Source organism: Gymnogyps californianus, chromosome 2 (genome assembly GCF_018139145.2).
Source record: "Gymnogyps californianus isolate 813 chromosome 2, ASM1813914v2, whole genome shotgun sequence".
Lineage (NCBI taxonomy): Eukaryota > Metazoa > Chordata > Aves > Accipitriformes > Cathartidae > Gymnogyps > Gymnogyps californianus.
The window spans coordinates 120,909,061-120,974,228 of NC_059472.1; the positions used below are offsets into that span (position 1 = coordinate 120,909,061).

The 65,168-nt window shown below is 43.9% G+C and overlaps 3 protein-coding genes across 5 annotated transcripts; 2 read left to right on the plus strand and 1 right to left on the minus strand.

Annotated features, from left to right (window-relative positions):
- Window positions 1–328: 328 nt before the first annotated feature.
- On the minus strand, window positions 329–9,341 carry METTL6 (methyltransferase 6, methylcytidine). 2 transcript variants are annotated; one of them, XM_050892044.1, is made up of 6 exons: window positions 9,299–9,341; window positions 7,421–7,805; window positions 6,611–6,745; window positions 5,187–5,357; window positions 3,516–3,657; window positions 329–829 (listed from the first exon to the last, which is right to left on the minus strand). In XM_050892044.1, exons 2-6 carry the CDS (start codon window positions 7,700–7,702, stop codon window positions 681–683), a joined length of 879 nt encoding a protein of 292 aa, XP_050748001.1. In that variant the 5' UTR covers window positions 7,703–7,805; window positions 9,299–9,341; the 3' UTR covers window positions 329–680. The 2 variants fall into 2 exon arrangements, with proteins under 2 accessions (XP_050748001.1, XP_050748000.1); XM_050892043.1 differs by having other exon boundaries at window positions 9,141–9,325.
- A 209-nt stretch (window positions 9,342–9,550) lies between these two features.
- Window positions 9,551–30,188, plus strand: EAF1 (ELL associated factor 1). The gene is made up of 6 exons (XM_050891295.1): window positions 9,551–9,653; window positions 13,308–13,402; window positions 16,657–16,793; window positions 19,385–19,551; window positions 26,211–26,441; window positions 28,518–30,188. The coding sequence occupies exons 1-6, from the start codon at window positions 9,551–9,553 to the stop codon at window positions 28,562–28,564; spliced, it is 780 nt and encodes a 259-aa protein (XP_050747252.1). The 3' UTR covers window positions 28,565–30,188.
- Window positions 30,189–43,341: 13,153 nt separating this feature from the next.
- On the plus strand, window positions 43,342–62,399 carry MTURN (maturin, neural progenitor differentiation regulator homolog). 2 transcript variants are annotated; one of them, XM_050892784.1, is made up of 4 exons: window positions 43,342–43,503; window positions 49,454–49,576; window positions 55,869–56,020; window positions 62,127–62,399. In XM_050892784.1, the coding sequence occupies exons 1-3, from the start codon at window positions 43,342–43,344 to the stop codon at window positions 55,977–55,979; spliced, it is 396 nt and encodes a 131-aa protein (XP_050748741.1). In that variant the 3' UTR covers window positions 55,980–56,020; window positions 62,127–62,399. The 2 variants fall into 2 exon arrangements, with proteins under 2 accessions (XP_050748741.1, XP_050748740.1); XM_050892783.1 differs by lacking the exon at window positions 62,127–62,399 and having other exon boundaries at window positions 55,869–56,144.
- The last annotated feature ends 2,769 nt before the right edge of the window (window positions 62,400–65,168 follow it).

Genomic DNA, 65,168 nt, shown 5'->3' on the forward strand with positions numbered 1-65,168 from the left:
CTATTTCTGCTCATCAAATGAAGAACGTCTGAAATTAATTAGGGATAAAGACAACCTGATCCTCTAACAACTTTCTTCAAGCATGAAATCAGATAAATTAGGATCTTATTTAGAATATAAACATTTGTTTACATATCTAAATGCTGAGCACATTAAAAAGATACCATTATTAAAATACTGAAGCAGCTTACATTATACTACTCGCTGAGTCTGTTTCATTCCTGTATCTGAGAAATTATACTCAGAAGTCCTACAAGTACTGAAAGCAGATGAAATACTGTAACTTTAACAGGCCACAAAAAACATAAGTGAGAGGAAACACAGGATACTTATTTAAAAAATAGGTTTTAATAAAAATGGAAATAACAATTATGATAATAACTAATGAAAACTAGTGCTTAAAATTAACCATATTTAGTGTAGTTTACCTGATCCTCCAACAATGCTGCAAAGGATTTACTTTAGAAGTAGGAATACAGATACTCAAGGTTGCCTGCATCACTAAACCATCTTAAATTTGAATTAGAAATAGCATTCATATTTCATATTGAGGATGAAAACCAACAAGAGGTACTGGATGCAGTCATTTCTGGTTTACCAGAAAGATGAGCACACACAAGGAAAAACTACATGCTAGCTTCCATTTCAAACAAGCAATGTTGTTGCTAATCAGCAAGAACTTATGTCTTACTGAAAGGCTTTTGAAATTTGCTTTGAAGAAAAACTCTTGGAACACGCAAGTCTTCTTTCCTATTCACAGTTTCTCGCTGCACATATTCATTGACCACTTGCTCATATCCCTCAGCCTTGAAAAGCTGAGACAAGAACTCTGGAAGAGAATTTAAAAAAATTACATGAAATATTATGTTCAAGCTATTTTTAAAACACTAGTCAGCATTTATATAAGCATATGTTCTTACGTGTTACAGCATGAAAATCACACAGGCCTTCAGATTTCAAGCTGTTCTATGCAGGCAGACTGCTGAATAAAAATCAATACAAATCTCCTTTAGAAACATCAACCTAAGCAAAACAGCTTGCAAAACTGGGGCTTAAGCTAGTTACTCAGTTTAGTTTCCAAAACTTGCCACACCTCTTATTTTTATTGAGCCTTGTCATTCTCCTTGTGACTGATGCCACTGCATTTTCACTTTGTGCAGCTGACCTTCGCTAGCTGAATACTTCACTTATTTCAAGTATTTCAAAGGTAATCCAGCCTTGTAGACTCATCTCTGCTTGAGGAAGAATACCACCCTACGTTACCAGACATTCACATGCCATTGCTCAACAGAAAAATGGACAAAATGGCAAAGTGGATATGGTGGTACCAAGCCTCCACTAAGTCAAACTGAAAGTATTTTCCATAAACAAAAGAATCTTACTCAAAGCGTATGTCCTTAGGAAAGGCAGAAGTACCTCACAAACAGGGTGACCTATGCAGCAGAGAGCGCTGCTCATGCTATTGACTTGTCATGTTAATTAAAAATCATCACTTTTCCTTTCCTGCACCTTGTTTCATTTAACTCAGGCAGTCACAATAAATTTAAGACATTCTAAACTTGTGCTACTTGATAGAAAACAAGGACACGCCATTTTTTCACTGCTCAGGGGCATCAGCTCAATGAAACGGCTGGTCATGTGGTTACAGGAACCTCAGCACCAGAAGAGGTGGTGTGTTGAGGAAAGAAGATGAGACCACCCACTTTGGTGGTAGTGCAGGCTTATGTCAACCTAAGCCCATCATGAAGCCACATGCACTGGTTGTAAACATAGTGTGTTCACGTAAAATGGGGGACCCACATCAATGAAATATAAATAAACAGCACTTAATTGTGGACTTATTGAAATCTCATTGTGAGGAAGTTGCACATATTTCATAACACAAAGTTACAACCACGCATTCCTCCACAAATTTAATATTATTTCAAACAGTGGAAGAATGGATTTTTTTTTTTTTCCGTGGAAGAAGCTCAGTGTTGTTATCTGAGGCCAGACATATTACAAATAAGTACCATTCAAATCATCCCACGCAGCAATTACTTGGCATACCAGTGTAGTGCTAAACAAATGAAAAATAGCACGGTTGCAAACTGCTCGGAAATGATGGGAGTTATGTTTCTAGTAACAAAAGAATTCTCAAGCATTAAGCAATATTCACATGAAAAGTAGTGAGATGAATGAGATCATAATGATTAAAAATGGGAGCAGAGGTGGTCCATGAGACAGTCACAGACCAGCCCAAGGCAAAACAATTGCTAACATGAGCAATATAAGAGAAATTCTCTTTTCTCCTTCCTTCCTCCCTCTTCCTCCTCCTTACCTCAATTCTTCCCCCAAAGCAAACACGGATACTAGCAAGGAATTTCTCATTCAGAAACAACTCTAATACACAATAAAAATGGGATTTAAAATTCCACTGCTAGGTCAGTCTCTTATTTGTTCCCTTTAGCATCCATTCTCTTTGTAAGAGCTAATTGTTTAAACAGAACTAAAAATCACTCAATAAGTAACAGTTCTAGAAATGCTTCAATGAAGCTGTAGCACAGCCTGCATTATCTTAGATTTCATCATTGTCCTACAAAGAATAGAGAGAGCTCAGACAAGATTAATGGTTTTTATATATCAGAAGCAATTAGGTAATACGTTATGTCATAAAATATGAATAACATTTACTTGGCTCCAAATTGGTCTCTTCAGTGGCTATATTTTGCTTTAGACTAAGAACAAAGAGCCCCACAGAAATAAACACACAGCTCTTATTACACAATGCTCTGTAATTGATAGGGGGAAGTAACAGTTCACTAAAGTTTAGCATGAGGAATTGGGAGTTAGATGACCAGCTATAATCCCAACTCACTGTGAGAGTCTAAGCAAATTCCTTCATGTCTGCTTCAAATTCTCCACCAGTAAACTGCAGTAACTACCTTCCGTCCTAAAGCATTATGAGCACTGAATGAAAAACTGTTTAAATACTGTATCACATGGAAATGTTTTTGCATCATCTTTAATAAAAAAACAGAAGACAGAGCGACCACAGCTAGTCAGTGCTATCTCAGCAGGATTTATACACAAGCTTCTCAGCGCTGTAGTCATGGTTCTGCTTTAGAAGTCATTGACCTCTTCAGTAGACCCCATCTTGCACACCAGGAATAGCCTTGTAAAAAGAACGATGCCAAGGTAACCGCTTAGTTGCTTCATGAAGATGATCAGTTCTGTTACTGAACATTGGTCTTTTTCCCTTAGATAACAAATCTGAATGAAATTCAGCAAATTCAGAAACTGCTGCTCTTGGCATATTATAGCACATACAAGAAGCCTGTAAACAAGAAAGTGCTCCAAAAAGTCCTGCCAGTCTACATACCCTCTTCCTCCCAAAAAGGAAGGCAAATGAAGTACACCACGACTTAACAGTTCATCTGTGCAAAACAAAACTTCCACGGGCATGTTGGCAATTCTCTGAAGCAAGTTTAAACAGAAGATTCACAGAAAAGAAAGCACTCTACAGTATGTCTTACCTTCAGTAAAAAAATACGATCTTGTCCCATCTTGTCTAACATAAAAGTTTTCTCCAAGTTTGCTGCCAGATTTAAACCTGAGCATTGCATGATCATACAGTCCATAGTCTCTGAACAAGACACACTTGCCTGGTTTTAATACCTGTCACATAATACATATATGCTTTAATAAGGTAAATTGATTTAGTCATACATAGATATACTTGTTTGTATACACATACAGACACATACACATATAACTAAGACAAGGTATCCTAACACATTCAATACAGAAGTGATATATATATTGAATTCATTCCCTGTCCAACAAAAAAGTTGTACATAAACTGGATTGTCCGCTCTTAAAAATGCTCCCCCATGAACAGTAGACTACAAATAGTTTTAAGATACCTGTTTGGGTGCTGATCAGCAAAATAAGCTTTTTGCAACACTCTTCAAATACAGAGGAAAGAAGAAAATATACAGTTTAACAATAAAAATTAAGTCCTAACAGGGTATTTTCTTTCTTGGGTAGTATACAGTCTAGCACCTGATTTTGCTTAACGATTAACAATAAAATTTAGAATACTATGACATTTCTTTTTTCATGTGAGAAAGAAAAATGTTGCAATACATTAAGAAATACAAAAGGAACAATTTCAGGAAAATGGGTTGCGGGTTTGGGGTTTTTTTTAATTGCTCTTTGGTAGAGAAATCCAGCCATAAAGAGTTTAAAATTTAGAAATACGTGGTCATTGGCCATGTTGACTTTAGACATTCAATGCATGCAACTTTCCTACCTCATCAAATACCAGCTGTATTTGTTAGAGGAGAAAAGGAGTACTTGTCACTTGCAAATTTGTGCAGAAACCTACAAGCAAGTTAAATGAGCCAGGCATCTCCACAGAGAAAACAATAATTAGCCTTTTGATATGCACAAGCTAAGAACCAATCCTGACTTTGGAAAACAGCTGGAGATATACCAGAAAAATCTAACATTCCCTTTTCAAACTACTAATGATAAAACAAACAGGATATTGATAATATAAAACCCCAAATACACACATACGCATAAATAAAAAATATGTTGACTATTTCCCTCTGCAGTGAATATATGACATCTCAGGGAAATTCAGGACAATCACAATTCAGATTGTTTAAACCACCCTCTGGATGGGCCTATCCTAGTCTATCAACTAACAAAGGCAGCCCAGGGAGATGATTCTCTCTAGATTAATGTTGATCTCTGAACACCCCACCTCCAAATCACCACAGATCAAGTGTGTTTAATAATAACAATAACATCCTAACTGCAAGTCACTGTATCTTCTGGAAGTCAGTTTTGGTTCACTGTCATCCACACCTTATCAACACAGACATTTCTGCAATCCATAAACATTATTTGTAGCATACCACCTAGGAGCCCAAGTCACAGGTTCAAAATACCTTTTTGTTATGCTGATGGCATGCATTAGGCCAGAATCCAAACAACCTCGCAATACCAAGAGAGAAAAAAAAACATTGTAAAACATATTTTAGTCCTGTATACTAGGTGAACTAACTAAATACATGCATGGAATACAGTATTAAATATCACCATTACAAGAGGGGTTATTTTCTCAGAAAAAAATTGTACTTTCAAGCCAAAAAGAAGGAAAGTGCTTGAAAGGCTGTAAAATCAGCTGGTTTTACCTTGTAAATGTTCTTCAAGACAAGATGCATTTTGTCAGGATGAATGGCAGAAAGCACAAATATAAGTGTGACAACATCCACAGAATCTGCTGGTATATTTTCTAGAAGATCATCTTTGGTAAGATCACACTGGAACACTTTACATCTTTCAGTACTGTATAAGGCATTTTTCTAGGGAAATGAAAAAAGTATGCTTTCACTGAAAATTAGCAGCATTTGTTATTGCAAAAAAGTAAAAAACTTGTGAAACCAGTCAGTAGAGCGACACAAAACATGGTGGCAAAAGAACATTAACTTCCTACAGGTGACTAATGCAATCAGAAATTCTTTGCTGCATACTACAACAGTGAAACTGCAACTACTAGAATAGTCTGTTCTCAGGAATTTGAGAAGGCATGTGCATTAAGACAGTTCAGAAAACATACCATTTCTGTTTTACCATTGCTTCTACTCTTCAAAAATACAGAAATATTATTAAAAGAAATTCTATATTACAAGGTGATCAAAGTACAGCTCTTGAGCGACAAGGAGACTGTAAATAGTTCGCGTTCATGTCACATAACCTACAGCTGGGCTGTTCTAGCCCACAGTTTTACTGGGTAAAAGGAAACCTGGTCTTGGCAAGAAAGAAATTCAGCAAGAGCTGCGGAGGCAGACACCACTAAGTCATCCAAAACCCAGGGTACACATTCAGCCCAACCTCATCTTGCAGTGCAGCTGTGGCATCCCAGGGAGCTGCTGTCCTCTCCTGTTTGCCACAGGTATTTCTTCCCATCTTTCCCATGAGATATGCAGTATGTGTCTTGTGGTTCTTGGTCACAAATGTCCCACAAGAGAATGCTTTCAAATAACAGAGATATAGAAATTTACCTGTGATCACAAACTTAATGAATGAGGAGACTTTTAAAGCCCAAAGTCCCCACCAGCCTTGCTGGAAGACTTAACTTTGGACTGCAGTACCACGTACCTATGAATAAGTATAAACATACCTATTTCTAATCAGGCTACAAATTTTCTTAACAATAGCTTTCATGGCCCTGTTTTCAAGATTCTCTTTGGGACTCCCTCTGCCCCCACAAATATCAAGGGCCAGCTTCCATCCCAAACAAATTTTGCTTGTACTGCACAGTCAGCAGAGACATAGTAGCGCTCCCAAAAAACACAGTCTTCACAAATAATTCAAGTAGAGTAATATACATATATTACCGTAATGCTACAATTTGACACTGAAAAACTAGGTCTTGTGCAATGATTTGGCTTCTTGCATAGGAGCTCCACTGAAATGGATCAGTCTCCATTTTTTGGCAAAAGCTCTTCCACCCTTCTTACAAAAAGGAAGGCAAGAGAAGTCTGTCGTTACAGTCATTTGTCATTTCAAAAGCTTCTACAGACACTTTAGAAGAAGTTCCAAATATCACACCAACCTTCACATACTCAACAGCTCTAGGAGAGAAATCACAGGCATATGCAAAAATATTCAGATCTTCTTCTAAGAGTGGAAACAAGCAGTTCCCAACCCCACAGCCTGCTTCCAGAATGGTCAGTTTCTGATCTGCAAACTGGGGAGGAAGAAATCCAAGATAAAGCACATCATTTTCATTTTCCTCATGATATGAGGAGAGACACTGTTCAATCAGCATTTTAAAAGCTATAATCAATTTTAATTACCATTGATTCAAAAACCGAAGTAGGCATCCATTGGATAACCTGACACTACAAAACAGAAATCCTGACTTCTGCAAAATTACAAATCTTTTTAGAATATATTAATATTTCTTTAGTCATCTACCCCTTAAGTAATCAACAGATTGTTGTACCATTTCTGTCCTGTCTTTCATTCATGTATAATGAACAACAGATGCATCTGGCTATTCCCCTTAATGATGTTTTGCAATTAGCCTGTAATTCTGGATGCTTTTCTTTAAAGTAGTGTTCTGAAGTGCACCAACTTGCATCTGAAAACATCACATCACAGAGAGACAAGTTGTCTATTTAGGACACAAAACAAATATTCCAGATTTCATTCTTAGCATCCATTATAGGTCAATTATAAACTGAAACTGAACTGACGCATCTGATTCTGAGGAGGTATATTTGATATTAAGAGAAACTACACAGGGCACTGCTAACTTAACACGTGACAGCTCTTACCCTAATGGCTTTGTTATAGGTATTATTAAATCCATTGGAAACAATCAATCCCATCTTTTACAGAGGAAGTGTATAGATCTCACCTCCCGACATGCTTTTAACTCTTGAAACTCTCTGGTTGTCCAGTGTCTGTCTTTGAAGAAGTTGGTGCTGTTTCTCTTGTAAAACAGATCCCAGTTCTTCTGTGCCTCTTTCTCCAGTTTTAGTTGCTTGAACTCAGACACCAAAACCCTATCTTTTGCCAGTCTCTCAGCTTCTTCTGGGCTAAGGATTCTCGCACTATGGCCTTTTTTTTGGAAAGCACCATCTTCAGTAGATGTTGTTACTATATTTAAGCAATTGGCTGATATGTTTTCTTGGAACATCCTAGATTCTTTCACACAAATATGAATGCCAAAGACCCAAGGGTGATTTTTTTTTCTTTAGTGTATGCTTCCATCACTTAACTTAGGTAAAATAACCGAGGATCTAGAAGCAGAAAAAAAAAAAAATAAGAAAGAGTTACAGTGTGCACCTATTAAAATTTTACAGCGATCTGTCCTACCTGATGGACTGCAATGCCACCAGATTTCTCTTAATTTCAGAAATTCTCCATCCAAACTAACAACTGCATATGACATCACACGGGTGCCAAAGATACTTAACAGAGCACTGGTCTTCCCTCTGCATCCTAGAAAGCTACCTAACAAGAGAAAGATGGTGCAGCTCTAAGCTTATTTTCACTAAAACTGACTTTAAAAGGAAAGTAAGGGCTTTGTTTCTTGTTAACCCCAGTTAGAACACCTGAGAAAAATCGTAACTGAAAAGCAGGTGACATTTAAAAGTCCCATTAAAGTTGATGAAACAAACTGTATTCATGTTAGCTTTTCTCCTTCCTGCTCTCACCTCTGTGAGAAAACACTGGTGAAAACATCAGCATTTAAAACACCACATCACTCAAACAAGAGAGCAAAACCAGTACTGTGGCCAAAATGCCCATAGCTGGCCTGTGTCAGCATTCCTTCCACTGTCTCCTCCTGAGGATCCACACCGGTTTTAACAATCACAGGTGGTTTTATTTTCAGAAGTTAACATAAATGGAGCAATGAGAGTTCTGTGTAGGCTGGGAAGGGATCCAAATCTTTTCTCTGATGTTAAACTAGTTCTGACCCCTGCCTTGCTACAAACATCCAGATCCTGGATGACAGCACATGTGAATTAAATCCTGCATGGCCCAGTAACTCCCAGGGAAGCCCACGTAGCCAAAACGTGCCACTCATGTATGGCAGTGCCCAGAACCAGGCATTGGTGTCATTTTACCAAAATGGAAATGAGAAAAACCCAACAATACTGACCCTAAAGCAAAAAAAGAGTAGTACTTCACTTACGTATTTTATCTTACATGATACAAATACAAACATAAAATACAAACGTGTGCAAATGAAATAAAGAAATCTCAAAATTTTGTCCAGCTTCACAGAAGACACCCCCTTTTCCCTTCAAAAACAACAGAAAACATTACAGAGAAGAGGTTCCCTTGAAAGAAAGTCTCCTCAAGAAGAGTATATCCTCAAAAAAAGTTTAATCAGCGAAATTTCTACCATATGCCTGGCACGCTACAAAAAGATCTATGTTTATATTTCTTCATAGGGCAAGCTAGAAAAAAAAAATCCAAGCTAGTCCTTTCACTGACCCATTTGCGCCCAGAAAACACTGTGGTGGGAAGTTAGCACGATGATAAACACGGTTTTAACAGCCTATGTTTAGGCTAAAGAGCCCTTTAAAGGTGTTCAATCCAGCCCTAAGACCGCAAACAGATAATACCTCTGTGCAAGCCCCCGGTCCCCCCACAGGGAAAGCGGCTTCCCGCCAATAGCTGTTCCCTCAGAGGGGCCGGGGCCGCCACCGCCGCGCTGAATATCCCGGCAGGGAGGGCCCCTCCTGCTCTGCCCTCCCGAGGGCGGGGAGCGCCAGGCGCCCACCTCTCCTCTGAGGGACGCCCCTCCGGGGACCCGCGCCCCCTCGGCGGGGACAGCAGCCCTTGCTCGGCCCAGCGCCCCAGCCTCGACTCGCCTCGCCTCGCCTCGCCCCGCTGTACCCGCCGCCGCCGGCCCCGGAGCTGTTTCCCGGCTGCACTCGGCCCCCGGAAGGGCGCCGGGCGGCAGTGCACGGAGGAGAGGAAGGGACCGGCCGGGCCGGGCGGGGAGGGGACGGGACGGGACGGGACCGGGGCCATGAACGGCTCGGCGAACTCGCTGCTGGACAAGGAGGAGCACCCACTGCAGCTGGGCGAGAGCTTCGAGCGGCGGCCGAAGGCCTCCTTCCACACCATCCGCTGTGAGCGCCACCCCGTCTCCCTCTCGGCGGGCGCCGCCGCGGCCGCCCCTTCCTCCCCCTTCCCCTCCCGCTCTCCGCGTCCCGTCCCCCTGCCGCCTGCCCCGGCGGCGCTTCTCCTTCTGCCGCACCCATCCCTCCTGCCGGCGAGCCCCCTCTCCTGGGACCCCTTCCCGCCGGGCGGCTCCGGGGCGGGGGCAGTACCCGCCGGGCGGCCCCGGGGCGGGGGGCAGTACCCACCCGGCGCCCCGCCATCCTCACCAAGGTTTCCTCCCGGGGTCCCGCAACGGCTTCTTACTCGTTAAGGGCCGTCCCCTCCCCGCCGGCCTGCGGGGGCCTCCGGCCCGCCACGACGAAGCCTTCCTCTCGCCTTGGCCGCCGCTGCTCCTCACCGCCTCCTTCGCGCCGCCACGCCAGGGCTTCGTCCCCCCTCAGCGCCCGTCTCCCCCCTTTCCCTCTCGCCCCCCTCAGCGCCCGTCTCCCCCCTTTCCCGCTATCTCAGCGCCCATCTTCCCTCCTCGCCACCCCCACGAGTGTTTTCCCCCCAGAGGTGTCCCACCCCAGCGGGCAGCCTGAGGGGAGAAGGGGAAGGTGGATGTTGGCTGAGAGCGCTGGGAAAGGAGGAGGTTTGAGCAAGGCAAGCCAGGGCCGACGAACAGCTCATGAAGTTTTTCATGAAACATGCGTGAATCGCTTAGGAGCATAAAGCGATCCCCTCCATGAGGGGGTGGCTTGCCATTTTATTTTATTTTTTTAATGGCAGTTGCAGGACGGGTCCCCGCAGGCCCCGGCCTGGTGGGAGTGCCTGGAGAGGAGCGTGGCTGGTCGGCAGCCCAAGCGCCCACAGTTTGATATTTTAACTGGTTATTTTCACGATGAGGCAACGTGTAACCCAGCAGCCCCGTCCCTGGCTGTGCCGACTCCAGCCAGCTGTAATAAGTCACTTCCCAGGAAAGCAAGCAGAAATTACTCAAACGCATACAGTACTGCCTAATAAGTGTAAGATAAAACCTGAGGTAGGGTCTCAAGCAGTTATGAAGTTTTTGAATAATTGGAAGAAGATGTGGTTTTTTAAAGACACCAGATATTATTCCAACTGCTCTATTTAGCATTGGGTACATTGAATTTCATATTAGAAGACTGTTTTGAAGAGGAGCTCACTGTATCTTTCTGCTTGGATTCTGTGGGCAAGAAATTGCTTTTTCTTCCCCTAAATGAGTCCAGGATTGAAAATTAGTAGTAAATCACCAACAGTAAATGAAAGTAATACTAAATTTGTATTTCAGTAGCTTTGTATTAAGGTGGGGAATTTATACAGTTAACAGTAGGATTTTTTTTGTTTTATGATGCATAATCCTAGGCCCAGTCTCACGGCCTGTATTCATATACTACAAGTAAGTAATTTCGGTGATATTAGTCACCCGAGTGCGACTTGAAAGAACAGCTTTCTAGATTGAGCTGTTACTCGTGCAGATGGTCAATGATTGAGGCAAAGCTATTTTGCTCAATAGTAAACTCTGTCTAGTGGATTAACACTTAAATTCTGTGTGTTTCACCCCTCTGGTTATACATAATTCCACCATGCTAAAAAATACCATAACATATGTTTGGTACATTTAACTGTTTATACATAATACTGAACAGTTTTATCCAGCACTAACATACTAGCAAATCTCCATTTATAAATCAAAATTTTAAAATAGACCAACTATCAAATGAATGAGGTTGTTGTCTGATAGTGTATGAATTAAACCCAAGCCATATCCAGATAGAAATATACTGGATTTCTAGAACTGAAAGTGCTTCAATAATCAATTTCTTAAGGGATTGCAGAGCCAAAGCGCTTCAGACTACAACTGGAAGAATGCAGTTTTATTTCAAAAGAGCTTTCTGTGTGCTGTATTTTCCATCCGTGACTTTCAAGTGAGATCTCTTCATTTCCTGGTTATAAATTTTTTTTCTAACTGTTGATCTGGAATGATTTATCTGGGATCCGAGCATTACATTGTTCCTGTAATCCTCTTCACACAAACTACAATAAGAGGATTTTGTAGGCTAAATTTGTTTCAGCCTTCTTAAAATACTTCATTCCTTTCTGTAATGTTTATGAAATACTGTACTGAAAAACTGGATTATCTCTGGAAAACACGTCTTAAAAACATTTGACTTTTGGAAAAAGGACTGTGGGTACATTTGGAGGGACATATGTGCACTCGATGTACAGCAAGATTAGCCAAGCACGTATACCTAGTAAGCTAACCAAATGAAAACAATTTGTTGAGTGTTTAGAGTAACTATATTTTGCTGATACCTAAGAAAGAAGTGTGATAGTGATATTCCTTTTAATTTAGTGACTGCGCTGTTGAAACTGTTGATCCCTTTTTGGCAAAGACACTAGCTCTTGTACCGCTGGTTTGTTTTATTTAGCAAGCTTGCACATAAAGTAGGTGGGAAACAATAGCTAGAAATAGATTGCTTAGATGAAAATGAAGGGTATGATTTGGTCTGGCAGATAAGGCAGGAGGATTAAGTCAAGTGTGCCTGATTCTGCTTGTTGCATTGTCAAAGTAAAACTCAATTAGACATTAATGTCTTCTTAATTTATTACAAGCTGGGGTTTTGGGTTTTCTTCTGCAAATGTGCTTTTCATAGTGGAACTATATTTTAAATTTGTTCTGAGATATTAATTTCTTAAATAATGCAGTAATTAAAAGCCTTGATCGTGAATATAATTGCACCTCTTTGTATCCAGAGATGCTAGAATTGAATGGAGGCTTATTTTAAAAACAAAGCAAACCAACCTATATCTGTCTGATCTTATTTCACTTTGTCTAAATCCTGTCAAAATATTACAAGTTCTGATAGTTTTTTCTGGTTTTTATGGCTCATCGGCATGACAGAGTAATGAGGGGAAAATACTTTTAAGTTAAAATGCTCTTAGTTCAAATAAATACACTAAACAGAAGTGCCTTGTTTGGGGGATAAAGCATTCTATACAATGCAGCAAAAATACTTAAAACTAGGGTTAGTTTAAAACTATTACAGTGTCACACCCTAGTCATGCTTTCCATCCACAGTGGCTTTGGACTAGCATGGAGCCTGCTGAAGTAAGATTAGCCCCTCTTTTTTCCTCATAAGTGAGATCTGAGGTCTCCTCTACCCTTGAGGAGGTATTGTGGAGGCAAGATGGCTGTTAAATAGCCACAAATATCAGTAAGGCTAAATTAGTTGGTGTTGCTAAATTAGTCTTTGTCACAAAGAAAGTCCTCAGGTTTGGAATTGGCAGGAGCCATGCAGAGCCCTGCGTCTTGATACTCTTTTGAGATGCATGGTAAAGTTTTACACTTGCCTGCAAAATTGTCACTCAAAGCCTGGGGTTTGGAGAAGTCTGCTTTTGGTCTTCAAACACAAGGTCTAGAACCTTATTTCCATTTAAAAAAGGAAGTTCAGAATCTGGTACCATCATATGACTGGGGCACTGAGCATAGACACGTTGTACTGGTACGTTATTCCACCCCTGCTGTAAACACTAGTGTGTATATTAGCATTCCCTACAATCACAGTAAATGTGCGGTGACTCTTTGCAGGGCAGGATGACACTTCTGAAGACTCTGTAAAGACTCTAAGAAATGTAATCACAGTTGTTTTCCTCTTTAGATGATTTTAAGCCAGCATCGATTGATACATCTTGTGAGGGGGACCTCCAAGTGGGTAAAGGAGATGACGTAACAATCACTTTGCCACATATTCCAGTAAGTTTGTTATATACGTGTCCTTGTTTACTCTCCAACAAATTTGCAATGTAGTTACAGTCTCATGTAAATGTTATTTTCGCTTCCATCTTTGTTGATATAAGTGGGTTCAATATTTGAGCAGCCAGACTTGTAGTGTGTTAACCTTAGGAAAGGACTGTAGAATTGAATCTTTGTAAAGGGTTATATTTGTAAGGTCACAGCCTGTTCTTTACTTTTGATTGCTTCCTTCTTTCTCTTCCTTGAATAACAAGAAGATTTTTACTGTTAGCTGAAGCCCTATACCTGGTTTCCATCCATTTTTAGTGCTATGGCTTAATGAAGAAAGGCAGAGTAATTTGGGCTTTAGTCAAGGTTTGATGTTCAGAAACCACGGGTAGGCCTGTAAACATATTCTTCCCATTACTAAAACACGTACAGATAGCATAGAGGGTTCCCTGCCTTTAGCTTTATCAGTGGAAGCGAGGGGGGTGGTTCTAATGAGTGGCAATGAAGTGGTTTCCCATCCACTTCCTCCTCAAATTATGCCATAAAGATCTACTCTGTGAGGATGACGATCAAACAGCAATAAAACAAGTGATCAAATGGTTTATAGGTGCAGCTGTTCTGTAATTGAAGGTTCAGTGGTTTCCTTACCAAAACAAAAGAAAGTGCTTGCATGCTGGAACTGGATTTGTTTATTAGCTGAAGTTAATGCTATGTGTCAAGCCAATAAACCAGAATTCACAGACATCGATGGGTTTGGTGGTTGCAGGAGGGCAGCAGTCAGTTTGGAAGTCGTGTCAGATCCTTTTGGTATTGTTTATTCTAGCATGTTGGTGTTTTTAATTGGTAGGTGATGGTACTGTGATAATTCTCACTGAATGAGGCTTTAGCCTGCTTCCCCCCACTCCTGTTTTTCATATGGCTTTGGTCGCCTTTAGTGCTGCAGGAGGTCACATACTGGTTTTTGTCTATAAAAATGATGAGCGTGGTAGTGCTATTTGAGAGCAGGTAACAATATGGTTAATAGCAGTGGCATTCATCTTGGATTGACTGGGAACGGTGTTGTTCATTCGTCTACCATGTTGAACAACATCACTTGTAGTGTCCCTTTCCAAATCTCTGTACTGATGAGTTTAATTTGATTGTCTTCCCATGAGTATGAACAGCTTTAAGCTTATAGTATGCTTCGGAGGCTTAGGCAGCTAACTGCACTGAATGCAGCCACTGTGCATATGTTATCCCAAGGCAGTGCTGCCTGGACAGAGAGCTGGAAAACACTGAGCATACTGCAAAAGAGTGAGAAGTTTTGAGATCGTTTCATCCTGACAAGTTTTACTGGATTTCTTGGATCCTGCTTTGGTTCTCAGTTGCCCAACAGCTGGATAGGATTCAGATTCTAAGTTGTTTTTTGAAATTGCCTGGTCCCTGAGGATATCTGTGATAATTTGTTCAGTAGAGATATTTTGGTGTCCCTTGCTGCTTGGATAAATTGAAGTACTATTTATACATGTGGATTTAGTGGCTTTAATATTTGATAAACAGTCTTGGTTGGGGAAGTGAAGAATTTCTCTTTGTTAAAAAACCCTCACGCATGAAGACAAATTGATTAAATGTCACCTGTTTCACCTACCTTCTTCTTCTATCCTGTAATCAGCAGAATCTGTAAGCCAGTGTTATTTAGGCACTAACATAAAACCTAAACATTTAAGTAGAAGGGTGGGACTGTTAACTTGCTTAAGCAGGGTTCCATTTCTGCTTATTTTTTTAGCCAAAATCACAGTCTTTGCTGAGTTAGGAGGCTTCTGGGTAGCAGAATGATAGCCAACAAACAAATCTGATCAATTTTCATTACATTTGTGCATTATACATTTCCTGACTTAGTTGTCAACAGCGAGCAGGATTTGACTTTCAGCTTGCTTTTTATTCTCTTAAATGTTGCTTTCCTCTCTTAAATGTAGGAATGATAAAAATGTAACATGCCTTTGAAGACTAGACTTTCTTGAGACATCTTTTCTGAATCATATCTGTATCTCTTACTGTATCTTTGTTGGGAATTCAGATTTTTCACCCTTACTGTTCCGAAGCCATTTTAAATTCAAACATATTCTATTCATTAGCAATATGGAGAATAGGAATTGCACTCTGAGTGGTTAAAATATGATTGTTCATTTTTACTACTCAGAAAAAAATGTAGAAGAGTGTGTTTTTTCCTTTTCTCCCTGATTTTGGTTACTTTCCTACAGCATGTGCAAAGGTGCACATGAATAAACTTTTATTTCTTTTGTACAATAGCTATACATTACAGAGAAGTCTGAGAAAGTTTCGTAGCTGAGAACATATTTCTGTATATCCCCTTTGAGTAACATGTCCTTTTTTGACATGGCCAGGTGTGTGTCCGTGCTGCTGTGTGCAGATAGACCATAGATTCTACTTCCTGTAACCCCAAAACCAGGTGTATGAGCCAGCCTGTGCATGGGTGCAGTACAGCTGAGCATAATCTCAGCAGTGTCAGTTAGCTAGTGTGCACCACCACATGAGTTTGTCTTTATTGCTTCTCAGTCTAAGCCATTAGACTTTTATGGCTCTATGCAGCATTGTGTGGACTTGGAGACTTTCTGGAAGGCGTCAGAATACCCCGTTTGCTTTTGAGAAGACATTTCGGTATAATTGCATGGCATCTACATGCTAATCTGACTTTGAAGAAGGCAGCTGTTCTTACATAGTTTGTGACAGTTGCTTGTAATCCACTATGAAAATACTGCCTTTTATTTATTTTTATATATATAAAAAATATATATATAAAAACCACAAAGCAATTTAAATTATTTTTCAATTGACCACATATTTCTTTCGGCAACACCTCTGCTACATGAATAATTAGCACTTTATTTCTTATCTAAACCCAAGATTTCCAGAGCAGAAATGTCAAGAAGATTTCTGACACTTTTCAGGGCCAGCTATGCAAATTCAGTTATGTTACCATTTTGGGAATGAGAACTGTAAATAATGGCAACCATGGAGAAGATGTTTTGTCACTGCAGAGACACTTAAAATGATGAAAGGCATAATATTGCTATGAGGAAGCATCTGATCTACTGCATATAACTGTATTTTTCCCTTTTCATGAATGAACATTTTCTGTAGGAACTAAACATTAACTGCTTAGCCTCTTGGTCAGAACAATACATATATTCATTTCTCTTAGGGTTTATAAACTTTTGGGTAGGGGAATATAACCAAACAAATGTGTGCTCTTTCTTTGATACCAGGGTTCGACTCCACCAATGACTGTGTTTAAAGGAAATAAAAGGCCATATCAGAAGGACTGTGTGCTTATTATCAATCATGATACTGGGGAATATGTGCTGGAAAAACTTAGTAGCAGCATTCAAGTCAAGAAAACAAGGTAAAGCTGGGGACAGGGCTGTGGATAGAATTAACTTTTGCTGAAGTTTCTTCTTCAGACTGTCTTTTGAACCAGAACTCAGTTTTGTTTTATTTTGTAGTGATGTTTGATTACTAAGCCGTATGGGCTTTACATGGCCAATTATCTTGCCTAAAAATGCAAATAGGAGCGTGAATCCAAGAGTAAAGAATTTGTAAATTCTCCACTGCTGAAAGGACATAATTACAGTTTGCAATGAAACACCTCTGATGATTTGAAGCTTTGGAAGCTGACTGAAGGATGGGATGTGTTTCAGGAATCTCTAGTTAGCTGAAAAAGACCATGGAAATATTAGGCTGTCAAAAGGATTGTTGGACTTTCTAGGTTTGTTCCCTACAGCTTCCTGTGGGAGTCATGATGCTTTAATAATATACTCTTAGAGAACAAGAAACACTCATCCCTGTATTGAATCAGTGATATATAAAGTGGAACACAAGTCCAAAGCCTCCAGCTCTGGGGGGGGGGAACTGTAGAAATAATGGTTAAGAGGTTTTGCCTAGAAGAATTGCTGAGGCCAGAAATCCCCTCTGACCCAATATCCTTACTTCACTGCACAAATGCTGCAAAGTGTGCAGTTGGAGCATTTTTAGTAGTCTTGCTGCTCTGCAAGTACCTGAAGTTTCTGGATCATGTTCTTTCAGCATGACTGGACCACAGGTTATTGAGATATAAAGAGAAAGCAGTTATTCAAATGTCTCGTGAAGAAGAAGCTCTTAGATAATTTTGCAAGTTTTACATTTGGAAAAAAAAAAAGAAAAAACTTTATTGCAGTGTAGAACTTTTAGCTGCTAAAACTACTAGAAATGTGGGTTGCAGCTCATCAGCAGTTGGCTGGAAGTTTGCCAAGAACACCTTGAGTTCCAGGTAAATGGGCTGTAATGCTCCCCTGAATCAGTGATGTGAAAACTCATCCATGTGGCATTCATCTTGTCCAGTGGATATGAGCACGTCATAGATGAGATTTGAATTCCTAGTTTAAGTTCTGCTGGACTTTGTCCAGGTGAAGCTTAAGTCGGAAAGGAGCAAAGAAGTGCAGCAGGGCTTGGGTTCAGTGAGGTGTTTGGATCCACTGAGTTTTGGCTCTGGTGAGGTGAAAAATATTTCAGTTTTTCTCAAGCAGAGGCAGGGTAGTGAAAAATTGGGGATCCCTGTTTTGAGGAATAGTGCTTTGCAAAGTTGTTCAGTTTTCTAGATCAGAAGTGTCTTTTTTTTTTCATGGCTACTTTGATCTTTAACGACCTGTTGACACTCTGTGGGAGCAGAGTTTTTAGTGTTAATGTCCTGATGACGTTCACGGAGGAGTAATTGTGTTTATTCTACATAAAACCTTCTGTAGTTCCAAGAGCATAATTAATACTGGAAACAATCTTTTGCTTTTACCTTTCACTTGATACAGTGAGTGTATTCCCAAATCCTCACTTCTACTGTAAATGACTGTGTAAGCTGCATTAATGTGGTATCTAATAGCTGCATTCCAGTGATGAATGAAGAGGTGGTTCTGTGCTTAATTTTTGAGGTTGCATCTACAATTCAATGAGGCACAGAGATACCTGAGTTACTGCTAAATGTACTAGCTCAGATACTAGAATTGGTTTAGGTGAAGTCCCAGGAAGTTCCGCATGGGCTACTTTAACTTGTTTCTCAGTGAGATTAGCTCACAGGCACAAAGTGTCACACTGCTGAGCTGGGACCCTCCTAGAACTGAAACTGAGCTCTAATATCCACGTAAGCTGCTTCTGCGCTACAGTACATAAAGCCATACCCCCAAAGGCTTTGGTGTTATGTGATAAATACACCACACACTTTAACCTCATTATGGTGTACCATAGAGGGACCTGAGTTAGTATTTTGTTTTGTGGTTTTTTTCTGCCAAGGATATTGACTGTCCTACAATCTCAATCACATCATTGATTCACTAAAAGGAAGAAATACCTGATTTGAATTGAACAGCTAGGCATAGCGTTATTCTGGAGACTATTTCTGACTAAGGAAACAGGTTAAACTATTTTTAAGGGACAATAGCAAATGAATGAAAAACAGGTGTTAAATGCTTCCATGTTGTATTTAGCAGTAAGAATGATTGCTCTAGTCAGGTTGACCTCTAAGAGAGTTCAGTTTGAGATGATTTAATTGCCAGTGAGAAAATTATTTCTTTTGTTGTGATTGTTTTAAGCAGGATTTTGTTATGAGTGGATTTGTTTTATCATGTAGTTACTTTAAATTACTATGATTGCTTATTCTTTTTTAAAAATACAAATACTAATTGCTAAATTAAAGCCTTCATTGTTCTTCAAGTAGAGAATTTGGCACCACTGAACCACATCTGGGTTTGAAAATACATTTTGTAAGGGTGTTGCAGTGTAGTTATATATGCTTATTTGTTATTGAAAGCAAGCGTTGTGTACAGAAGGCTGTAATTCACTGTTTATCTTTATAAAAAAAAGTAGAGATCTGTACAAAAGGAAGTCACAGATGATGCATTAGTACAAGGATATTGAAAAAGCTGAACGTAGTTGCACAGTACCGCTGAATGTCTCTGGTTGTTTTTTCAGAGCAGAGGGCAGTAGTAAGATCCAAGCCCGAATAGAACAACAGTCTGCTCGAGCATCTCAGCCTCCTTCACAGTTCAGAGCCCCAACCAAGCCAGCAGTTGGACCTAAAACTTCTCCTTTGAAAGATAATCCTTCGCCTGAGCCTCAGCTGGATGACATTAAGAGAGGTAAAGAAGGGTTTGTAGTTTCCTGAGTTTCGGTTGGTTTTGTCTTTCTTCTTTATAAGAGAAACTATGACTGCAATTTATAAAAACGTTAGAATGTTCAGGGATTAAAAGATGGTACTTGACAGCTGATTTGTCATCTTTATATCTCATTTTAAGGCATCTTAGTGAATTATTTATTCTCTTCTGCCAGCATAGATATTTATACTGCAGTCTTCTCTGGCATGAGAGAACTTCCTCTTTCTGGATAATTTTCTCTCTTCCAAACTATTTCTCTGTTCTGAAAAGAAGACAAAATAAACATGAATTCAGAAACCTGTAGCTGAGTGCTAGATGAGTTGAATGGGTGTCTTAGGCGACGACGACAACAACAATAACAAAAGCTGATGGTCCAAGATCTAGTTATGCAATCAAGTAACTTGGACGAAAGTTATTCCTGCACTGAGTAAGGTTGGAGCCATTTGCCAGTGGGATGGAAGGGCTGGGTGGCTGTGTTCCCATCACAAGACCTGGAGCTTGTGCCGTGCCAAGTAGCGCTAGTAGGGGAGGGATGAGAGAGTGAACAACCCTGCAGCTTCCCCTTTACCACAACCACTCCTCTGCAGCTTCGATCATATCTGCCATATAGTTGCTATACTTGTATTAAACTACCTTGAAGGGATGACTGGCTCAACTCAGTCTCATGGTCAAGGAACACTTTGTCTCAGTGTTTCACTGTGGGCAGGGCGCACTTTCTTTGCCCATGTCCTTCCTTTCATACTGGTGTGATACCTGGTTTTGCTGTGGATAACACAGTCAGAATGAGGAAGACTTTAAATTTAAATTTTTATTTGGTTCTCTTGTGTTTCTTGTCTGGCACCAGATGCAATTATTTTATTTTAAGATTGTTCTTTCTGTCTAGTATGTTTTTTTCTGGGTCTCTTTCTCTTCTCTTCTGTCCCATATAGCTATTTTTGCCTGTAGACTTAGCCTATGTTAATTGCCCAGACTATGTTAATTACTTAGCAGAGTATTTTTTCAGTTCATGGTAATCACTAGGTGACATTTTTACTGCTAAGCTATCTGTGTGTTTGCATAGGTGCTGACTGGTCTCACTCATTCGCAGCAGTAGTATTTTCAATACCTGGACGCTGGTCAGCAGACAGAATCAACGTCTGAGAGTCTGTTAGCTACAGTTCCCTTAGCTGCATTGCCATTTTTATTTTCTGTGTAATAGGTAAGGAGAAAGATAACAGGTGATATATCAATTTAAAAATTGAATCAGTTGTGAATTTTAAATGTCTTTTCTTGTAGTGTGTAATAAGTTACTTAACCATTGGGGCACTCTTTTGTATACATACAACAATTTGTAAAGGTCATGTTATAGTAAAATAATTACATTTGTCTGGTGTCTATTCCACAAAGACCATTTTCTAGTGGTCTAAAATAGAAGTCACATTGTTTAGAACTGTCCTAGTAATTTTTTTGCCATCTGATCATCTTTTATTGGAAAGTAGCTCCAAATAAATAACCTGTAGAGTTTTGTTTCCAAAATCAAGCAAAAGAACACCTGACTTGTACTAAAAATACTTCAAGTTGGTGTTTTATAGGGAGAGTCGTTCAAGGCCCAAAAAGAGCACAAATACCTGGGCAGGGATTTTTTTTGCTTACAGTATATATGCTCTTGATAACTTTTTTCCAGCATTGATTATCTAGAGCATCAGCATTAGTAAACCATTTATATCATAAGAACCTACTTGGGAAAGGTAGAACTAAAATGGCACCATTCTACAATGAAAATAATTAATAAAACTTAACTGTAAAAGCTGTGAGAGAGTCTTCAGTCCTATTGTCTTCCCTTAATGTGTCTTTTTATGAACCAATACTTGTAAATTCTGAAAAGACTGTGTTCTTCCCATTCAAGCAGTAGCTTTCCTTTTGGGTGAAGTACCTCCTTTGTACGAAAGATAGATAAACATAAAGCCGAAATTCTTTTTTCTTTAATGGACACAGCACAGAACTTACAATCCCCAAAGGTGGTGGTTGAAAGGATCTCTGGCACTATGACACTCTCTTGCTCCCAGTATGCCCTACTTAAGGGTATGGTAAGACACACAGCCCTTGTGATGTTTAACAATAGTTTTAAGGTAACCTCGGTGCAGGTTTCTGCTTTCCCCAGTACCCTCAACTGTGCATTCCCATAGCTCCCCTTACAGATGAGCTGGGAAATGAACTTTCAGGTAGGTCAGTTCTCTCTCCCATTACACAGCTGTCCAAACAACAGGGCCTGAGGACAGAGAGCATGTGGGAGTTGAACCAGTCCTTTCCTTCATGCAGAGAGGCCTTTGGGAGGCTGTGTCTAGGGTCCTGCACCAGAGGAATCTTTTCCCCTGCAAGCTTTTGTATTGTCCTCCTGCCTGAAGGGAGCAAAAGAGAGGGTAAGAGCTTGTTCTTTTGAATACTTGGCTACATCTGATAACATTTCATTAAGCGGTGAACATTTGCACACATATACCACAATACAGCCATTTATGTGCATGAAATAATCGGTGTTTATCAGACATATTTGACCACAACAGAAATGTTTTCAATAACATTGACATAATTACAGCATGCTGTACTTGGGAAAAAAAAACCCACAGAAACTGTTTCTGGTTTGGAGACTGTAAATTCAGTGCTTAAAAATCTGAGTAGATCTTATTTACCTAAAATGCAGCTGTAGTGCGTAAGTATTATGCCATAGCACTGTGTTTGTCTCTCAAGAACACCTCAATCAAATTTTTTGCACTTCAGAGTAAAATACTGCCTCTTCTAGCTGCCATCTCCGCATGCTCAAAGTGCCAGTATCAAGTTGATTTCTCTCCACCTTGCATACCATTACTAATAGTAAGCATTCTGCTATAGGCATACAACCTTATCCTCCCTAAAGCTGAATGACTTTATTTCCAAAAGTCCTTGGTATTCTTGCAGCCCAAGGTTAGGGCTTTAGTTAAAAATTCTGCGTAGCCTATTGGAATTGAGAGAAGAGGTAAGAACTCTTAGACATGATTATGGAAAGAAATTAGGGCATTTGATACTGAATATATACAGAAGACAGCCCTGTTGAGAAAGGCTGTTCTGTTTGTATAATGATTTCTGACCTTGAGGTTTTTTTACTCTAGAAACTGCATTGACTGCCAGTGTAAACCAGTAAGCCATTTTGTTTTCTTGAAACAAAGCCTACAGTTGTAACATGAAATGTGCAAAAATTAAGGTTCCCCTAGCAATGTCAGCCTTTTCAGATGATGTAGACTCAATTAAGGCAGGTGTTCAAAACTATACTATATGGAAAGCTTTTTTAAAAGTAGCTGCTGCACATCCTAACTCTTGTCATCTTTTAAACCTTAAAGGTGCATCAACATGAGGCGTTTGATCTTACGGCGCAAAAAGATCTAGGAAAGATCTGACTCTTTCATTGTTCCGCTTAGCATATATGTACACATATACACACACAACTATTTTAATTGGAGGCTCTGCAAGGAAATGTTTAGCCAAGGCTTCAGTACCTATAACTGCACTAAGCATAACAGGCAAATAGAAAAATGCAAAATCAGACAATTTTAAAGCAGATATGTTTTTCCCACAAGGCTTTGGTGTCATCATTGGCTTAGGCACCATCTTTGACAGAGTCACACAAGAGGGTTTTGAACAGACTTCCTTAGTGGCCCTGCTCGAGTTCTGCCTGACAGACTTTTAGTGATGCAGCAGCCACCATAACATCACTGAAAACAATTACTTTTTTCTCATCTGCACAGATGAGATGTTTAGAATTTTGGGCTCAAGGAATTAAGAGACACCTGAGGGGAAGCTGACAGCCTGTGAGGCTAAAGTTGACTAGAAGATGGGCTCACACCAAGTTTCCACCAGTGACCACTGTCGCTGATAACACCCTTAACTTCCCAGTCCTTGAAGCTTGTGATGTTGGTGCTGTTTTGCTTTTCCTGCCTGTATTCAGCACAGTGGGCCTTACCACTTCTTCCAGAGCATTCTCGCTTTCCCTCCTCATAACCAAACCTCTTTTATGGGCTCTTAGTTTTCTGCTTCCCCAGCAGAAAACCCTCACTTTTCAATCTGACACTAATCTCTAATTCTGTTTAAAATTAGCCAGGCTAATCTTCCTTTCCCATTCGTCAGACTGCATCACTTCCTTCCTTCAGTTACCTCCTTGCCTGCTGTATCGAGTTCAAACTTCTTGTTTAGATTTTTTTTTCCCTAGTTCTCTGGAGTGCATTTCTTATTGCATCTTTTCCCTTTCACCACCAATGCCTCTTAGATTGCGTCACCTTCATCACACTATTTTGTATGCTGCTTTCTGGGCTGCTATGTTCTTCTCAGCCTGTGTGCCAACACTCCTCCATTTCAGCCATAGACGCTAGCTCTGTAAGCGTACATGTGTAATTCTCAAGCACTTGTCCTTTATTAAACTTGTTTATTGAATCTTTTTGCAAAATGGACTGTGGTCTATAGGTGATTGTGCTTGCTACAATCCAGGATATTCTAACAATGTATTATTATCATCACTATAATTTACAACTAACAACTCCATCACTAGAAGTAAGTGGAAATTTTACATCATTAAGCTAGGGGGAAAAAAATTTAAATGGGGGCATTTTAAAGGGAAAGAACCCTTATTCCTGTTTATCTTTCCTTTAGCTTTCCCTTATGAATTTCTTAGCCTTGAACATGGGGACATTTACAATTTGAAATCCTTGATATGGCTGAGAACGGTGACTTACAAGTGCTCATTTGTCTGTGTATCTGACTCCAGGCATGAAATGGATTTTTAAAGCCTGCAGGACTGTGTTGGGAGGGAATAAGGGAGAAAGACATTACAGTACAAAGTAGTATCTTCTGTTGGCCTAATCATATATTCTTCCTCCCTCTTCCAATGGTCTCTTACACTATGTCTTCAAGATGAAAGAGTAAGTTTTACCTGGCATATTAATAAAGTACAGAGAACACAAGTGGTCTAGTCAGGGATCTAGATTTAGGAAGTAAGTTGGAGGAACAACCCCACTATCCTTAACTACCCAGCTGGAGTTAGTCATATGGTTGTTCCCTTTCTCTACACTTTCCTTGCCTCTGATTCAATGTAACTATAGCATTTGAAATCGACCTCTGAACTTTGAAATTGAAAAATAGCAGTTTTAAAACCGGCAAAAGAAAACTTAATTTCTCAAACCAATACATGCTCTCCAGCAAATACTGTGGAGGCTGAAAACTCAGCTGTTACTCTATAGTGTTAAGCAGCCCAAGGAAAATGGGTCTTATTAAAAAAGGGAAGAGTTCCAGTTGCTCAGACTTACTCCTGCAGGGGCTGAAGATAAGAAGCATTAAAATTGTGCCATTTTTACATAAAGGAAAGACTCCTTTTACATGATGGGGCTATGCCGTACACAAGAAGGATGTCCCCAACTGAGGAGCTGGGGTTCATCTCACTCTGACACACACCTGACCTAAGGTGAATTACTCCTGGCATCAGTTCTCCATTTGTCAGGTAGAGACGATAATACCTCATCTCTCCCTTCTTTCATTCTTGTCCCTTTAGCCTGTGACTTCTCCAGGGCAAGCACTGAGTTCTAATCCTGTGGGTGTAGAACTGCTAGCACAACAAAAGCCTAAATTTTGAGGGTTTCACATCCTATGCTTAACATGTGTGAATATTGTTCTCTCATGGAAACCTGCCTAGGTGAACTGAGTCATTAGATACTCAACTTTGTGGGTGGATACAAAAGAATTGTCCTCTAATAGTGTTTAGGCCACTTAGAATTATGACAAATTTAACAATATGGTATGATTTGGGGGGACTTACCTTAGTAGCTGTTTAGTAACCAGTCGTTCAGCCAACACTAGCTGTTGCTGATGCAGCTGTCGTGGTGCTGTCATGGTATTCCAGTGTTTCTTTGCACTGGAAACCCTGAAGTGGGGTGTGTCTGACTTGAATAACTTCCCAGTTTCAGAGTAGTCTCTGTATTTTCCTGGCTACTTGTAAGCTCTATAGCGGGTTAAGCTATTATTACCACTCCCCAACATGTGAATATTCTCATCTATTCTCATCTGCCCCACTGCAAAGTTATCTGATGTCATCCATCTGCTTCTGAAGTTTGTTTAAAATGAGTTGTGTGACTTTGCGCTGGTGCAGTTTCATACATTATCTGAAGTCAAGGCAGATTTTGTTGTGATCATGTGCCTATGCCCCCCCTTTTGTGTTTTCCAAAAGCCTAAATGTCACTGACATCTAATAATTTAGATTCCTCCACGTTAAGATGCTTTTAAAAAATGGACTGGCTGTTGGCCTGTAAAACTCAATCAGGAGATGTACTTACTTTGTATGTAGAGCATATAACCTGTTGAAAATAGTGAAGCAGGAAGTGCTTTCAGGCATGTAAAGTATATAAATAATAATAGTGGAAGTGAAGGTTTTATGATACTAACTTATGCTGTTGCTTCTTTAAATTTAGGTACAACAACTAAGTAAAAAAGTTTTCAGAATTTTTTGTTTTTCCTTCCTGTCTCTCTCTCATGTGAGATATTTTGATGTGATAAATTACACTTGACAAAACTATTGCATTTTCACATTCTTTTCCAAAATTCCATGGGGCCCTGTTTATGGTTTCAACCAGATGAATGTCCTTTTATTTCAGAGCTGAGAGCAGAGGTTGAAATTATTGAGCAGATGAGCAGCAGCAGTGGAAGCAGCTCATCGGATTCAGAAAGCTCATCTGGGAGTGAAGACGAAAGCTCCAGCAGTGAGGGGGAAGAGCCAGCACATGTTTCCCCTTCCCAGCCACCTCTCCAGCAGTATAACAACAGGAATGCTGTTGCTAACGGCACCAGCAGGCCACAAGGAAGCAATCAGCTCATGAACACGCTCCGTAAGTAAAGGCTTGTGTCTTATCACTGTGGGAAGCTGCTTGAGACCACTCATTTTCTTAGCATGTTAGGCTAACTCTATGAAGTGCAGTTTGCCAAATAGTAATCCCAGGGAGTTGCACTGGCTGAAATATGTGGGCAGGTTTTTTGAACAGAGGGCCAAGACCTGTCTGAAGGTGTGGAGATTGCTTCAGTTTGGTCTAGAGCCTGTGGGCATCAGTGCAGTGGCCCCCATTGACCATGCTGAGCCTTGATTCAGGTCTCCAGGTGGAATGAGTGGGTAGAAAAGCATCAGTGTGGGAGGATCTGGTGCACAGGAGGATGGGAATTATTTTAATGTGAAAAGACAGGTTAGACATAAACAGGGGGGTTGTCACGTGTGTCAGTTAAAGGTCTGTAAAGAATTGTGAATGGCACAAGGCTGTCCTGTGGTCATAAATGCACAGTCTCTGTGGTCTTTGTTATTAGCTGTATTGCTTTGTCAGAGTGTTTATACTGTGTTGGTCTCAGCTGCGTTTTCACAAATATCACATTTTGAAGGGAAATTTAAACTGCCATGTATTTGGTTAAAATATTACAGCTATGGCATTTGCAAGCATTGAATCAGTACAAACTCACTCCACCCTTTAAAAAGTGTAAAAAAAGTTTTTAAAGCATAGTTTTATCCCATGAGACACTCTCTGGGGAGATGGTGTACATCTGTGTTGCTCTTTCCTTGTGCTAGATCAGGCATATTCTAACTCAGTGGAGTTAAAATATTGCATTCATGAGAAACTAGAACTTAGTTATCATAAATTGTTCTTAATTCCTCCTGAGGCATGTTTGCATACGTCTCTTGGCACCCACACGCAGGGAACTGGTGGAGTTTAAATACAGATAAATGTAGGGTTTCCAGCTTCGAGAAGACAAGTGTATTATACAGACAATGCTGAAAAGGCCTGCTGGAAAACTGGCAAGGCCTGTCAGTCTTCCTGTCAGTAATGAATGTCTAAGTGAAATCCGAAGTTCAACAAAGTCAGCAGGACTCTTTCCATTTCCCTGTTTCTGGTTTGAGCTGCCTCTTCCCTGCTTCTCCTGGGTCACGACAACAATACTGCGTAGGTCATTGAATGTCAAGAAGCCTCTGACTCCAGGAGAATTTGGGAACTGGTAGGGTAGCTCCTTTTTTCAAGCAATGGTTTTTGCCTTTGGATTTAAAATCCTTTTGCCAAGGATTAATATGTCCTTGAGCATTCAAGTCACTGGTGACCATCTACATGGGGAGAATCACCCGTAACCCAAGTTCTTGTTTCATAAAAGGGAGAAGAGATGAAGAAATCCAGGGCATAGCCGTTGCATAGCTGCTCTGTAGCTGTTTGGGGCAGGGCCATGGGAGAATGCTGGAAGAGCTAGGTTCAGTTACCAGAACACAAGCATGATTCTTGCCCCCTTTTATCCCCTCCACCTCACCAAATCACAAGTGCTCTGCAAAACAGGGTCTGAGACTGTAGGTTTGATCCATATCCTGGCCTTCTTTTGTCTGATCTCCCGTTGCACTTTGGAGGGGGGCCTTCACCATCACAGCATGTGTTACCTTAGTTCAGCCAATAGCCTTGGGTTGCGATGGCTTTAACATTCCTTTTGGTTTATTGACATGTGGAGGCCCTGCCTTGGCTACCCAAAAGGCCTTAAAACAAAAAAATCTATTTTAAAAGGACCGAGAAAGCCAGGGAATTCCCCAGTGCCGTGTCCCAAAGCCATATACGGGAGCTTGGCTGGGTGGAGGCTGTGGAATGCCTTCCACAGCTGCTAGCATGGGGAGTGCTTTTCTCCCACCAGGGAGCAGCTTTGGTGGCTGTGGAGCCAGGGACGCTCGGTTTGGCCTGGATCCGACCGTGTATTAGCCCCATGCAGCTCTTAATGTTCTTGGGCATGGAGAGCAGTTCCATTAAATGACAGATGATGTTTGCATTCATTTCTTGTGTTAGTCTTATTTAAATCTGCCAGTGTAAATGTGACTGTTCTTTGGTTTGATTGCCATGAAATGTGAATTAACGCCTACTCCCTTGTTGTGTTTTGTTGGTTTTTGTTTTCCATAGGAAATGACTTGCAGTTGAGTGAGTCTGGGAGCGACAGTGATGACTAGAGGCTGAGCTTTTGCTGTTTCTGTTACATATACATGAAGAACTAATTTACCTTGAAGTGATCCTATTGCTTATGAAGAGGAGCTGGCACAGAGATAGTTCCATGTGTGGAATTTTAATAGAAGAAATGCATAGCCCTACAAAATAGCAGATGTTGAGGGCTGTTTTACTTTGTGAATTAAGTGTATATTTTGTGTATATTCTTATTCTTTTAAAGCTTTAAATAGATATGTACAGTGGGTAAGCCAATATATGTTCCTATGTTCCTGTCCATCATCTGTAAGTTTAATGTGTAACTATATGATGTCATCTAAAAATTCCTTTTTTGTAGAAGATATTCAGTCCATCATGACTTTGGGGGGACTTTTGTATATAGGGTGAGCATGAGCCAACAATGAGTTTAAAAAAAACATGCAGGAGCTAGCGTGTGCACTGAAGTGGGACTGTCATAAATTAAGTTTCAATACTAAGTTGATTTCTTTGGTTTGGGACTTTTCTAATGTCTTTTTATTGCTATTTATGGTTGATTTAATGGACTTACTTTTAAACAGTTGGAAAATAGAAATCAGAAAACCATGTTCATCACAAACCTTGCTGCACCAGTGCCTTACAAGCAGGTTTTTTAAATAGCGCTTCAATTCCTGCCACCTTTTCTATATGGAGCAATACTGAAACCTCCTCAGATTGCTTTTGCAAGCGAGAGCTGTATTTCACATACAGACAACTGTACCCTGAGGGCAGTTACTCTAGCAAGATAAAGGATATGCATCAGTCACCTGAACATACCCAAATAAGAACCAGATCAGCATTTTCTTCTGCAACTGAAGTGTCTCATTTAACTCAGACATTCAGACCTAGTCTTCAGAAATATTTAGGAGCCCTATTACCAGTGAAATTGCAAAGTGACAAATACAAGATATTGGACTTACTGAAATTCTAAGACCAGAGCCCTCTTTGCAGTTTCCTAGAGAATGCAGAAAGAAGAGATGACTAAACAATGAACCGTGAAACAGCAGAAGTCTCTCTCCCACCACGGTTGTCCGGGTAGACTTTAGTCCATATTGTTTGTTGGACGGGATCTCTGTGCTTGGCAGGAGTACGCAGAACATGAAATATTTGCCTAGGGTGAAATTCACCCCTGTTTAAGGGGGTTTAAAGGGTGCGTAGTTGGATTATCATTAACTTTTTTTGCTCGCATGGAAAATGAGTGCCACAGGCAGCCTCTTATAGCTTGAACACTGGGCTGACTTTTTAAAACCAAAATTCAACTGGCATAGGACAAGTGGTGCCCTAGTTGTGGTGTAATCCAGGGGAATGGGAAGCTGAATTGGATGCCTCTCCATTCGTAAGTGTCTGCTTTGCACTGCTTTTGTCTGTCTGTTAGCTTGTGTTTTAACTCCTGTTTGTTTACTGAGCTCTTTCCTTTTTTTTTTTTTTAAGGTGTTGAAGAGCAAGGGGACATTTGAAGGGAGATTTTATTAAATGGTTTATTTTTTTGCATTAGGTACATATTTAGGCATATTTTTGCATTATTGTACATTCATTTAAAAATACTCGGTTTTTTAAAAGTGTTTTGTGATGTGGGTACATATTTTAACAGACAATTATGAAATATACTTGATGTAAAGCCACAATTGCTCTCTTTTTTTTTTTTTTTTTTTTTTTCCCCCACCCTCCCCCCTGCCCCCATTCCTCCTCCGACAGTAAAAGTGCTCTGTTTTAACAAGCTTGTACCAATTTGGGATTTTACACTTTGGTGCAGGAGATCTGCATGGTAGTTGGCGGTCTAATTCATGCTGATACTGCTCCTGACTTTTCCCCGGCTTAAGATCTGAATAAGCAGGGAGACATTTCTCTGATGCCATTTCCCCGTTCCTGGAGCTTATTCCTGAGTTCTGTTGACATTATTTGCACTTAAATGGAAAAGCAGCAGTGCAGCATTTTCATTGCTTATCATTCACTGGCTGCTCTTGCACTCTAAAATCCAGGACATGTCATAGGAAGTTTACTAATTACGTGTCAATAAAATATGTGAAACTTAAGAGGATAAGACACCAGGCTACATTGATTTGAATCACCAATTTAATTATGGTTTAGATCAGCAAGTGGGAAAGCTTCATTCAGATAATCAATTTCTGCCTTGTTTTGTACTTGTACTCTAGGTCACGTTTCCCTACTACCCCTCCCTAAAAGATTTCTTCCCCTCCCTGTTTGTTGGTAACCAAATCAACATCTTTTCACACAACTACACCACTTTTTAATTTGGCCATCCTTCGCATCCCCTGGAGATGCATCGTATCAAGGGTGGGCAACCTGTTGTTCAGCAGCCCATGGGGCTGCTGAGTAACGCGGTGGCCCGCAGCCCACTCGTGGGCCTAAGTAGGCCAGTCCCTACGCATGTGTGACCAGCCCGTCCCCTCTCTGCCACTGTGTCCCAAGCGGCTCCTGGCATCTCCTGCCTGAGAAGCTCTCTGGGATCTTCACCCTTCCCACAGCTCTCAGGTACGTGGAACGTGTTTTGTGAAGGTGAACCATGTGGTGACTTCAGTAGGCAACTTGGAAGATCAGAAAGGGTAGCTGCCATTTTTTTCCTTTTTCTAAATATGCATGTGAGCGTGTTTTAAAGCCATTGCCAGCCTGACATTTTGATGGGGGCTCTTAAAATTCTATGTTTCATATATTAAGAAATAGTAAGCGTTGTCTATCTATTCCTATTAGATGGTTGTTCATTTGTTAATGATTTGTGGCAAGTTTTATTCCGATGGAAATTAGAATTCAAATTACTTGCAGTAAAGCAGTTATTTAGAATTCTTTTAACTAGTTGGCAGTATCTTTTAACATGCTTCAGCTCTGGGGCCCCCAACATAAGAAAGACATGGAGCTGTTGGAGCGAGTCTGGAGGAGGGCCATGAAGATGATCAGAGGGCTGGAGCACCTCTCCTGTGAAGACAGGCTGAGAGAGTTGGGGTTGTTCAGCCTGGAGAAGAGAAAGCTCCAGGGAGACCTTCTAGCAGCCTTCCAGTACCTCAAGGGGGCCTACAAGAAAGCTGGAGAGGGAGTTTTTACAAGGGCATGTAGTGATAGGACAAGGGGTAATGGCTTTAAACTGAAAGAGGGTAGACTTAGATTAGATGTAAGGAGGAAGTCCTTCACTGTGAGGGTGGTGAGGCACTGGAACAGGTTGCCCAGAGAGGTTGTGGATGCCCCCTCCCTGGAAGTGTTCAAGGCCAGGTTGGATGGGGCTTTGAGCAACCTGGTCTAGTGGAAGGTGTCCCTGCCCACGGCAGGGGGGTTGGAACTAGATGATCTTTAAGGTCCCTTCCAACCCAAACCATTCTGTGATTCTATGCTGGAGAAATAAGTTGACTAAAATACGTTTTCGTTAAACCTGTTAATGAAACAAAGTATTCCTGATTATTCCTGGTAGGTTCTAATCCTGCAGGGTTTTAGCACTAGCAGATCTTACCACCTTCCACTAATTTTTCTGCATAAAGTAGAAACATCTTTTATATGCCAATTAGTTTAAATGTGAATGTGCATATGGAATGCAATTATCTGAATGAATTGAAACTAAGTAAGTATTTCTTTGCATTCATGGGAGAACTGCCTGCTGGCTATGGTGAGGTTAGCAGTTCAAGACAGCTTTGGTTTTGATGGTTTCTTCTGTTCAGTGACTTCACCCGTTTCAGTGGTTGGACTTTCCTTAAAATTTCACCAGCAAACGTGGCCTGCTTATGACTTTTCCCATAACTAGAATTGCTTGAGGAGTAATAATGATGATTTAAATTGATTCGAGTGTCATAATTTCAAATATTGTTACAAATTTTTTTTTAATAAAAAGGCTTGGTTTCCAAAGGGACAAATTCAGTCACCTGCTTGTCCATGCTGAACACCTTAAAATATGATTGCAGCTAATGCCCAAGCTCATGTTTCAAATTTTAATCATGTGCAGAAAAGCTTCCACCCACCTCTGCCCTTGTTCCACCCCCCGAGGGCTGACCAGCCCTATGAGCAGGCACGGCTCGAGTGACTCCAGCTAAACCACAGGCACGGTCACCTCCGGGCAAAAGGTGTCCCAGTCCCCTGATGAGAGTCACACATTTGTAAGAGCGTGCAGCGCTACCCTTTCTTGTTCCACCAAAACATCCCACTCCTGTCATAAGTCTTGGCTGAACTGGTTTTGTTGAGAAGGCAGACTGATAGGAAAATGTTTGTTCTCTTCAGCATTGCTCGGAATAGCTCAAAGCTTAACTGTGGGTAGTACATCTATTTTGAAGATACTGTGCCTAAGTCGATTTGCACAGTTTGCTTTATTATAGACTAGCTATATGCCTGTTTATAGCTATGTATAGAAACAGTTTGCTGTGCAAAGCTTTATAGTCTTTTTTTCCTCCTTCAAAGTCCATTTATTTGAATTAAAAAAAAAATGAAGTTCAACTATCCATGCATGTCTTTTTTTTGTGTCTTGTTTTTTTAATTTGGAAACTAAGAGAAATGTAGCCTGGAATTACGTGTAATGGAGAACACTTATTTTCAGTAATTGCCCGTGCTTCATTGTTCAGTGTGCTATGCATTTCCTGCTAGCCGCTGAGTCAGAGAGATCCTATGGAAAACACAGCTGCCCAGCAATGGGCATCTTGATGGGATGAAGGCTTCTGCTGGTAACTCTGCGGGTCTCGGGTTCAGCTCCTAACGATGAATGACGACATCTTGAATCTACCTGGTTATTTACAGGTTTTTATACACACATAAATACATGTAATATCAAAGGAAAAAGAGCATTGCTGATGCTTGCCTTAAAAACAAAAGCTGTGATGTTGGGACAGGCATGTGAACTTAAAGTAGTTGATGATTGTTATGTATATCGTACACCCAAACCCTGTTCTCAGAAGATAAGCTGATTAACGAGCTAATAGTTAGTTAGCCGATACCTACCTCTGGTTTATATGAGAAGGGTGTGTATATAAATTGAAAGGTATCTGTTTAGCTCTTTCTGCTAACACTCTCCACAGCTCTCCACTGCTAACACTCCCTTCCTTTCTTTCTTTTGTAATTCCATTATTTCTAGCACATGTATGCTTTCTGCCACCAAAGTCCCACAGGAATTTACAGGAAAGGGTGTTGAAACGTTACAAATACATTAGCTGTATTCACCCTTGCTCTAAATTTATTGTAAATGACAAAGACCTTGTGAATGGACCCACCTTCCTCCCCCTCCTTGGCTTTGCCTTTATTGGGACTAAACAGTATTCCTTTGGACAACAGAGGAAGAAAGGGCAAGATGTGAGAGGGTGAAACACCTCAAGCTGCTGCTGCGTACACTGAGGATGCTCTCTCGCGGAGCCATGGCCTGAGCTAGCCTGACTTATCTCGCAGCATCGTTGTAAATAAAACACAAAATTCATTGCTGTCATTGCCCTGTGGCTGGGAAGAGAGAAGTGGAGTTTGGAGAAAAAGTGGGTTAAAAATATCGCGCTAAAGGGATTTGCGCAAGAGTTTTGGTGAGATATTTGGCCCTGCTAAGTTTCATTTAGCTCTGCCAGTGAGTTTTTGAGTGCTGTGCATAGTGGGGGTATCCACGTCACCCTGACTTTTTGGGCAGATGCTGGTGGAAGCAAGGACTGGAGCAAGGCTGACATCTTTTTTTTCTATGTGCTGTTAGATTTAGTTGAACCGTGTGTTTTAAAAATGGCACTGACAAGCTAAATGAGACAACTGATGGGATATCTTGGAAGAAATTGTATGAATTTGACTTGAAATCCCACAGAATCCGTAAGTTCTGGTACATTTGCCAGTGATTTTAATTCTCCTGAACTTTTGTAAAAACAGGGCTTTCTGAAGGGCAGAGTGTAAAAATGCACTAAATATCATGTTGAAGGTTTTGCATGAAAATTTTGACCTGCGTTTCTTCCCAGACCGGCTACCTTAGTTGTAGGACCCTGTGTGAAAACCTTTGAGGCACACTTGTACAGGGCCTGGTCTGAAGGAAAACGTTCCCTGCATGTTGCAAGTAAGATATAATTGTCCACTTCTTTGCAACCCCAGCCAGCCCATAAATTCTGCCATCACCCCTTCATAACTTGGGAGTTGGCTTTTTCCTCTGTAGCTCTGATACCTCCTTAACATTTTCCTACTGCCAGACATTATAATCACTAAAAAAAGTAAACAAGCATCTGCTCAGGAAAACAGCTATCAAATACTTCAGTGAGCAGCATGGGTTTTACTCCAATGCTTCAAATAAGTCTCGGGATTGCGATAGTCTGCTAGGAATACAGAGCCTGCGATACGAGACCTGGATGCTCGTCACACATAACAAAGGTGGCCAAAACTTTGTAAGCATATGGGACGTGTACCAACATTTTCAATTAGGCCAGAGCCACAGGCTATGCCCCGTGTGCGTTGGGAAGCTGAAGGGGAGGAGAGGTTTGGGAGTGGTTTGCACAGAGGAGATGACAGCAGGGCTGTTGATGGGACTGAGGTGGAGGCAACACGAAGGTGATCGTCTATCCAGTGATGCCAGCCACAGGGTCTCGTCAGCCAGGTCACACCATAGCCCCATAGCAGCCCAGCACAACCAATGTGAGAGGTCACCAGCATGGGGGAGAGGCTTTGAATGCCCTGAGAGATGCTGGTGATTGTCACCCTCTCCTTCGTGAAGTAAGAAGTATATTTAGGTACGCAGTCATTGCATAATTAGGGAAGAGAGCTGGTAGCTTGGTTCTGGATGGTGGAGAGCAAAGATGGAAGGGAAGTGTAGGGATAAGGACCGCTCAGCAGCAGCAGGCTCTGGTGGTTCCCTGCTCTTTTCAAAGGGGAGCTAGTGGGTCTTAAGGGAAATCACCAATTCCCACTGGGAGAAAAGATACTGATTGAACCTGACCCCCAGAAGTTAATGGGCACTTCCAAAAACCAGCTCTGTGGTAACCCTGTCTTACTCCAAATTAATTCTTTCAGGCTTATGCAAAAGACTGAGGTGCTTTACCTCAGGAACTGAGCCAGATTTTTCTTCCATGCTGCTGAGGCTGGACTCAGCATCATAAACAAACTGGTGTAAACAAGAAAATAAAGCCCCTGATTAAACATTAGAGAGTCAAGATACCAGGTTTGGTGGTTAGTTAATCCAGCCAGTGAACTCGCTTCCCAAATGCCATCAAGAGATTTTAAGGTGCAGTAAATATGCTGTAGCTGTGTCTACGCTAGCAAGTAGTACAGCCTGGGAGCAGATCCATAATGCAGAAGAGTGCTGAGATTGCAATGTGCGCACCGTCCACCTTTCATCTGAGAGGAATCCGCCTCGTGCGCCCTCTCCATGATGCAAACCAGAGCAGGGTAAGTGGGGATGACTGGGGCATTCAGTTTGTAAGTGCTCTCCTGACCTGAGCTAACCAGTAATATGTAGGCACCTTGCATGAACTGGCCCCGTTCCAGCTTCTCTGCAAAAATACTGGGATAAGAAACACATTAAAAAATATTGCTTAATCCCAGAAGCATAATATTAGGCTTTATAGAGACATTCTCAGTATGGTATTAATATATGAATCATGCTGAATAATAACACATGATCAAATAGCTGAGACTGAACCATTTTTTTTAAAAAATATCTTTTTCCACAGGAGAAACTCGTATTTTCACAAGCTTTAAGGCACGAACAGCATTCCTATGTAATATACAAATCTCCATCTTATAAGGTGCTAAGTGACTATGCCAAATCAAAAAGAAGGCTGTCAGCAGCAGAGCTAGGACTACACTGCAGATTTTCTCATCTAATTCTAATAGCAGCCTCATGCTCACGACATCAACGCAGGGCTTGCCCGTGCAGGAAGGTATCCCAATAGACTGAAGTTGGGAACCAGTCTGACTTTCAGAGAAGAGCTTTTAATTGCAGATGAATGATCAATGCTTTTTGCTTTTAGAAGCTTAGGCTAAATTTGGGAAGGGGGGGAGCTTCCTTTGCCATAGGGTGTTGACCTGGCCAATGTCATTGCTGTCACTGCCTGCACTCGCTTTTTCATCGCTCTTCCCCTAAAGCAAGTGACTGTAACAGAAATAAGTGATGCTTCCAACATCACTGTGGACCTACTGACAGAGCAATTGCAACAGAAGTTAGGGCAAGGTCTGGGCCAGTGTCCGTGCTTGGAAAAAGACCCTCAGGGTATGATGTGCCAGATACTGCTGTATCTGTGTCAGTTCACACCAGTGCTTGTACCAGTATCTTTTTTTTCTCTGTAGACGATACAGTCAATTTTCCTCTGCTTCTCCCAGCCTTTAGAAGGAAAATAAATCACTGTAGTTAAAATCACAAGTCCTCGTAAAAACCTGCTTGTGCCCAGAAAGCTAAGTATCAGAGCTTGCCTGAAGCTTAGGAAGAAGTGGCATCTTTTTCAATAAATTTACATCTCTAAATAGATGATAAGTGTTGAATCAATTTCCATATGTTTAAAATAGCAGAGCATTAAGGATTCTGGCACTTCAAGCAATCAACAAATTTGGGACTATTATAAGAATATCTTTTATACTAGTGGAGCAATTCATCTGAAAATCAGGGACAGTCTGCAGCTCTGTGCCCTTTCCATACCATAAAGGATCGCAAATTGACAAAAAATCCTGTTTGTTTGCCTGAAGAGATTATGGTGCCTTATGGCATTTAGGTCTTTGCAAAATCACCTTTCAGCTCTTAATAAGCCAATTCATAATATATCCCCCACTTGGCTTGCCTGGTCACAGGGTCTGCTCACCGCTACACAGATCCAACGATAAACAAGAGTGTTGGCAGATAATTCCTGTTGAAAAAGGTAGGAACTGTGGTGTATCAACCTCTATGTCCAAAAAAGATGCAAGGGCAGAAGCTGTCCAGTGCTCTCCTCCCAATTTCTCCCATCCCTATATCCAGCCTGGCCTCGCTAAGCCTCATGTCTGGCCACGTCTGGCTGGCTGCTTGCTGACCCTCAGCTGGCCGGCCCTAAACAAAGTTCACAACTCTCCATTCCTACCATTGCATCTATTTGAGATGAGTCATACCATTTTTAAAAGGGCACTGAATATTAAATGTGTATGCAGCCTGTGCTTCGGAAAGTTTCAAGCGAAATCAACTTCTTTCAAAATCAGCCAGTGTTGTTTTTACCTGCATGCAGTAGGATGAAGGCTTCATGCTGGGCTTTGAGGGTCAGAATAAAGGAAGGATGGATGAAAATATCTACAGAACTTCAGGTGAAGTGATCCACGGTGAATCCAGCCTCTTGTGTCACCCTCAGTTTGCTGAGTCATCAAATATTTCCATCGTATTTCAGTACACTGCTCACAAAAGCATTGCATGTAATGCCATCGCTTTAATAAATGCATAGCACTATTGAGCCTGGAGGCACTCCGCACGGCACCCAGCCATGTGGTGTGGCACTGCTGGTCTGGGTGTCAAGAGCAATAGAGACTTCAGAACTGCCTGCCTGCAGGACCAGCAAGACGACAGGGCATCAGTATATTCTCCCTCACATTTAGCACATGATCTTCCTATTCCTAAAAAGCAGGGACTTGGAGGACAGATCTGGGGGTTGTTTGATGACTTTTTAAAATTTAAGTTCATATTTTGGAGCAGCCAATGCCACCAGGGAAAGCTACTAATTAGCAAGTGGATTTTGCATAGCCCAGATCTTCATCACTATTTATGTGCTTGATTTCTTACTGCCAAAGCAATAGGATATTCAACCATTGACTTCAAAAGAAGGATGTCAGGATTTGTGGGAGCAGCAGGATCTTCATTCTGTATAGATTTTTAACTAACATTTTTTGGTAGTTTAAAACTTAATTGAGAAACCGTGCATTTCTAATTCACCTTCCCTCTACAACATCTTCTTGGCTTGGATCGTTCTTCACAGTTCTCTTGCTCTTTTTTCGACTCCATTTACCATGGCAATGGGTTTAAAAAAAAAAGCAACTCAAAGCAAAGACACAGCTGCATTCCTCATTAAAGACAAGAAAAACACAAATCGCTGTCTAGACGCTCTGGAAAGCTGAGTATCCTCAGGAGCGGGGAAGTCAGGTGGGGAACAATTTGCAAGATACCAGCGCGCTGCCTCCCGGACTCCAGCCTTGGGGGATGATGTGGTTGGGGTTGTGTGCTTGGGGAGGATGCAGCATCCGATGGGTGGGTTGGAAATGTTGTAGCAGCCAGGAATTTTTCACTTTTTAGTAACTTCAGTGTAGATGCTCAGCAGTTAAAAACTGATCTGCTGGGCAACAGTCACTCAGCTTGAGTCCCTGGAAGAACTCACTGCTGCTGGGCTGCAGTAGGACGTTTAATGCTGTTACAGGCTCAGTGAAAATGTGTGTAGAGCTGTGACGGTGCAAGCATCATTGAAAGCCTTGCATAGACCTGGCTTTTGCAGGGACAGCTGTTTCAGCACCTCTCTCAAGCAAGTGCAATATTCAAGGCTCTGGACATGTGAAATGCATGTTGTGAATGAGTCGGTATTGATAACAGTAAGAAATATTTTCTTTTTCAAGGTCCATGGTGTAAAGAAGGTCTATGAGGGGTTGGCCATGAAGGGATCAGCCCCCTCGCCCATTTTTTTCCCCCTACAATTTCTTCATCCTTTTCTCTTCTGGAGCAAAGGAACCAGTCTTTCCTTAGGACACCAAACTGCAGAGACAGCGTAGAGATGCAAGAGAACAAGCCGACGCAGCACAGCAATTAATGGCGTATCTCTAATAATTCACTGGAGCTCACCCTCCTGACCTTTCCGTATTTAGATCAGCAGGAAAGGTGCGTAATGAGGGCCGCAGGAGGGCAATCGGGTTCTTAGGGCTGGTCAGGCGAATTAATGCAAATTGCTTGGCAGTTCACCAAAAGCAGACCAATGAGGGCTCTTCATAAAATAAAAAGAGAAAAAAAAATCTTGAAGGTGGCCAGTCCATGGGCCGGATTTGTCAGATTTCTAACCCGCTGTAGGGGAGAACAGTGGCTCAGTGTTTCAGAGGGACACCACAGCCGGAGGCGAGTTGCCTTTGTCTGACACATTTCAGAAACCCCACTGCTCCTCCACCTTCCGCAGCTTCTCGCTCCCCCTCCCCTGCGTCCCTTTTCCCCACGTCATTTAATGTTGCTGTGTCCTGGGGGAGTAGGGGAATAGTAAACACCTAGTGAGGTGCTCTTCCCTTCCTCACTTGAGCACAGAGCTGTCGAGTTTCCAGCCTTCTAGACCACCTCATCACCAGGCATCTCAGAGGCAAGGGCTTTTGTAAAGGTAACTCCTGGGAGTCAGGTACCTGATACTTTAAAAAGTTTCCCCTCCACACCACCTCCAATCCATACACATAGCAGAAAATTGGTTTATCCACTCAACCCTCATGCTGTCATTCACCTTTGACCTGACAATTTCATTTCTGGGAACGTGGAGAACCTGCATAAAACCAGAATTCACCTGTAAAACGCCAATATTTATATTTCTGATTCAACTAGCATGGCTATGGCAGTGCACGTGCTCTCCCTTCCTCATACTCCTCATATGCTTTTCAAAGTCAAATGGCTTTTCCAGTAGGCGATAGTTACTGGCTAGTGGCATCCCTCTGAAGTGAACTGGCAACATTTCCCTGACCTCACGATGGCCTGGATCAGGGCAATGGAAAGCACCGGAGCTTCTGTGTCCCGCAGGGAGATGGAAACAGAAGTGCATCCCCGCAGGGCAGGGGGAAATACCTTCCCTCTGGTGCGGTTTCCCTTCTTGCAAGCCATCCTTGCCACAGCAGCTTCTTGACCTCCCCTCTCCTCCTCTCCCAAGAAGACAGCTGCTCCCCTTATGCGGCCATCCTTCAGGGCATGGATGCTCATGGGTATTTGGAGCAAGTCGGAAGCAAAACCATGTGCGTGATTTATATACAGCATTTTGGAAAAGCTGAGGCATAGTACAGCGCTACTGTCCATCTACTCGTCTACTCAAATGAGCAGCGAGTGCTTCTGCTTTTGACTTGCAGAGAGGCAGAAGGGTGTCACAGGCACTGCATCCACCTCGTGTCCGTGTTGCCATCCTTCGGCCCCTGGCAACGGTGTGATGGCCGGGGCCGCCGAGCCTGGCTTGCTCTGCAAGCAGCGCTTCTGCAGGTTGCTTTCTAGCATGGCCAAAATCACCATCCTTTACCGGGTTGTTTTTATAATCTGGTTTTGGGGTACAAGAGACAAAGGTAAGGGCAAAGAGACTCATCACATGTAAATAAACAAATAAGCACGGCTGTCTGGTTTGAATGGCTACGCTGTCAGATGTGACAAAGGATTTTGCAGCGCGTGCTGCAATAAGATATTTAAAATCTCATTCGAAACCTGTCAGCTTCCCTACCCCACAGAAGGGAGATAACAAACAGCACATACTTCAAAGCGACATTTTAAGGACTAAAAAGATGTTCACGTGGGGCTTTGAAAATGCACATAAATCACAGGTGTTAACACCGAGACCTCGTTTATTTGAAACTGTGGCTGCTTGCAATGCGGCCTTGACCTCCCCTCGCTGCTACGGGCCAGGGCGCTGCCAGCCGGGAGGACACAGCTGCCTGGCTGCCCACCTTGGGGGGCCCCAAACCCGGGTGCCAAGCCCTGTGCACGGCCCCGCCAGCAAGAGGGAAGGCCAAGGCTTCGCTCCCACCACCGCGTCCTTACTGAACGCCAACATCGTCTTTGGGGAGGGCAGAAAACAAGGTCAGATCTTGAGGAAGTGCAAAGCGACGGCAGGATTGGGGTCAACCTTGGCGGCTGAGCACCGTGGCGGGGGAGATATCTTCCCCGGGTGGTGGCATCCTGCCCACCAGTTGCAGGCACCCTGCCCACCGGTTGCAGGCGAGCCGACAATGTCACGTTTTAGGAGAAAGGGCTGTATTTTTCCATGTCCTACTTTCATGCTAATTAAGTAAATACATTTGGGGAAAAGAAAAACACCAAACACCCAACGCTGAAAGAGTGTTGAAGTTGCAAAGCCCTGCACAGGACTCACAGCTTCACCGGCCCCCGGAGCCCTGACAGCCTGTGGTCACGTTTGGGTATCTGCAGGACCCCTGCCTCCTTTGGGAAATGGCAAGTGGGTTAGGATTTCCTTTCTAGCTGTTCAGGACTCACTGCTCCGGCCCCAGGCTGCCTGCAAAGCCACGGATCTTCCACAGGTGCCCCACACACTGAGCGCTTTGTGGGTATTGCTGCACCCACCTCCCCCAGGCCTGTGCGGTAGGTCGGAGACTGACGTTGCCTCATTTTCCCCTGGCAAAGGGAGGTGCGGCGGGACCAGGGTAAGCACCTACAAGAGCACCCCCAGGTTCTGGGATGTGAGGCACCTGGGCCAGGAGTTTTGGAACATCTGACATTTTTACCATGTTTTGCACAGTCAGAGCACAGCTCCAAGTGCAGCGAGGTGTGCTCAGCACTTGCCACTCTAATGGCACCCCAGGAACGAGGGCAATACCCAGAATATCTGCATGGAATAAATGAAATGTCCTTTGGCGGAAAAAACAGCAGGCAATCGCATCCCACATGCACGAAGGGGCTGAGTTACGGTTGCACGAGCACTCATGTCACTGGTATTTCCTGATACCTCAGTGCTCGGCTGCAACGCCAGTGGAGGTTTTTCTCTGTGCTATCATTAGTACCGAGCTTCGCTGCAACCATGCTTGCAGCCGGCTGAAGCCAAGGGGCAGGAGACAATGACCGTGGGGCTGAGCGCAGCAGCGTGGGTGCTCGGAGCATGCCCCAGGCCAGCCAGAGGCAGGGTGGGCACCTCCTTGCCACGGCCCTGCTGGCGTTACCCCACTCGGCCTCATCCCCTCCACAGCTTGCGACCTCACCAGTTAGTTTGGCAGCGGTCGAACGATTTGTGCACCAACTAATATGTACGATGGGAGCGTACGATATGTAACACACAGCCCATCAGCCGGGCATCTGGTACCTGCGGTGGAAATGCAGTTAAAGACCACTCTGGAGACAAGCAACAGCCACTGGGCATTATTTAGAGGCCAGCGTTGCCTTCATCTGTGCAAACTCTTCTACCCGCTGCCACGTATGGGCTCTGTGCTACCTGGTCACCTTTATGAGATCCCGGGCTTCCAGCCAAAAACCCACCCAGGTCTGTGGGGATTTGTTTTCCTTTGTGGCACAGTAGACACCGATGCAAATCTAAGGCCCTTTCTAAATGCAGATCAGCTCTCGTATCTCATATGCCTTGCTGGACATATAGATAATCACTTGGGATACGCTAGGAAGAGTAATATGAACCTAACCGCAAATCCATCGGTCCCCAGCGTCGTGGGCGCAAACCGTAAAGCTTTCCAACGTCACGGGGGTGAATCCGCCTGCGTCTCGGCAGCCCACCCTCTCGCATTCGGGTGGCTTGCGCGAAGCTCAGCGCAAACGGGTACCGATTTGTTTAGCATAAAGGGGTATGGCTCGGCGGACGTCCTCGTTAGTAAAAGACGAAATTCTGGATCAGCTCCGGAAAGGGAGAAAGGGCGCGGCGAGGGGAGGCGAGGGGAGGCGCGGCCCGGCTGACAAGGGGTCCCTAGGTAGGCTTTCCCCCCCCCCGAGTTGCCAGAAGGCGTCGAGTCAATTGTCCGCAGCAAATTCCCTCCCGGGCGGCGGCTGCACCCGCGGCGGGGCCGGAGCCGGGAGCCCGGCGCGGGGTGCGAGGCGCGGGGCGGCGCGCGCGGCGCGGGGGGGGGGTGGGGGGGTGGGGGGGTGGGAGGCGGGGCGCGGGGCGGCGCGCGCGGGGTGCGCGGGCGGGCGCGGATCGCGGCGGCGGCGGCGGCGGCGGCGGCGATGGCTTTCGAGGCGCTGGCGGAGGCGGCGGAGCGGTGGTGCGCCCGCACGCCCTTCCAGCTCATCGCCGCCGAGGAGACGGAGCGGCGCATGGACTTCTACGCCGAGCCCGGCGTCTCCTTCTACGTGCTCTGCCCGGAGGCCGCCTGCGGCGACAATTTCGTGAGTGCCCCGGGAGGGGACCGGAGGGGGTGGGGGTGGGGGCGGTCACGGGCGTGCGTGGGTATCCGTGCTTCTGCATGAACGGGCGGGCAGCCCCTGCGCCGCTTTGGGACACTCCCCCCTCCGTCCGTGCAGGTCCTCGGTGCTTGGGGGAGCACCCGAGGGGGAGCGCCGGGGGGGGCGGAGGACGGGGCCATGCCCGGGAGGGGTGGAGGGATGCGGGGATGGAGGGCGGTGGTGCCGAGGGCTGCGGGGGCGCCCGGCATGTGGGCCGGGGGTGGCGGGGACAAGGCGGGGGGACAGGGGGATCCTCCCCAGCGCGCACCACAATCTCCAAAATGGAGTCCGCTGCCGGTGGGGGGCGGCCCCGCGGGCAGGGCTGCGGGCAGGGACACCCCCCCCCCCCCCCCGCCTTCCCCGTCACCCCGGCCCGGGGAGGCTGCAGGCTCCGGGGGAGAGGAGGGATGCGAGCCCCCCCGCTCCTCCTGCGTCCCGCGGGGGCTGCAGCTGCTGCTCCCCCCGCGGCCCCCTCCATCCATCCTCCAGGGGTGCCGGGGCCGGGGCACGGCGCAGGGACGGGCGGACTGGCAGGGCTGTCACGGCAAATGGAGAATGGGCAGGAATAAAATGGAGTCAGGATGACAGGAGGGCCGCGCCCCCCCCCCCCGCTCCCCCGGACCCGCTGGGGCTGGGGGACCCGGGCAGGTGCCGGCCTGGCGCCGCCGCGTCCCCTCCCCGCCCCTCGCGGAGTTCAGCGGCAAGTTTGTGCAGAAATGGCACCGGCAAAACAACCCGTGGCTTTGGGATGGGATGGGGGGGTGGGGGGGTGTCCCGTCCCCCCCCCAGCCCTCCCGGTCGTGAGCAGAAGTGCAAGAAGAGTTAACCGAAAAGCGGCACCTCGCCACGGGGTTTGTAACCTGCAAAGCTCCAGTTAACTGCAGTGAAAGGATTTTATTTTATTTTTTTAAAAAATAGCTCCTAGCAACATTATTGTAGGAATGTTGTAGGTCCTTCCCTTCCCGGAGCAACTTTCATCCCTCGACCTGCTTGACAAATGCTAATTAATTCCCTTTCCAACAGGTAAGTGCAGTATGAACCCATTTGACAGATGGGTTCATGGAAACAAAGAGCAGTGAAGTGACTTCTCCAGAACTACAAATCCCAGCGAGCAGGACATTTATGTATTGTGTCAGGCAGATGGTCATGCTGAATTATGAAAGAAGTTATCTGGAGTTTAGTTATGCATCTGTCCGTGGATACATGAGACCTTCAGCCGCAGTCTCAGCTGAGGCAGTGGAGCATCTCTGGGTGTGGACTCTCCTGGTCCACAGTGGGACTAGCCCTGCACACCCATCTCCCAACACCTATGAGGCTGTCAAACCCCGGCGCTCGTTCCCTTCTAGAGATGCCTGTGCCCAGAAAGGGCCACACTTGCTGGACTCTTAAGCAGGGATACGTATGAATCCAATGCAGGACTAGGCTAAAGCTGTGACTGGACGCTGATGATATCGGAAATTGCAAAGAAAGCTCATTATTTTTCTTGGACGTGTATTGTTTCTTTATATGCTGCTCAATAATTGAGCGAACTCTTTCAAAACAAAATCTAGTCAACTTTAAAAAAAAGCTTAAGCAGTTTCAGACCCTATTCCCATGCTTCCAACACTGGCCAGTTTTTGTGGGTTTGCAACCACATTTTCCCTTTTTTTTTTTGGCAAGTATTTTCATTCCAGGGTTGCTGTGGGAAGGACTCCCCGCCCAAAGCCGCCAGTAGTAAAACTGAGCAAAAGGGCCAACTACTGTCAAATGCAGAACATAAACAGTGGAAAACTAGAGGCAGTGTTTTCTTCTGTCTTTTTTTGGCATAATTACTTGAGGCACTTTTTGTAGTAATAATACTCTTAGGACAGGCAGATAGGTGTCATTTTAATTCTTTTCCTGTTGATGGTGTGTCTTTAATGCGATTAAGAACCGCTAATGAGCTGATTCACCAGCATCGTGTTTTCTGCTCCTAGTGCACTATGGGGCTTCATTTCTGCTCCCGGCTTGGCTATCTTGTTTTTTGCGGTCATTTTCTTTTTTTGTGTTCCAGAAGATAAGTTTCCTTTCTACGTGCAATTACAGGCTAAAGGTTATTTTAAGGAGACTTAATACAAGCCAGAGGACTGATTCTCATTTGCACTTGAGCCTTGTTGCATGGCTCCAGTAACACAATGGAGTGTGAAAGTGAGTAAATATAAACAGAATTCACAGTGGCACACTTTACAGCACCCTGTGACCCTTATAAAGGAGCCTTACATTTAATAAGCATCTGGTGCCTGGTATTCCTGTTCTCTTTCTTTACATCTTCATTTCATAATAATGCAACTTAAAAAGCTATGTAGGAGGTGCCAGAGAAGTCCACTTGTAAGGAGGAAATGAGGAGCATGATGAACTTAAAAGGGAGGAGGAAAAAAACATGGAAACGTTGCCAAGATGCAATCTGGGGGAGAATAACTCTGAATTTTGTGTAAAATCAGAGATTCCAGGTCACAACAATCATATAATTTTAATTTCCTGTAAAGGTATCTTTGGGCTAGGTTTTTAACGTGCTAGGGATGCAGAAGACCCATCTAGATACCTGCTGGCATTTTTGGTACCACCTGGACACTAAAACTCTCTGGATCAGCATTTCAGATAGCTGAACTACATATAATTTAGCTCCTGAGGCTCATAGTGTTCTCAAAAAAATTGGACTTGTATAGCCATAACCAACGAGGGTAAGGGTTGCGATGTTATTCCTTATAGTCTGTCATTTGTTTTGTCACTGTGTTATTGCTGGTATTCAAAGTAACCGATAAAGCAAATAGAAATATGCCGCCACCTTGATGTAAAATATTCCTAACATATTTTAGAACAGAGTCAGTGAGTCTGAATATTTTCTGCAAGTCGAATTATCCCCACAAAGAAAAAGTTTTGCTGCCATGCTCAACAGGTGGGCTCGTTAGAAAAAGGTGGTCCAGTAAGTGACTCTGTCATCCAGCAACACTGAATCGTCTAAAGGCATGAGGGAAAGCAAACCCCTCCAGATGCAACCCTATGAATTGCCTCAGCTGTCTGCTGTGTGTAGATGCTGAACTAAATAATTCAACCATGATCCCAGGTCAGCTGAGGTGGAAATTAGTGGCTGTGTGCTTTTGTAATGACACAAAGCAACTGTGAGCAAAACTGGGCAAGCTTGGAAAACACATACTCAGATGATGAGGTTAATATTTTTTTAATTGCGCAGCCACAGCCAAGCACTGTGGTCCTCTGGTTTGCCAGCAGCCCGCTTCTCCCACTGCAAAGAGATCCTCAGGCGTCGGGGTTTTTCCAGGAAAAGCATCTCCGTGTGTGCAGCCTCACTGACTGCTCTGACTTTCTAAGCAGGAGCTGAATCCTCAAATTACGTTTGTTTTTATTTTGAGAGGCCAAAATTCCTTTTGCAGGTTTCCTCTGGAGATGCGTGAGTCAGTGGTGAGACTCAGTTCCTGCACTGCTTCGGTGCAGTGCTGAACATGCACAGAGGGCTGTAGATGCAGCTGAACTTATAGGTGTTATAACCCTGGTCTAATAAAGAAAAAGGTGGTCCAGCATGTGACTGAGTTGAGTCAAAACGGTTGAGTTTTCTTGGGGGGGAAGATGAAATCAAGCCGTTTCCGAATGAGACGCGTGCACTAATGGCACGTGAGACCTTTCATAGTGCATTTGTTGCTACAGCCAAAGCTTTAAATCTTCTGCAGATGTGGAAATTGTTGGAAGCCTTACTTGCTTATTGCCTTGCAATGCTATGCAAAAAAGTCTCTTCAAAGGCTCAATGATCAAGTTACTCACTTAGGTTTTCCCCTCATGCTAGATCATCTTATTCTGCGCTACTAGTGACAAATTCACACTGGAGTCTGAAACGTGGTGCAGCTTGAAAAGAGACTGTAAAAACATGATAGGACAACATGGGGTTAACTTTCCCTGGGGAATGAACTAGCTATTATTTATAAAAGGGCAGGGCCTGATTTTCATTTATGTGGAAGCTCCTGTGTATAGCTCTGGTGGTCAAAAGAAGCCACAATTTAAACAAGAATCAGGATGTCAGCAATCATAATCGTTTTATACATATAAACAATTACAACAGGTTTAGCATGAGCCATGAATTGCCAAGCTGCAACATCCAGCTCTTAAGTTTGACACAGAGGTTAGAAGTAACTAAATGGTTATTGCTAACCCCAAGTATTAAGAAATCATGGGCCAGACCTCCAAAATTTTGAGGCTGTTCTTAAAATGTTGTGATTTGATAGTGTTCATTTGATATTTTAAAGAGGGTTCATTTGAGTACACTTCATGTACCTTCTGCCTTTTTAGGCCACAGAAATCACAAAGTGCAGACTTTTTTTTTTTTTTTTTTTTTGTAAACAGAAGCTGAGATTTGGTTGTATATTTATAGGACTACAAGGCCCATGACTCTAAGATGGCATGAAGTATCATGAGACTTGTGGTATGTGCCTTTGAGAGTTGGCAAGACTGTAAAGAACTTATTTTTATTGCCAGACTGGTTAAGAGATGACTCTGGTTATATGGAAAGAGCAGAACCTACTCAGTAAGGCAGGGCTCTTTTCATAACAAAACATTTCACTATGTTTATGCTTGTAAAATGCAACAAGCAGCAAAGAAAATGTAGGTCAAGTGAGGCTCATAGCAAGGCAGTTACAGTTTTCGTTTTAAAGATGCAGCTTAGGTGATGTTAAGTAGTATTTTCTTTCAATAAGTGTAAAACTGCATCCCTGGCAGGTATTCACGACTGAACAGGAAGGCGACATGCAAGCCTTATGTTAGGGATTGAAACATCTGTCGTTCTTACTCTTTCCCTGAACGTTAGTTAAGCTTCAGAGAGACCCTCCTCTTTGCTTGTTTAAGCATAACCTGCTGTTTATAGCACAGTAAAAAGCTGCACGGCACTTTGGGGAAAAGAGCTGCTGTGCCAAAAGAGAGGTATAAGAGTCTCAAACCAGTTTTGCAGTATTACGCTTCTCTGTGTAGCAGACTGCCTAAGACAGCCCCATACACAAAGTCTTCAAAAAGAAGGTCTTTAAAAGTATGCATTAGCTTGTGCTGCATGCTGCCCTTGTGTGCAAGAAGCACTGTTGCCTGAGTGCTTCCACCATCGCTCACCAGCTCTTTTTCAAACAACCTCGTAGCACCGGAATAAGCATCAATTTTGGGAGAGGCTTCACAGAGCCAGCCTGGGGAACCAGCGTCTCTGAAGCAAGAGCAAGATGAGAAGAATATCCCAAATGGGTTTAAATGTACCTGCCCGGGAAGAGAAGATTTGGGTCTACAAGGAGTAAACCTCAAAACAGGGAGGGAGGCATGAAGTGTCAGGATGTTATGAGTGCCCAAATGTCTCTCCTTTGCTCTGTGTCTAACCTGCGGGTATATTTTGCATCTTTTCTTCTGCATCGTCAAGAGAATTACACATCAAGTTCCACCTCCAGGGCCGCATCACACTTGCACAAACGCCAGGAAGACAAAGAGATGCTTTAGCTCTTCCTGAGGGCTTCATTGCAGCAGATGATGCAGAAGAAGAGAAAACCCAATGTGACTTCCAGGTCTGAGCAGAGCTGATGTCAAACGAAAACACCTTTACTCGTAAAATGCGCGTGTGCAAGGCGTGCGTACCCTTCATTGCTGGTGCAGTCATAAGGTGTTTTCTCTTCTGGATCGATTTCCCTGCTTTCTGATGCATTGTGTTAATAAAATCAAGGCTCCTCCTCAGAAGCGTGGCTTCTGAAACAGTGCCCATCCCCAGTGCGGATCTGAACTGCAGGAGGCCCAGGGTACTTTGGCAGATGTTTACAACATGTCACCTTATAAAATCACATGGAAAGGCCAGCGTGAATTCCTATTAATGGCTTTTCTTTCTTGTGTTGCTGTTGACTTTCAGCATGTGTGGAGCGAAAGTGAGGACTGCTTACCTTTTCTGCAGCTTGCACAGGATTACATCTCCTCCTGTGGGAAAAAGACACTCCATGAAATATTGGAAAAAGTCTTCAAATCCTTCAGACCCGTAAGTGCCTCTTTTTTACTTCTAAACATTGACAGTTACCTGTGACTTTTAGTAGGGTAGCACTAGGTGGAGCAAGGTGGTTTTTCTTCTGCAGGGACTTACATCTACAGTCAGCTGCCTGGGCGCAGGGGTGTTAGCACGTAAGCTACTAGCAGGCGATTGGAAATTGTTTCTTGGAAGCCAGCTGCCTTTTTATTTCCATCTATGCATTTGAGAGGACGAGATTCCCGCGCGGGGTGGGAGGCCAACTGGTGCGGCAGCCGGTGGCACCGGCTTCCCAGCTGCGCAGGGGCTCCCATCCTGCTGATGCAGCGCTGACTCCGAGGAACGGGATGCGAGTCAGCGCCGCGGGACTTTGTGGCAGAGTTATTTCCTGGCACTGGAATTGGGGAGTTTTGCAAGGATCTGAGTAGCATGAGTAAACCTCTGGGAAGCTGGAATTACGGTCTCTCCTCAGGGTGGTTTGTTTTATTTTAGAGTTGGCTTTTCCCCCCCGCCAAGTGGTCCAGATTTTGCTGTTAGGATGGTTGCCACTTGGTATTTGCAAATGCCAGTTTGGTCACTGCTTGAGAAGAAGTTGGAGCAGAAGCTGGGTTTTGTGGGGAGGGGGCTTGTATTTTTCTGTTTTGCTGCTACTCAGCTTTCTCTGTCCTTGTTTAACTCTAAGATTTGGGTCAAAGTCTGGGTTTTGTCAGGGTGAGGTGACTTAGGCTGGCCGTTGTCCTTCATTTTTGCCAAATCCTCCCTTGGCACAGCCTCTCCTTTTGAGTGCCTGGGGCTGGGTAAGGGGCTGGTGCAAAGCAGAGCGGAGGTTCGTTGCCAGAGCCATGCTCCCGTGATGTCCATGGGAAAGCTGACTGACGGACGTTTTTATACTCAACTGAAAATGTAGACCTTTTTCCCTCCTCTCTTTTTCTGGCTGACTAATCGAGAAGCCTGAAAACGTATCCCAAGTATTTAGAGTGAAAGGGAGGGCCTGGAGCACCGATATGAAAACACTGGCCCTCCCTGTGTTACACCCTTGCCTTGCCTTGCCGCGGACCACCACAGCTGGTCGACATAAAAGAGCATCGTTTTAAAGAATCCTTTGAGAGACTGGAAATAAATAGAACAGATGCACACTTTTCTTAGAAAGGACTGGAAATCTGATCCGTCAGTACAGCTGCTTGTAATTGTGAAAACATACAAAAATATAAATATGTTTCCCAGAACAATATTCGGCTCTTGGATCTTCATAGCTGTTTTCTCCTGCTCAGAAAAGCTGTGTCTTTGAGGAGAAACTTCCATTGGTTTAACTAAAGAGGACTTCAAAAAGGCTTAATTAAATTGGTACAGATCACTTATTTCATTTAAACCACATTTATTTCAGCATAGCTTAAGTTACTGAGAAATTGGCTTCAGTCAAACCAAGTTAAGCTACTCTTCAGAATAAAAAGGTTCAAAGCAAGGGGAACCATTATGCTCATTTAGTCTGGGCCCTTCGTTAATACATCACATTTCACCCCATGATTCCCACAACCGAGCACATAAATTGTGGTTGAGCTGGAGCGTGTCTTTGGAAAAGACACCCAGTCTTCATGTAAAGTCTTCAGGTGACTTAAAAGATACAACAGTGCTGGGCACTTTTTCTTCTCATCATTAGTTACGCTCCTGTGAAAAACTCTTTTATTTACAATCTGCATTTTTCTAGTTTTGCTTCCTAGTTGTTGAATTTCATTATGCTTTTGTCTGCTCAAAAACAGCATCCTCAATTGTCAGAGACCTCTTGCAGACTGTAATCAAGTACCTCTTCATTTTCTCTTGGATGTACCACAGAGATTAAGTTTCTCAGATTGTCCTTTGACCTAGTATTGAGAGATTTGCATCAGTGTAACAAAACTGGGTTTATCATTTGAGGTATGGTTGTGTGTAGGCAAGTCTAATAAGGAATGTATTGACATTTTTCCCTTATTGTAGTTATTAAAAATAGCACATCCATTGTAGGATAGATTTTTAAAAGTGAAGGGCGTTACAGTAGATGTATGGAAACAGTTATTTTGCACCCTCAGGCCTTTGCCAGAACAAAACCACTTTTCATCAGTATTGGGTAATTATTTCCTTGGCGTTACTTCGCGCTGTCGCCCATCTTTTCTCTACTGGACCTGTTTTGCTAATGAAACCACCTTGCTGTCAGCTTGGAGGTAACAGTGCATTTGCAGGGCATTTCTTCTCCACTATCCCAACCAAGTCTGCTGTCAGAGACTAGTCTGGCAAATTTCAGTTTGAAAAATGGCAGTTTAGGAAAAACTGTTGCTGAAGGTCAGACCGGGCTCTTCTGAAGTGTCTGATGGTCCTGGCTACTTAGTCTGAGACACTGAGGAGGGGCCAAGTTTTTAGCATGTGCTTGGTAAACACCTTCTGAAAGTCTTTTCCATTTCGGTATTTCCAGCCGGACATCCAAGATTATCAGACAGTTTTGAAAGTCTTTGTCGGGGTCCTTCGAAGGGAAATGTTTAAGAGGAGACACTGGTGGTGCATCTGCAGGTCTCCATGCCCTCATGCATGGCACGAGCACCTGCCCTCCCTTAACCGAGGGCTCCCAGACCAATTTTTGCCCAGTAACTCAGCTCAGCCCTGCTCTGCCCATTCGTGACAACAGCCCAGCCGTGTCTCCGCAGGCTCACCCTGGGGCTGCGGCTTGGGAAGGGACTGGCTGCCCACACCACTGGGCCCCATGTTTCAGAGGCGGTGAGAGCAGGGATGCCCAGCGGTTGGCATCCCTCTCAGTGAGGGACAGAGATTTCTCTCTGCTCGCCGCTTTTCCTTGGGCGCAGGAGGCAATGAGGGCCATCTGGGGGCTGCTCATCAGCCCTCGTGGCTCTCAGTCATCTCTCCCTTATGTTTTATGGGCATAAACACAGTGCCAGGGCAGGATATTTATTGAGACGAGGCTTTTAAAAAGTGTTGGTTAACCCTCGACAGCTAAACCGCTTCTTTAAATCCTGCTCTAGACAAGGTCAAGCTGTTTCTTTGCTGAAGGTGGTGGGGGGCATGTTGTCTCTGCCCATTATTGCCTTCCTGGGTCGGTTTCCACAAAACTCTGTGATTTGCCTTATTATCTACTTATTCAGGGAGCACCCAAAAGTGCCAGACACCACGTAGGTACATGAAGTGATAGCAATAGCACTGGGCTCAAATACCACTATTTGCCTCAGAGCATCCCAGCTCCTCCAATGCCCTTGTCTCTCCGGTGCCAGAGGCATCCATGCTGGCGCTTGTAAGCACATCTGCCTGGAGGCTAAGCCCTTCACACCAGGATTCAACAGAACCACGTTATCTCTAGTGTAGCATCATGTGGACCACTAAAGCTCGGTCTCGTACTTGGCTTATTTTTCAGCGTGTTTGTGCGTCAGCTTTTGGTAGGAGGCAATCTCACCCTGCTTTCGCGAGTTTGCAACTTAAAAACTACTAGGTTATTTGTATAAAATCAGGGCACTTTGTAAGAGTTAAGAAAAGAAAGACAAATAAAAAATGAAAAATGCCTGAGGGACATTGCACCAACTGGCCGAGTTTGCAGAGAACCAAAACATGAGTTGGACAATTCAGCAGCAAATTCCAGGCTCCCGCATTGAGCTCACCTTCAGCCTAAAAAGCCTGCATCTGAACTGGGGAGTCTGCAGTGTAAAAGCCATTTATCCCATATTCATTGAATTCATACATGTCCCAGTGGCCTCTCCTTTACTTCCAGATGGGTGGTTTGGCCAGCAGGAATAAATAGATGTAGTTCAGGCGGTGCTGCTGCTGGTTGTTGTCCTCCCTCCCTCCCTCCTCCCAACCCTCCTGTCCTCCTCCCCATGTGTCCCCACCTGGCAGCTTTGTTCCCCTTGGCTGTTTGGCTGATGGATCAGCTCTCTCTTTCTACACCCCTTTCCTGTTTTACCTCTTTCCTCCTTGTTTTTGCTCTCCGTTAAAGTCCTTTCAAGTCCGCCACATAGCTGATACTTTAATATATGAAGTAGATATAGACTAGAAGCAGAAACTAGTGTGTTTGAAAGAAGACAGGGTGGGAGTTGGTCTAGGATCAACTCAGGCCACCTTCATCATCTTATTTTGTCCTCATCTTTTATACACCCTCCTTCTGCTTTGACCCAATGTTTGTACAGCTCCCTGCACTTTGGACCCTGATCCTCCCTCCTTGGGGTCAAGGTGTGGGCTGATTTGTCACTGCAGTCCAGAGAGCAGTAAGGACTTAACAGCGGTGAGGGACCATAGTCCTGTGGGAAGCGGCGAGATGTGACCCCTAAAAGCAGGACCTGCATGGTCGATGTCCTCGGTGCCTTGGAAGATCCTAGAGTGTCCGTGAGAGAACAAAACTGTGCCTCTCTTGGAGGAACATCCCATCCCATCTCCATCCTTCCTACGCTCCGTAAAACCGCTAACGTCAGCAGCATCACTCTCTGATTTACGCTGCACCAGGGAAAGGAGGGCTGGGTTTCCCGAGGGCGAAGGGAGAGGGGATGTGTGAAAAGCAGGATGTGCTCCTCATCGTTCAGGATCGTGCGCGTCTTTGCGGTTCTCGTGGTGTGTGTTGTGTTTTCCGTGCTAATTTTGCACGGGAAAGGCTTACAGTATCCCATGAAATGAAGACTCAACGTGGCTCATTTTCCTGCAAATCAAGGAGGAATTATAACCAGAGCTGGGCAAAAAAAATGTGATCAAATCTCTTTCTGCCCGGTGATATAAACAGAGCAGTACAACACTCACATTTAATTTGAATACACCGAATCAGTTTAGCAAAAATAATACTGATGGATAAGAAAGTCTGGAGGCCTTGCTTTTGCATTTTAAAAACTGAGTATTTTAATTTTAGCTTCAACACGAAACAAAACCCCCGCATCTTGAAAATGAACCAAGTAGTTTCATGTTCAGTTAAGCATTTGATTTGAAAAATATGTATGCATAGGAATATTTACTCTTTGTTCTGCTCAGAAAACAAGAACATTTTCAGCTTGGGGTCTCTCCATAAGTATTTTTAAAATGCGAAGGAGGGGGTTTAGTCAGCAGATTCTTCCATTTCGCTGCCGAAGAAACCCTGCAACTAAAAAGCTGTTTTTCTCCCAGTGGCAGTGAGAAATACAAGCTTTATTGGACCCACAGGCTAATTCTGTGCATTGTCTTTGTACCCACTGAATAATTTTGAATGTTGATCGCAGACTAAATTAGTTAAGGTCCCTAAAAATCTGCCTTGTCGCAGCCTTCTCATTTTCTTGCTACCACCTAGCGAGTGTCACTCTCCTCCCGATTTTTCTGGGTTTTGCCTCTTTTGAGAGCTAACAGCTGCGTCACTCTCCAAACAGTGTTGCATGCATCTGTGCTGCTCTTCCAGCCCTGGCAAGCTAAATACATGGTATTCCCAATAATGCCTGGCGTGTGATTTTGCTTTGTGGATATTAATAGCTGCTAGTGTGGGATTCTAATATGAGATTTCCACAACAGATGCATTATTTTGACTATTATTTGGTTTATCTGTCTTCCTGACTTCTGTTGGCTTGGCAACCTTTTGGAGGAGAGGGGAAAAGTTCAAACATTGCTGTTTGTTCCTTTTCCTGTAGCGAACAAGTGCTGTTGCAGTGATCGGAGCCATCAGGTGGAGGCATCCAAACATTGTCCAAGGAAGATGGGCTGGCCGTTCTTCAGAAGCCCAAATCTAATTTGAAGAATTTTAAAGGGACTCAGGCAATTTTGAGTTGAATACACTGTATTTCTCACTGCGAGGGCTTCATCCAGCGTGCAAGGCTTTGTCTGGTGTGGTGGAATGAAGGGTAAAAGAGAAGCACTTAACATGGTGGGATCTTTAGGTTTTTAGGGACTCCTTGCCTACTCCATACTAGCCAGTTCTGCATGAGGATGCTTTCTTCTTTGGCTTTTGTAGGGTTGCCGAACACAATGTTAAACCGAGATAACTACTGCTACAGTATTATCACGGTTCTTTCTGAAGTTAAACCACTGCCAAGTCTAAACACTAAGCAATTTGTCATATGACCTCAGGGAAGAACGTGAAGCTTTTTGCAAGTGCTTTGCTTTGGTTTTATTTATCTTCCAGTCTCTGAGCACTTAATTTGGTGTGAGTATACATTTTCAAATCTTTCTCTATCACAGGAGGGAGAGAAAGAGAGTCGAGATCGTTATGCAGTACTATTATTCCAGGGTTTGAGGTTTTCAAGAAGTGGCACCTAGGTATTGTGTGAAGATTTGCAGCGAAGCTGCACGAGCGGGTAATTCGCTATTACACAGTATTTTCTCTTCTTTGTAGTTACTTGGGCTTCCAGATGTTGATGATGATGCATTTGAAGAATATAACGCAGATGTGGAAGAAGAGGAACCAGAAGCCGATCACCAACAGATGGGTGTCAGTCAGCAGTGATTTTCTGAGAAGCTAAAAAATTCGGAAGCCTTTGGTACCAGGTGGGGTCAGGTGGTCCCACATTAGCCTGTTCGAATTAGTGCATCACATGGGGATGTCTGGCTCCCAGGATAAAAGTTTTACAAAACGGTTTAAAAAAAAAAATAAAATTTAATAATCTGTGATGAGCTTTGCTAAGAAGTGACCTGAATTCTGCTCCTGCTTCAGTGGGTTTTCTATGGAGTTGTCTTGGTAGCATTCTGCCGTTATCAGTCTAGAAGTAGTTTTGTCGCTGACTTGTCTCTTCGATTTGTGTTCGAGAGTGGCGTTCGCTGACATGAATGTAGAGTACCGAGAATGTAGGAAGCGTGTGGTGAGAGTGCTGAGTCCTCACCAGTGACCTTTCCAAGGAAACCAGCGCAGAGAGCAAACGCTACCTGCGCTTTTCTTTTTAGTTCAACAGCTATGGTTTTTGACAAAGTACCAAACTTGGAGAGATTTCTCCTGAAAAACACTAGTTTAATAGTGGTCGGTACTGCAGAAGTGCACATGAAGGCTTAACAAAAATAATGGGAAGCAGGAAATCCAGGGGAGTATTGGTGTCAGGCATATTAATGTCATTTTACTGACACCTGAGTTTACAAGTGCTGGATTAATAACTGGGAGTAATTAGTATCAGCAGTACACATTATAACCAACCCTGGTACTCCAACACCATTTGATCCAAAGCCAAATGCTGCTTTTGTACAAATCAATTAAAAAATAGCCATCGCCTATCCCACTTCTGCATGACAACCAACTTTAAGCTTCACTGTTTTTAATACACTGCTAAATTATTACTCAAACCTCATGGCATCACGAATTGAAGTGCAACTTAACTTTGAAGCCATAAGGGTATAAACCAGCACCTGGCTCTTAAAATTATGCTGGACCTGTTCCTCTCCCTGGGCCTTTGAGCTAGTCCAGGCATTTACACCTCGTTGGAGGGGAGCTAAAATACTACTACTTTGGCTGATATAAAAACTAGTGGGGTTTTACTTAGCTGGGGACTTGCTCCCCAGAGGGGTTTGGTGGGGTCTTGGTATAAAGGACAAGAAGACCCCTCGTATTTTCTACCTATTTTGTGTAGATTTAAGTGACTCAGATGAGTGCCAGACTGTGAAGATGCAGGGTCTCTTTATTTACTTGCCTTTTGTACTGAAAATATAAGAAGCAAAGGGGATTTTGTTGTAATACAGCTGTTCTCCAAAATTGAGCACAGTGTTTCTAAATTTACTCCTTTTTTCCAATTTTTTAAAAATCGTGAAATGAAGGTCACGCTTCAAAAGCCCTTTTATACAGAATTAGCTTTATAAAAACAAAAAGTGAGTGACAACTCACTCTTGGACAACTCCTAGAAACAACTCGCACCATTTTGAAAACCCTGTTGTTAGCAATGTCTCCTTTTCAATAGATTTTTTAAAGACTTTTTTTTCAAGGTTACTTAAGAGAGCAAGTTTTCTTGGTGGTTTACATTTCTGATGATGGCTTGAGAGATGCATAGCACTTGATTTTTCCAATCTGGGGCAAAGACCCTCCATAACTGGGACGGTGTGTGGTACCTGAGTATGCACAGAAGTGTCTGCAACACTGTAAAAGTCAGAGTTTAAGAATATAAAAAAAAAGTGGAAGAGAAACAGCTTAATGCAACTTTGTACATTCTTTCGGCATGCAGGCATAAACATGGTAGTCGCAGCACATTTCCTATGGACTAGTGACGTGAGAACCGTGGCAGTTCATTGTATAACACTGTACAGCAGCAATAGGCTTTTTGCTTACTAAAATAAAGTGTAAGACCAGTGGTTTCCATCCCTGCTTTAAGTCCCTAAGTTTTTCTTTCCTCTCCAGCTAAAACAGATGCCATAACCTTAAACAGAGCCTTGCTTCGAGAGAATCTTTCTCTTCATAGCATCCGATCCTTTGGTTGTGGCTTATACAAGTAGATCTTTTGGGGCTGACTTTCCTCTGTTGTAACGTAATGCAAGACATAATGTACAGTAGCGCAAGCTGGAGGCAAAGTCCTGGCGTTCAGGTTTGCTAGCCACTTGGACCTCTTTTGCTTAGCTGCAGGTGGCTGGCACCGACACACACGTGCACGCACCCGCACGCACACCTGCACGAGCCCTGGGCACGGCTGCGTTGTGAGCTGGGCAGCGGAGTCGGTCTGGCTGGGAAATAATTCTCAGCCTTTTTACAGACAGGCAGTTTTCCAGCCGGATCAGTCCCACCATCTGGTTCAGCGTGTGGCTGCCCAGATGAGTGCCGGCACAACAGAAGGGAGGGTGCAGGGGTGGACATGGGTGGTAGCTGAGGACCCGCAGCTGAAGGTGCCTTGCCCCCCTTGCGCGGTGTTAGGGGCCCGTGGCGGAGGTGCGGATGCAATCTGAACTGGCCTAAGTGCTGTGAAGGATTGACTCCACAAGGCTCAATGGAGAATTGGGCTCTGGGTGGCAGCGGGATAGGCAGGAATTCATGAAATGAGGAAAGACTGTAAGATCCAGTGCTTGTAATTGCATACAGGAGGTTGTAATATGTACTGCACTCTGCTACCTTTCCCTGCATATTGATTGAATTGTTAATGAGCGGTTGAGCATTAATATGGTTGCAAGCAAACATAACGCTGTAAATTATGTAGATATATTATTTTCTGTATTTACTAACTCACTTGGTTTTTTTGGAATGCCATATGCCATTTGGGTGACTTCCACACCAGACTGCAAGTGCTGGACAGCCGGGGGCCCTTCGGCAGCACTCACCCCTACAAAATTCCCACTGAAGCCAGCAAGATTTTGTTCAAACGGGACCTGCAGGACCAGGCGCTCCAGGGGATGTGTGAGGCTTGGTCCTGCAGAGCGCTGAGCGCTCTGTCCCCTCTCACTTTGCTGGGAGCTGAACGTGTTGAGCCCTGCTGCTGAACTGAAGCATGACCAGGCAGCACTGAAAATAAACTGGAATTTTATACATAGAAAATTTAATTTACATGTGTATTAAATGTGAATGAGCATTAATATAGAATGTATTTTATCAAAAAATATTGATTGCTTACTTTGACCAAATACATTTCTCTATTACCATGTTACTTATTCCATACTTACCAAACGATGCAAGAGATGTGGAACTGGTTTAGTTGTATTACAAAGTATTTTTATATTTTATTTGTATTTTATTTTTTCCTCATTCCCACCACATATTGAGGTTAGTAGCCATTCAGTCATTAACCAGGGGTAGCATGACCCAGTGGCTAGGCTGCCAGACTGAGACACAAGATTTGCGAACACATGCATAAATGCTTGCAAGCCTGGGAACTCAGTGAGAAGATGTGGGTTCAGAGCTCTGCCATTGCCTTGCCCTGAGCTTTGGGTGGATCTCAGCGGCTGGGAATTCAAGGCAGGCCTCCAGTTATGCATTCAGGCCTCCATGAAATTCGGTGAGAGCAGAGTAACGCCTTTGAAAGTCCAACCTTAAGCCTTTTGTAAAAGGAGCCGTTAGTATTATTTGCCCACCAGTGTATAAAGTGCTTTTAGATCTGTGGGTGAAAAGAGGTATGCATTATCATTGCCTATCCTTAAAGCAAACCATTAGTGAAAGGACACAGAAGAGCCTCCCTTTTCCCTTGCCCTTCTCTCATAGGCATTTCACGCTCTAGCTAAATATAAATATACCAGAGCAGAGCCTCTTGCAGAACTGGCGCTTCTGAATATGAGCTGCATGAATGCAATGAGCAGAGTGCTGCTTGGGGGATGAGAAATACATGGGATGCCAGAGGGAAGAGCAGATTTCAGAAATGTTAACAACTGGTTTGGGTAGCAGGGACAAGAGTGAGAAAGGTCCCTTTCAGAGAGATGCTGGGGTTTCTGAGACAGCCCAAACCATCCTGCCAAGTATCTGCTTGTTGAACCTATGCAGTTTATAAAGAAGCTGCTCTGGACATTACTGGGGCCTTGAGCTCGGTCATGTTTTTCCTTTAGTGTCCTGCCTGATGAATGCATTGAGATGGTTGAGAGAGGAAGGGATGGAGAAAAGGCAAACTAAAAAGCCTTCTCCTCCTCTCTTCCCCGACATTATTATTTATGATACTGTGTGAGTAGGTAGGAGCAACAGTCAGGGAGCAGGAAGCTGCTTTATTAGGTTCACAGTAACATCTCTTAAAAGGACTTGCTCATGAGAGAAAAAATTGGCAGACTTTCCTCGCAGAAGCGTGGGGAATAGCACACCCCTGAGCATGATGACCTGAACCCTACCAGACTTCACCTCCACCTCCTGCCCTGCTCTGGGCTGTTTTCCAGGCAGTTTCCCTCTGCGCATAGTGCTGTGGCTTTGAAAGTCGCATGCTTGTAAGAATGCCACTTTTGATGAGAATAGTGAGAGTTAGTTTTCCTGCATCAGTGACCTGCATGCTAGCTGCTGCGTCTTGGCGCTCTGTCCCATGTAAGGTGTGCTGTGTGAGATGGCGGCTGGGGGCAATGGGGAGGAGCTTCTGCTACAACATCGCTTTTCCCCCTCTGCAAGGTGGGACATGAGACTGTGACAGTAAAAGTGATTGCAGTATTATGGACGTTGCTTTGTAAAGCTGCCATACAGGACGGATTCCCAGCCTCTTTTGACATGTTTCCTGATCTTTCACTGGGACCCAGGGCTGAAGTCCATGGCTATTTTACTCACAGTCAGCTTTAGCTGTGGCAGGAGGCCAGGTTACCACTTCATCCATCCTTACCCCATGTCCATCCTTACCCCGTGTCTATCCTTCACTTGCGTCCATCCTTACCACTCTGCTCTTCTTAGAAATTCACACTCCCAGAAGAGGGGAAGCGGAGGAAGGGGGAGAGAAACGCCTCTTATCTCCCACAGCTTGCAGGCAGGTTGCATCAGTGAGAGCCGCCGTTCAGCGCAGTGTGTGTTACTGAGCCGAGCTGTCCTTACTGCACAGGCAGCACCTTCTCACAGGGGGATGAGGTGGCATGGGAGATGTGTTATCCCTTGAGGACCCAGGAGTGGTCCATGCCGGATAGGGGTTATGCAGAAGAGAGCAGTCATTTTAGGAGCCAAATCCAAGATCTTTTCACAGGGCGCAATGCCTAGCTAAATAGTCCAGTCTTTGAAAATCATGACCCATTGAGGCTTTCCAGGCTGGGCATCCAGAAAATGAGACCTCTCTGGCTGCCAGTTGCTGGGGAGCCTGGCCCAGCCTGCAGGTCTCTTTCTCAGTGCTGGCTGGTTTTGGTCTGGCCACAGGATGTTGGAAATTGGGAAGGATCCCTTCAGGGGCTCTAGCTGGATGCCCCTTTCTGTAAATCGCTGAGCAGAGGGAAATGCTTTGTTTTATCTGTTTAATTCTGTCTCTGCAGCCAGCTGCAGCTGGGAAGCCTTCATGTGACAGCCAGGCAGGAGTGACTCAGGGCAGCGGCTCTTAGACCCTGTAACAGGCTGGGTTTGAGGTGGTCCCTGCAGAGTCACCATGGAGCTGAAGGATCAGGGACGTCACTTCCAAGGCAGACACTAAAATAAAGAGATTCCTTAAATTTAGTCCTTACCTCTGGTGGGAAAGACTCTGAGGGCAGACCCTGTCACCTCAGGTTTTTATTGGACTTCTGAGACTCACTTAGTTGCATTGTTGGTATCTGATGTCTGTGGCAGGTGTACGAAGGAAACCTCTTCAATTACCCACAATCACCCATTCAGTGAGCCAAATTATCAATTACGTGCTCTATGTTTGACTTTTTTCTCATTGCTGATTTTTTTTAAAAGAAAGACTATCCCTAAAGGCGCATCTGCATTATTGCAAACCCCAATTTCTACAGAGCTGCATAGCACTGCACTGTCAGTACGAGTTTGGTCATAAATAAATATACAGATTAAGAAAAAGGGTGTTCATTTGTCTGCAGAAAAAAACTTCTTTGAACTAGTTACTGCTGACTACAGTAAAGCTCACTGGTTTCATGTAAAATACATTGAACTTCGAAATTCCCTTTCTGTACCGACATGCTGTTGCCCATGTAGGCAAAGATCTGCGGTAACACTGCATGTAAAGGATGTCTGCTTTCATCTTTGGGGGTGGTGGTGGAAACATCAGCTCTGGATTTCAGTCAATGCAAATTTTTTTTGTTGTCAAGTTTTCCTTTACTAATGCAGGGACCAGTCAGACCTCAACACATCAAGGAGAAATCGTGTTGCGCCACACCATGCAAAGGCTGTCTTTGTTGTGCTTTCCACCGTATTTTCTGGCTGGAAGATCTCTCTGTCTTTGGGACTACAAAGCTGTGAAATGGGTCGCCAAAAGATGTTGCCCTTCTGTTCAGCGCTTTAAAAGGTGTAAGCCTTCAGTGGAGCCCTGCCTTTCTTCTGATCCTCCTTCCTCTCCCACCACCGAGGCACCAAATCCAGCAGTGTTATTACACCATGAGCTTGCCATTAAAGAGCTTACCAAACTCTGATGACTGATGGAGTCTTTTCTCTGTGAGCAAAATCAATTAAATGGGGATTTTGAGGGGCTAAAGTGTAGCTACAATGCGTGCGGGAAAGGGAATGAGAGGCTTGCATTTCCTGGGCACTGTCAGTCCGTGGTGGGATAAACACAGTGTTTGCAGGTGTAAGGAGGACAAAATTATTTCATCTGAGCTTTGGGCACTGCAGAGTAAGCCCTGCTTTGCAGGACAGGACCCAGAACCACCAGGTGGTTTGGTTCGGCGCAGTCTGAGGTGGTGGATTTGCTATCGGAAGATGGGAATTGGTGGCAATATTTGTGGATGAGCCATTATTTCAGACCTTCCAGGTCCTCTTCTGTTTTGCACAGATTAGGGAGACATCTGTTCTAATTAAGAGACACATAACGATGCTGAAATGAAAATTGGTGGTTCTGTTCAACTCATTTGTCTCTTTTCTTTAAACATTGCACTTTTAATTGCTGCTTTGACATCTTCTCACCCTGATTTAGTTGAAGGAATGCTGTCAGTCATTACCTTTTGTCATGAGCCTCTGTCTGTGGATTGAAGAACATCTTCCAGCCCATGGGACAGCAAGTGCTTTAACTTAGCACTTGCCTTGTATTTTTGGCGCTTCCCAGGGCATCAGCGCTGAGTAGGAGCATGCCAGTTATGTGCCCTGTGGTGTGTCCAGAGCCCTCAGCGTTGTCTATAAAGCCAGTCCTGTGGCTGGTGGAGTGCCTGCCAGGACTGACTCCCTCCTGTTGGTGCACAGTCCCGGCAACACAAGCCCCACAACCTCTTGAGAGACCTTTGCGTATGGTGGAAGCCACTGTGACAATTAGGCTCTGGCTACAGATACAGCCGCTCTTGTGGAAGAGGTGACGGTTCCAGCATGTGTTCAGCTACTTGGAGCCCGCTGCCCGCTCAGGTCTGCTGGATGGACTTCTTCCTGCGTCAGAAGGTAGAGTGAACTTAAACAGTTCAGATGATAGATAGATAGCAGCTCTCTGCTAATATGGACCTCAGCCCAGGGACAACAAGCTGCCCTGCTGTGATGGGGTGCTCCCACACAAGGTGGTGGCTGCAGCTGGGGGCACTCTGCCGTGCACATACCTTTTGCCCCAGTCCAGGTCTGTCCACGCTCCAGCTCTCCAGACATACGTCATGCCTTCCCCAAGTCAAGAAATCGGGATATTCCAGGGCTATGATAGGTTTTGGCTTTGTATCAAGGAGAACAGATCCATTAAAGATGTGCAGTTTGTGTTGCCTCTGTAGGCTCCTGCCTAATGCTTTGTCTCCCACCACAGCTGTCCTCAAGCAGAGTCAGCTGGGAAATGCAGAGTTACCCCCCTCAGCAGCTCCATGTGCTGTTTTAAGGAGCACGTCAGATTTTATGCTTTCTTTCTACAAGTCTCTGTGTTTCTTCTTCTCTGTGACAAGGTTCTTGCTTCCACCACTTGTTTAGTGAGTGATGAAATGCCATAAAAAAGCACATTTAACTTTATTTCCAATGCCTAGGTGTATGCATCCATGCTTTTCACCAAGTAGTGCTGTAGTTGTGACACCAAGGTGAGGTTTTTATACCTTTTATTAGACAAACTGATACAGAAGGGGGTGAAAGCCACAAGCTCTCAAGCTCCCAAGCGCTTCTCCATGCTAAAACAAAAGCAGCGATTATATGGGGCACTCTGATAGCAGGTGATATCTCTCCACAACAACCTTACCTTGCTTGTACACTTTTCTTAAGGTATTGCTGCTATAATGGTGCGATGGAAGAGGCAGTGTTGGAGCCAGGTTTTTATTTACAGCCTCTGATAGTGTTAAAGGGCCCAGAAGTGGGTGTCAGCTATGTTCTACCCACCACAGGGCTCCTTAAGAGTGTGTGAAGGGCTGTAGCATGCCATGAGCTTTGAAGCCTTTATGCTTTTGGGTTTGTAGCAGTCCCCTAGAGGTCAGCAGAGCCTAAATTTTGAAGCAACTAGCCGATGCATTGCAGGGATGATAAAAGCAAGTTTGCTGCTGGCCTGCAAGACCCTGCTTTTGCTCTCTTCCAACTTCAGCTGTTGCTGGAGAAGGGGTCAGGCTAGGAAAAAAGGAATCAGTGCATGGGACAAAAAGTCCTGCTTTGGAGACGGATGGGCTGAGAGCTTGACATGGAGAAAGACCATAGGGAGGAAGGGGGAGAAGCAGCCTGAAGATGGGTGCTGGCATTGTCAAAGCTGCATAGGGCAGTGGGAGCTGGTGCCTACACCTCTTGGCCTCAATGGTACCCATCCCTCCTGGGACTGCGGCTGGACTGCACTGCATCAGGAGCAACATCCCGTCAAAATAAGCTCCACTGCAGCCACGCTTTTTGTGCGTGTGTCTGCGCTCCAGTGTTGCAGTGGCATGGCTGCTGGTCACACTGGTCTGCTCTCAGCCTTGAGCTGCCTCCCCGATGCTGTGCTGGCCTCAGCCACGCTGCAGCCACTGACCAGATGTCACCTCTCTGCATGCCCAGGTCCTTGCAATCCCAACCTGCCTCGCACAGGCACTCATTTTACACATCACCCTTGCCCAGGACTGGAGGTGGAGCTGGGTTTTCCCTGGACCTTCTCAGCTTCTGGGGTAGGTGTGGCTGTGTAAGGGAGCCAAGCTGTGCCACATTCAGATGACTTGAGGCTGACAAGCTGGTCGCAGACAGCCACTCCATGTCCAGTCAGCTTTCCACAGTACCAGGAAAGGGACAGAGGTTTGGCACAAGGCACCG

Excerpts from the sequence above, each read along its gene's own strand:
- METTL6 (XM_050892044.1), bottom strand. The coding sequence starts at position 7,702 with ATGTTCCAAGAAAACATATCAGCCAATTGCTTAAATATAGTAACAACA. Across the intron at positions 5,358-6,610 it reads GAGCTGTTGAGTATGTGAAG|AAAAATGCCTTATACAGTAC; the intron begins GTTGGTGTGATA and ends TCATTTCCCTAG. Across the intron at positions 3,658-5,186 it reads TCTTGAAGAACATTTACAAG|GTATTAAAACCAGGCAAGTG; the intron begins GTAAAACCAGCT and ends ATTATGTGACAG.
- EAF1 (XM_050891295.1), top strand. The coding sequence starts at position 9,551 with ATGAACGGCTCGGCGAACTCGCTGCTGGACAAGGAGGAGCACCCACTG. Across the intron at positions 9,654-13,307 it reads CTCCTTCCACACCATCCGCT|ATGATTTTAAGCCAGCATCG; the intron begins GTGAGCGCCACC and ends TTTCCTCTTTAG. Across the intron at positions 16,794-19,384 it reads ATTCAAGTCAAGAAAACAAG|AGCAGAGGGCAGTAGTAAGA; the intron begins GTAAAGCTGGGG and ends TTGTTTTTTCAG.
- MTURN (XM_050892784.1), top strand. The coding sequence starts at position 43,342 with ATGGCTTTCGAGGCGCTGGCGGAGGCGGCGGAGCGGTGGTGCGCCCGC. Across the intron at positions 43,504-49,453 it reads CCGCCTGCGGCGACAATTTC|CATGTGTGGAGCGAAAGTGA; the intron begins GTGAGTGCCCCG and ends GTTGACTTTCAG. Across the intron at positions 49,577-55,868 it reads TCTTCAAATCCTTCAGACCC|TTACTTGGGCTTCCAGATGT; the intron begins GTAAGTGCCTCT and ends TCTTCTTTGTAG.